The 72,089-nt window shown below is 43.0% G+C and overlaps 3 non-coding genes across 3 annotated transcripts; all 3 read right to left on the reverse strand.

Moving 5' to 3' along the window:
* Positions 1 to 2,356: 2,356 nt before the first annotated feature.
* Positions 2,357 to 2,428, reverse strand: Trnah-gug (transfer RNA histidin (anticodon GUG)). Its single transcript has one exon. It is a non-coding gene; the product is annotated as a tRNA-His (tRNA).
* Positions 2,429 to 13,129: 10,701 nt separating this feature from the next.
* On the reverse strand, positions 13,130 to 13,201 carry Trnah-gug (transfer RNA histidin (anticodon GUG)). Its single transcript has one exon. It is a non-coding gene; the product is annotated as a tRNA-His (tRNA).
* Positions 13,202 to 34,330: 21,129 nt separating this feature from the next.
* On the reverse strand, positions 34,331 to 34,402 carry Trnah-gug (transfer RNA histidin (anticodon GUG)). Its single transcript has one exon. It is a non-coding gene; the product is annotated as a tRNA-His (tRNA).
* Between the last annotated feature and the right edge of the window lie 37,687 nt (positions 34,403 to 72,089).

Genomic DNA, 72,089 nt, shown 5'->3' on the forward strand with positions numbered 1-72,089 from the left:
ACTTATGTCATTTGTTACTAATTGTATATACATTTCATCATTTACTGATATGTTCTCAACTGCAGTGCATGTGCACTCATGTCACTTGTCAACATAATATTTTTTGCCAGTCTGTTTATTTGTTCTGAATATGCTAAAGAATTTTTTCAGTGCCTGTGCACTTTGTTATCTGTCAAATAATTTGTATATACATTTTTCTGATTTGCTACTATGTTTTGTACTCACATTTTGTCTTTGATATATTTGGTACTTAGTGCGTGTGCACAACATTTAATTCATGTACTACATCTAAATATTCTGTAAGTTGTAGAAGTTTGTTAATTAAAGAAAAATTTTGCCGCGCTTGGCAAGTCCAAATGACTCACCATCGCTGCCAAATTTTTGCCCCCCCAGTGGAGGGTTATGAAACACGTATGTAACATAGCAGCGATGGCGAGGCATTGTAGCATCTGTGACCAGAGAGTATGCGCTTGACCGCGCGAGTGTTGCGAGCGGTTCTCAGTCTGTCGGTCAGTCGTTGCGAGTCTGTAGCCCTGTCTAGTTGAGGGCAGTACTCTGTTAGTTGTCGTTGAGAGCAGTTCTGTAGTAGCCGTCATGCAGAGCAGTCGGTCAGTAGTAGGAGCCCAGTGCGGTTGTGTGATGTAGTCTGTCGGCAACACTGGTCAAGATGCTGAATAAGGTATATTGTTAATTAAGGTAATCATCAGATAATTTAAAGTTCATTTATTGTAATTAATTTCCAACAAGTGCCCCAATAATAATTTGATTTCAAGCTAAGCATTTTTAATAAACAATTCTCTTTTTTAATAATATTTCCGTTGCATTTCCTTAAAGAAAAAATTTCCCTTAAAGTAACAAAATATATATATATATAAAAATTATATTTGCGATGCATTTCCTCCAAGCTGTGCGCAACAATAAGAGCAGAAATTTGACTAGCAGTTACAATGAGATAAGAATTTAATTCTGATTTTTGCACAGGGCCAAAGACCGATATTTCGGTTTAATTGAATTATCATTATCACTGAGATTTTCTTATCACTGAATTGACTTTCATTTTGTTTTGTGAGGAATTTATACTTGGGTCAGATTGCTAATTTTTGTCTAATGGTCATTGTCATTGAATTGATTTGCTGGGAGATTACGTTAGGTTGTATTCTTGTTAACATTCAAATTATTGTCCGGTCAACATTTTTGTGGGAAGGTTTCACTTGGCCCCATTTTTATTAAATATTTTCTTTTTAAATTTTTGTGGGGAGGTTACAACCATTAATGTGCTCGGCAATTATTTCCAGTGGAGGTTCAAAGCATCTTATTGTTCCAACACCAAAACCAGAATGCGTTATTTTACCGTCGCCAGTATTGCCATCAGAATATTTACACCTTACATTACATCCACAAAATACAACAATTAGATCACATTTCTTAGCATTCTTTAACTTGAGGAAAACAGCACTGCTACAAATTGATTGGTGCACTCCAATGATTTCATCACCTGTTAACTTTACTCTCTCCTCAATGAATCTATTCACTTCAAATGAATTAGGTCCTGCGAAGGCATTATCAAACGTAAACTTCAAGTTATCTTTCCTTAGAGAGATTCCGCAGTTATCAGTTTCTACAGTTAGTCGATGTTAGTAATTGTGAACGCGCTACGGTGTTGAACTCACCAGCAACCGCGCTCGGACAGCAGCAGTAGTAGTGATGTAAACGCAGTACATCCTCACAGTGCGGCAGTCGAAATCAGACTGGTGATATTTCAGTACCTTGATGATAACACTAACATTTCAGACGGATTACCCTGATTTTAATATAATCTGACTATGAGCAGAAGGTACTTCAGATGATAGCACGCCAAACCAGAGGGATCATTTTTAGAACAGGAACAGATGAAAGTAGGTATCGTACCTGTCTCAATATAGACAGTATGTGGTATTGTATTTGGCCCTCCATAATGTGACATTTCGTTATTATATATATTTTATATCATTTTCTATTCATTGACAAACTCGTTGTCTACCACTGCAGCTAGAACGTGAGTAGGGTATCTTTTCTTTGCTGACAGGGACAAATCGTAAACTGAGAAATTAGGCCTAGTCGATCGGGAACTCAATCCATAGAGTAATTTTAGATGTCTGAATTGCAATGTAGTAGGTCGCTGTAGTTGCCGAGACTGGTGGCGAGCTTCACAGTAATTTTTGGAAGGCCTTCCAACTTTTTACTCGTTATTCAACAGAAAATAACAGGGAAGTCACTGATGCCGATTAAAATACATTGGAACGTAAGCGGGGGTTGTCGATACATAGTGAGAGAAATTGTTAGTTGTCTAGAAATGTAGATAAAAATATCACCCCAATGCCGTGACCAGGATTCGAACCTGGGTTCTTGCGGCCACAACGCAATGTCCTAACCACTAGACTATCACGGCAGGCAACACCGAAGCTCTCAAGTATGGTATAAGCCGTTTTTCTGCAGACGCTGCAGGACGATTGACCGTGGCTGTGACGTCACGAGCAGTTCTCTGGTGAGCCGCGGCGCTTTCTCCAGACCAGCACTCAGAGGCAACGAAAGCCTCACAAAATGCGGCTTACAGCGTTACCTTTCCATTTTCCCTAAGTGACTTGTTTCCCAAACCCGCTTTAAAAACATAAACAGAGAGTAAAATTAGTATGGCAACTGTTACGTAGTGACGATTCAATCCGTTCCCTTACATTGAAAGCCTCCTAATCCCGTCTACATCTAATCACATACGTAGCTGGTATGACGTCAGCGTTAATGCCCTGAAAATGGCATACAAAATTCTCACTCATAACTGAGAAATAACGCCTCCTGACTTCTCCTCATGTGATACTCAGAAGTAAGGAAAACATTAGTAGCGCCAAGACAAGTACGAGGAGACCTGAACAAGTTTTTAAATAACGAAAAATTACAACGAACAGGTTCGAACTTGCTAACACAGCCTAAAATTGAAGTTCGCCCTCTCTTACAGAGAAAATGTGTGCAATGGAGCTGTAGACCCCTTGTTGTAGAGTGCAACACTTACTCCTAAGAAGATTTTATCACAATCGGCACTCTCCACAAAACGAGCATTGGCACTTGTATAGTTCTCAGCTGCTCAGAACTACCCCCATGATCGCTGTAATAGGCACGGAAATGAATAATAAATAAATGTTACGCAGGAAACGGAAGCATTACCCAAATGCTACTTTGTGAAACCCTGTGCCACAAGTAAGTAGTCACACACCGTAATGTATCATCTGCCAATCGCAGCTTGTCTGAATTAAGATCCCACCAAAGGCAGAACGTATTCTCTGAGTTGTGGTCGCATCAGCTACGAAATCAGATAAAGAACATTTAATCACATGCAGTTTGAATACGAAAACCTGATAAATTCGTAAGTGGCTCCGGGATGAAAATAATTACAGAGAATATGAAGTGGCCTTTGATTATTATTCATTAGATGAACACCAAAACTTAGTAATACTGTTACTAATGCTCCCATGTGTAATTCATTTTCACATATTTTCAGAAAAAAGAACCCTAGAACACCTCATATTCCCGTAGTAATAGTAAATAAGTGGAATAGTAATGTGAGGCATGACCTGTATACATGGATAAGTTAACGACAGACTGATATTAATCCTTGAAGATGGAACAATGTCTCTGAATTTTAACAGCAGAATTAACCTTGGTCGCAAGGAAAGCACATGTACGGAGCTGATAACCATGTGTAACAGCTCAGAAATCGCTTTTTCAGTAAATACATAAAAAACATAAGACATTTTACCTTAACAAGCAGAACCACGAAAGTTGCAGTTATCGTCCACATAATGATAACTATACGTCTAGCCCCCGCAATAAGCGGAAGAAGAACGACACATGCTTCATCTCCGTCCGCATGTACAGTCTAAACGTAAGTACCATGCTACAGCCTCCAAAATACAGCAAACAGATATGCCTTCGCTATGTAGACAAAGATGTAACTTACACAGCAGACAAAACAGTGCTTAAGCGGTCTTTGCACGTCGCCAGCGACCTATAACTCACTTAAAGACAAACTATACGAAATCATTCTTCAAACCAACAGCCTGGAACCATTTTGGTAGTTTATTTAACAAGTATGAGTACATGTCTTAATGTGTGCACCAAAGGACTCGTAGGAAACCAGTCTGTAATCAGAGTCAACTTAAAGTCGCACTAAAGAGTTGTGATGCTCTCTCCAACAATATATGCTCTTTTTTAACGTACAATTTTACTCCAGTACAAAATTTTGTGTGATTCATTTCGGCATTAGATTGCCCTTTAAAAAATAAGGCTCTCCATCTTAAAAATGAAAAAGTGGTCCTCACAAAGGCGACTAACCACTAGATAATTCTCCTGCTCTCTTTTTTTATCCTTTTTTTATAGGAGCCACTATAGCCTGAGGGAACTTCAAGCATATCCCGTCACTCCTTAGTACTTCCGTATCCCACTTCTTTGTACACCGATTTTTCCTCACTACTGTCTTAAGAATCTGTCTACTCTTCATCACTATTAAACTGTGATTTGAATCTGTATCTGATCTTTGGTACGCCTTATAACCCAGTATCTGATTTCGAAATATCTGCCTCACCATGATGTAAGCTGACTGGAAATCTTCCCCCATCTCTCGGCCTCTCCCATGTGTACCACCACCTGTTCTGATTCTTGAACTGAGTATTCGCTGTTATTAGCTGAAATTTATTTCAGAACTCAATTAGTCTTTCCCCTCTCTCGTTCCTACTACGAAGTCCATATTCTGACGTAACATTTTCTTGTGCTCCTTCCCTTCTAGTCTCCCATGACTATTAGATTTTCAGCTTCCTTTATGTACTGAATTACCCGTTCAATATACTTTCTCAATCTTTTCCTCTTCTGCATTCGACGTCGGCATGTACAGCTGAACTATTGTTATCGGAGATGGTTCGTAATCCAACCCTATCACTGAATTGTTCACAGTAATTCCCTCTTTGTCCTACTTTCCTATTCTTAAAGAATCTAACCGCATTCCTTCATTTTCTGCTCCTGCTGATATTACCCTACACTCGTCTGACCAGAAATACTCTTCATTTCGCTTCACTGATCCCTACTATATCTAGACTGTGCCTCTGTATTTCCCTTTTCAGATTTTATAGTTTCCCTACCACATTCAAGCTTCCGACATTCCACGTCCCGACTCTTAGAACGTCATCTTTTCGTTGGTTATTGAATCTTTGTCTCATGGTCACCTCCCCCTTGGCAGTCCCCTCCCTGTGATCCCAATGGGGGACTAGTCCGGAATCTTTTGCTAATGCAGAGGTCATCATGACAATTTTTCTGTTACACGCCACATGTCCTGTCGATTCACCATCGCCTCTCTTTAATGCAGTGGTTTCCATTGCCTTATACATCCTCATGCCGTTGGTCAGTGGTGATTCGTTCGCCTTTTAGGGCAGTTTCCCATCCAAAGAACAAGCGGACCCTGAATTTGTCTGCTCTTCCGCCTTCTTTGACAGCGCTGTTGGTAGAATGAGGCTGACTTCGTACCGGGAGACTTCTTCCGCAATTGCTGGTGATTTGCAATCACAATTTAAGTAGTGGCCAGACCCGAATCCGCGATCCAACACCTTTTGATTACTAATCAAAGGTGTTACCCCTAGACCCCTGTACACTGTCTTATTTCGGCCGTCAGGTGGCTCCAGACATCTCAGCTGGGATGCGATTAGAGAATTCTAAGTACACTTTGGTTTGGAGGAATAGCGGCTCGATACATCTCAATCCAATCTTTGCTCTGAATTGTACAACGGCATCCCAGAATGTGACACCGGTAGCACCCGACAGCAGAAATAAGACAGCTTAAGGTCATCACCAAAATCCAGCAGTTAGTCGTCTTGAAGAGGGTCGCTGCAAAGGTGTTCCAATCGTGGGCATTTTATTTGTTTTCAGTGTTTTGGGTCGGGTCGAAACCCGAGGCCTGCCCACGGTGCCTCCGTCCCAACTGTCACTGCGCTGGTCCTTCACCTGGACATGGCACTAGGGTGGGTTTTTTATTTGACAATTTTATATTTTTTATATTTTTATAAATTTTTTCTTCAATTGTGTTGTTATTTGTTTTACGAAAAGAAAAGTTGGTAGACAAAAATTCCACAATTCCAGGACACATAATGAAACAAGTTTTTTCTCTGGGAATAACACAATGAGAGAAAGCTTCAGAAAAAAGCTACCCAATTCCTTGACGATTAAAGACAAGGTGCAACATAATTGCAAATAAAGCATGAAAACGCTGAAGCCATTTCCAATGGGCATCCACCATATATGGGAGGGAAAAACTAGGGGGGGGCAGGATCGTTGTCACACCTGACTACGGAGTGGGCGTAGGGTCCGAGAAGCCATACGATCGAATTAGTCTTGGTCCCAGGGAAAACGGAAAAGTCTGGACACAGAAGAAGTTCAACCGAGAAAGCAGTTTCAGCCGATCGGGCAAGAAAAGCCAGTTATCGGCAAACCCAGTGCCTGTGTTGTCGTCCGTAAGAGACAAACGTGTGTGGTAATGTATATGTTGATGACATGTGCCACAAAGATAAGGCGGACTGAGACCAATGCGATGGAGGCGTTCGCTGGTCGGGATCTGACCGTGAATGACCCTATACCACGATCAGGCGACTTCCAACAGAAGGATAAGAAAGACTAACGTAAAACCACACTGTTTTCCAGGATACCAAACTCGCGGCCATTTCAACTGGGGAGAGGGATGATTGTACTCTCCAGCGAGAAAGCAAGGATCCGGTGATAAGGGGTATCACTGATAAAATGTCAGTGCGCAGAAAATATAAATAATAAATAAATATAAAATATAAATAATATAAAATTCACGTACGTGCTGCAGTGTAGACTTGATCCGGGCGACATCGGCACGTGGAGTCAGACTGGCTGGTCGAAGACACGCAAGAACGCGAGATGTAATAGAATGAGTTGCTCGAGTACATGTTAAAACGGTACGCTGTATAAACAATACTGAAGCCTTCCCTTTCATATTGGGAAGTCCCAACCGTTCTAGTGGACGGAAACTTGCAACCACCCCATACCGAAGTCGAAAAATGTGACTTCGCGAAAGGAAACGAGAGCATATTTGCATCAATTTGCTCGTCATCATCGCAGGGAGCGGTAATATTTATGCAACGTAGGATCCGCGTTTTGTGAAGAAGACTAAGAGGACGTCGCTCGTACTCACCAATTGCCCCTTGAATTCAATTCGTCACCTCTCACCAATTGAGTGGGGCCATTTTCATCAGACAGCGACCCACAGTAATTCCCAACGATTTGGGCTGAGCAGCAACCGTTGCTAATAGAACTGCAACGTATTTAAAACCATGCAACGGCAATAGCGTACATTTCTGTTCATTAATAATTGCAGCAAGACTAAAGAAAAATCAATCTGGAAAAAGCGTTCGACAATGTAAAATGGTTCAAGATGTTCGAAATTCTGAAAAAAGTAGGGGTAAGCTATAGGAAGAGACGGGTCATATACAATATGTACAAGAGCCAAGAGGGAATAATAAGAGTGGAAGACCAAGAACGAAGTTCTTGTATTAAAAAGGGTGTAAGACAAGGATGTAGCCTTTCGCTCCTACTATTCAATCTCTACATGAGGAAGCAATGATGGAAATAAAAAAAAGGTTCAGGAGTGGAAATAAAATTCAAGGCGAAAGGATATCAATGATACGATTCGCTGATGCTATTGCTATCTTGAGTGAAAGTGGAGAAGAATTACATGATCTGCCGAATGGAATGAACAGTCTACTGAGTGTAGCGTATGGATTGAGAGTAAATCTAAGAAACACGAAGATAACGAGAAGTAGCAGAAATGAGAGCAGTGACAAACTTAACATCAGGATTGATGGTCACGAAGTAGATGAAGCTAAGGAATTCTGCTATCTAGGCAATAAAATAACCAATGACGGACGGAGCAAGGAGGACATCAAAAGCAGACTAGCAGTGACAAAAAGGGCGTTCGTGACCAAGAGAAGTCTACTAATGTCAAATATCAGCCTTAATTTGAGGAAGAAATTTCTGAGAATGTACGTCTAGAGTACAGCATTGTGTGGTAGTGAAACATGTACTGTGGGAAAACCGGAACAGAAGAAAATCGGAGCATTTGAGATGTGGTGCTACAGACGAATGTTGAAAATTAGATGGACTGATAAGGTAAGGAATGAGGAGGTTCTGCGCAGAATCGGAGAAGAAAGGAATATGTGGAAAACACTGATAAGGAGAAGGGACAGGATGATAGGACATCTGTTAAGACATGAGGGAATCACTTCCGTGGTTATAGAGGGAGCTGTAGAGGGCAAAAACTATAGAGGAAGACAGTTGTTGGAATACATCCGGCAAATAAGTGAGGACGTAGGTTGCAAGTGCTAATCTGAGATGAAGAGGTTGGCACAGGAAAGGAATTGGTGGCGGGCCCAACCAAACCAGTCAGAAGACTGATGACAAAAAAAAAATTAAAAATAAAAGAATACTGGCCCCAGAGAGAGAACAAAATTAATCTAATATGTCCTTGAGCAACGATATATCAGCGACACGACGTAGCAATCCCATAACATCATCTGCATACGCTCGTGTCGAGAACGTTTCTCCTAATTACTCCAGCCACTTAATTCATCAGCAATACGGCGAAGCAGAGGTTCAAAGGACAGGACAAAAAGCTACATGGAGAGGGGGCTGCCCTGCAGTAACCCCCGTCGGATGGTGATCTGGGGAGTAAGTCGTCCATTCACTACGACAGATGCGTGAATATCAGTGAAAAGACTGAATAATACCTGACACGCAGTGTGATTGAGATGGTCGCCTTGAGCACCTGCATCAAGAAACCGTGACTGACCGGCCTTATTAAAATCAATAAAAGCAAGGCTCCAGAGACGGAAGTCGCTGCAGCCAACGAGAACACGTTGCGGCATTCCACTACAGAAGTCAGAATCGTGTTCCAAGGGCACACAGCTTTGGTGGACGGCAAGACTTTTCTCTAACAGTGTCACATACGGCTATTAACCTCCCCGGCGACATCCATAATCCGCTAGGGAGCTTGTCTGGCACAGTCAATGTCGACGCATGACGAAATAATAAAATTCCTGGGTCCGACGGAGATCCCGCGCGCTCTTATCGCCGTAATGCATTAACGTATTCCGGAGCAAAGGTTTGACATGTCTGACCACCATTCCATAAGAGAAATATAAGGGTACTGCGAACGCAAGCTACGGGACAAAACCTCTCGTACGACGAAATGAAATATCTTACGGCATTATTGGCCGGGAGGCCCCATGCGAGGGAGTTCGGCTGCCGTATTTCAAGTCCTTTTTAGTTGACTACACTTCGGCGACTTGCGGGTATATGATGATGAAAATGATGGACACACAACACCCAGTCCCCTGCCGGGAATCGAACTCGGGCCCCTTGCGTGGTAAGCGGAAACGCTGCCGTTGCGCTTCGGAGGTGGACTCTCGTACGATGATCTAGATGGAAGAATCATTTTAGAGGGATTGGTTCAATATTCAAGGGAGACAAAACAGTCCGATTGGTTGCGGCACTACTGAAATGAAATATCCAAGATTAATATGTTCCTGCTTTACGTTGTTTTTTATTCTTAAAATGACTGTTGTCGTTAATCTAGTTTTCAGTAAGTGGGAAGAGTATCATAACCACTGTTGCAGGTGTTTACTGCCGATCGAATAACCGGAATACCATTACAGCACTGACTCGTACAGATCGCCTCGAAACTTATCACGGTTAAATAAAAAGCAAAATAAACGCATTCCGACCATATGAAGTTTAGGGCGCTGTACAGAACAAACCACCATGAGGCACTCCTTATCTGAATGTTTTGAGCCCTGGAGTACTCAGGCGAACTTGAAAACTCAGAGGCAAACCTACTGTAAAGCGACACAGACTTGACTGAAAGATTGCGACAAAAGCTTAAAACAGGATCGCAAAAACAGCAGTGAGTGAACTGGATTCCTACTACGCTTAATCAAAACTTAGTTCTGATTATTTGACTGTTTTTTTCTAGAGATCCACATTTTAACAGTTTCCTGTTAGGATATCTCAAAAGATTATTTTCAGGCGATCTCTGGCAACAATGACAGCGAACAATCTGTGTCGACAAAATTGTTATTGATCTTCATAAAATGTAAATAAACCTTAATTTTGCCCACTGCTATAACTGTTGCTACCGTGACCGTTATCACTTACGTAAAAAAATCTCATTCGGTCACTAATCGTGATTTTTATTTCAATACATGATGCATTTCGAGCGATAGCGGTCTTATTTTCAGTTAATATCATTTTTTAGATATCAGGGTACCATTGATCCTATTAAAGTACATAGGCTTATTGCAGGGCGACACACTGTGTCGAAACGCAGTTACAACATTTCGAAGTTAGATAAAACAGAGAATTACTTACTGTTTCCAGAAGTTGTTGCATAGTTTTTAGGTCCAAGATGTGTAAACATCTTTTCAGGCGCTCAGACATTTTTACAAGCTGTCTTTTTGTTATGGTAGTTGTAGTTATACTAGTTATAAATCTTGCGGTTTTTCCTATCACTGCATGTCAAACATCTATCAAACTCTGAGCCTCCGTAAATTAAAATGATGGCATAGATACATTTAATTGACGTTATCGATTACACTCAAGTGTTTAAAATGTCTGCAGCCCCGTCTAGGAGATTGGTCCCTGGGTTCAGTTCTGCTATGTTCCAAGTCGAAACATTAAATCACGCTACATGGTTTGCAGGTAAACGTTGTTCTCACTGCTCACATAAATCACAGTTCACAAAATAACAAAGCATCTTCCATCTTGTTTCATGGTTGCCAACTTAATTTTGGCAGACAGTTACAGAAAACTACACAAATGGGAAGTCACATGACCTGACCCAGTGACAGCATATGACGAACTCTTGCTGGTGTACCTAAAAATGTATATATATTCTTGTCTCTTCCCACATTCCTAGCGGAAGTAAGGTTACGAGTGACAAGCAATATTTTTATCTATAATACCGTGACGACAAAAGAGATTGTCACTTGCAAGTTAAATCGGCCTGAATGCATACAAAACTGGTGGAAACAATATTTGAGTCATCTACTCGATCCACAAATCGTTCTGCCATCTTAACAAAATAAAATCGATACCTGATAAATTATATCTCAAGGTTAGTACCGTCCATCGTGAATTTTTGAGTTCGTATCAGTATGGTTGACGACATATGGAAGTTTGTATGTGGCCGTGAGTCGTGCTCGGCCTATGCCGTAATACTCATGACACACTAATGCCTATTACTCTGTTACCTCATCTCACTATTAAGACTGCGCATCGTCTCCCGAGCATCCTGCAAAGCAGCAATGGTCCAAGCAGGGCTCCAGGCACCTCACTTTCTCTGATGACACTGCGCGCTTATAATTTCAAACAGCACAAAGCCGCTTATGCGCTCACGACATTCGAATACTAGAGAAATGCCCAGCCCCCTATCAGTGTGTCAGCGGTAGCTGCGACATAGTGTTTCCAACCGCAGTCTCACCGGTTGGTAATTCTGTGAAGCGACTTTGCGTACGCTCAGCGACAACATATCTAGGAAATCACAGTCGGCGCACGTTCGTGGTACTCCCTCATATATCACAACAGCTGCACAACCGAAAACACTGATGTAAGACAATATTGACCATATCGATTTTGACCCACTGCGGGAATCTGAAATTTGCTCGAGAATTATTTTCAGAGAAAGTTCATAAAATCTAATTGTTTTAAAATCAAAGCCAGCATGGGTTACTTTAATCCCAACAATATTGCCATCAGAATATTTAAGAGTTAAATTGTATCTACAAAACCCAACAATTTAAATTCACATTTCTCAGATTTCTTTAACATGAGGAAAACGGTGCTTCCGGAAACCGATTGGTGCACTCCAGCGATGTCATCACTTGTTAACTTGACTGCCTCCTCTATGAATCTCTCCACTTCAAAAGAATTAGATCTTGAGAAGGCATTATCACACGTACACTTCAAGGTGTATTTTTATAGAGAGATTCTGTCATTACCAGTTTCTACACTTAGTTGATATTGGTTACTGTGAATGGCTGCGCCGGGTAGCCGCGTGGTCTCAGGCGCCTTGGTCCGGTTCGCGAGGGTCACCCCGGCGTAGTATCGAGTCCTCCCTCGGGCATGTGTGTGTGTGTGTGTGTGTGTGTGTGTGTGTGTGTGTGTGTTTGTGTGTTTTCCTTAGCGTAAGTTAGTTTAAGTTACATTACGTAGCGTGTAAGCTTAGGGACCGATGACCTCAGCAGTTTGGTCCCATAAGATCTTACCACAAACTGTGAACGCGACACGGCGTTAAACTCACGAGTGACAGCACTCTTCCAGCATCAGCGGTGATGTAAACACAGCCACCCGCACAGATCAGCCATCGAAGCCAGGCTTGTGGTATTGCACTACCATGATGCAAACAGGAAGATTTCAGACGGGTCCTCCTTATTTTAATAGAACCTGGTAATGTCTACCACGCCAAAGCAGTGGGTTCGTTTTTAAAACAAAACACAAAAAATAAAATATTGTGTTGTATCTGTCTCAGGATAGAAAGTACGGTCGTGAATAGCTAAAATACTGGCAGCAAAAAGTCAGGCGCTTGACTCTCCATAGCAGTCAGACGTTTCGTCATTACATGTACATTCCATTACATGTACATTCCATTACATGTACATTCCACAATTTTTTACACTTTGACAAACTCGTTGCTTGCCACTGCAACTAGAACATGGTAAACGTCTCTTTCTGTGGTGACAGGGATAAGTTGTAAAATGAGCAATTATTCGATCAGGAATTCGATTCAGAGAGCAATTTTCGGTGTCTGAATTTGCAATGTAGTAGATTACTGAAGTTACTGAGACTGGCGGTGAGCTTCACAGTGATTTTTCGAAGGCGTTCCAACTAATTTACCCGTTATTCAACAGAAAATAACGGGGAAGCCACTGAAGCCGATAAAAATTCACTGAAACGTAAGCGGGATGCAACATACTTTTGTTGTCGATAACTAGTGAGAGAAATTGTTAATTGTCTAGAAATTTAGATAAAAATATCACCCCAATGCCGTGACCAGGATTCGAACCTGGGTTCTTGCGGCCACAACGCAATGTCCTAACCACTAGACTATCACGGCAGGCATCACCGAAGCTCTGCAGTAGGGTACAAGGCGTTTTTCTGCAGACGCTGCAGGACCACTGACCGTGGCTGTGACGTCACGAGCAGTTCTCTTGTGAGCCGTGGCGCTTTCTCAGCACCAGCACTGGTGGACAGGCAGAGCGTTACAGAATGCGGCTGGCAGCGTTGCTTTCCATTTTTCCTATGTGACTTGTTTCCAAAACGCGCTTTAAAAACATAAAGAGAGAGGAAAATTAGTACGGCAACTGTAACGTAGTGCCGATTCAATCCGCCCCCTTTACATTGAAAGCCTCCTAATCCCGTCTACATCTAATCACATACGTAACTGGTATGACGTCAGCGTTAATGCCCTGAAAATGTCCCCATTCTCACTCATGAATGAGAAATAACAGCACCTGACTTCACTCAACAGAGGAAAGTCCACTGGACCTGACGGGATACCAATTCGATTCTACACAGAGTACTCGAAAGAACTTGCCCCCCTTCTAACAGCCGTGTACCGCAAGTCTCTAGAGGAACGGAAGGTTCCAAATGATTGGAAAAGAGCACAGGTAGTCCCAGTCTTCAAGAAGGGTCGTCGAGCAGATGCGCAAAACTATAGGCCTATATCTCTGACGTCGATCTGTTGTAGAATTTTAGAACATATTTTTTGCTCGCGTATCATGTCGTTTTTGGAAACCCAGAATCTACTCTGTAGGGATCAACATGGATTCCGGAAACAGCGATCGTGTGAGACCCAACTCGCTTTATTTGTTCGTGAGACCCAGAAAATATTAGATTCAGGCCCCCAGGTAGATGCTATTTTCCTTGACTTCCGGAAGGCGTTCGATACAGTTCCACACTGTCGCCTGATAAACAAAGTAAGAGCCTACGGAATATCAGACCAGCTGTGTGGCTGGATTGAAGAGTTTTTAGCAAACAGAACGCAGCATGTTAGCATGTTATTATCAATGGTGAGACGTCTACAGACGTTAAGGTAACCTCTGACGTGCCACAGGGAAGTGTCATGGGACCATTGCTTTTCACAATATATAAAAATGACCTAGTAGATAGTGTCGGAAGTTCCATGCGGCTTTTCGCGGATGATGCTGTAGTATACAGAGAAGTTGCAGCATTAGAAAATTGCAGCGAAATGCAGGAAGATCTGCAGCGGATAGGCACTTGGTGCAGGGAGTGGCAACTGACCCTTAACATAGATAAATATAATGTATTGCGAATACATAGAAAGAAGGATCCTTTATTGTATGATTATATGATAGCGGAACTAACACTGGTAGCAGTTACTTCTGTAAAAAATCTGGGAGTATGCGTGCGGAACGATTTGAACTGGAATGATCACATAAAATTAATTGTTGGTAAGACGGGTACCATGTTGAGATTCATTGGGAGAGTCCTTAGAAAATGTAGTTCATCAACAAAGGAGGTGGCTTACAAAACACTCGTTCGACCTATACTTAAGTATTGCTCATCAGTGTGGGATCCGTACCAGATCGGGTTGACGGAGGAGATAGAGAAGATCCATAGAAGAGCGGCGCGTTTCGTCACAGGGTTATTTGGTAACCGTGATAGCGTTACGGAGATGTTAAACTCAAATGACAGACTCTGCAAGAGAGGCGCTCTGCATCGCGGTGTAGCTTGCTGTCCAGGTTTCGAGAGGGTGCGTTTCTGTATGAGGTATCGAATACATTGCTTCCCCCTACTTATACCTCCCGAGGAGATCACGAATGTAAAATAAGAGAAATTAGAGCGCGGACAGAGGCTTTCAGACAGTCGTTCTTCCCGCCAACCATACGCGACTGGAACAGAAAAGGGAGGTAATGACAGTGGCACGTAAAGTGCCCTCCGCCACACACCGTTGGGTGGCTTGCGGTGTATAAATGTAGATGTAGATGGAGATGACTTCTGCTGGTGAGATATTCAGAAGTGAGGAAAACATTCGTAACGCCAAGAGAAATACGAGGGGACCTGAACAAGTATTGAAATAATGAAAAATTACGACGAGCAGGTTCGAACTTCCTAACACAGCCTAAAAATGAAATGCGCCCTCTCTTACAGAGGAAATGCGTGCAACGGAGGTGTAGACTCCATGCTGTAGAGTGCAGCACTTATTCGTAAGAAGATTTCATCACAATCGACACTCTCCACATACTGAGCATCGGCACTTTTCTAGTTCTCAGCAGATCAGAACTACCCCCATGGTCGCTGTAATAGGCACGGAAAGAATTAATAAATAAATGTTACGCAGAAAACGTGAGCATTACCCAAATGTCCACTTTGTGAAACCCTGTGCCACTAGTTAGTTAGTCACACACCGCAATGTATCATCTGCCGAGTCAGCTTATCTGAATAAAGATCCTACTGAAGGCAGAACGTATTCTGTGAGTTGTGGTCACATCAGCTACGAAATCAGATAAAGAACATTTAATCACATGCAGTTTGAATACGAAAACCTGATAAATTCGTAAGTGGCTCCGGGACGTAAAATAATTAAAGAGAATATGAAGTGGCCTCTGATTATTATTCATTAGACAAACACCAAAACTTAGTAATACTGGTACTAATGTCCCCATAGGGACCACGTGTAATACAGTTCCACATATTTTCAAAAAACAGAACAAAAGGAACCCCACAAAACCTTATATTCCCGTAGTAATAGTAAATAAGAGGAATAGTAATATGAGGCATGACCTGTATACATGGATAAATTAACGACAGTCTGATAATTCTTGAAGATGGAACATTTCTTAACAGCAGATTTAACCTTGATCGCAAGGAAAGCGCATTTACAGAGCTGATAACCATGTGTAACAGCTCAGAAATCGCCTTTTCAGTAAATACAAAAAAAAAGACAAGACATTTTACCTTAACAAACAGAACGACGAAAGTTGCAGGTATCGTCCACATGATGACTATACGTCTAGTCCCAGCAATAAGCGGAAGAAGAACGACACATGCTTCATCTCCGTCCGCATGTACAGTCTAAACATAAGTACCACGCTACTGATAGATCAGCATGGTACAGCCTCCAAAATATAGCAAACAGATATGCTTTCGCTATGTAGACAAAGATGAAACTTACACAGCAGACAAAACAGTGCTTAAGCGGTCTTTGCACGTCGCTAGCGACCTATAACTCACTTAAAGACAAAATATACGAAATCATTCTTCAAACCGACAGCTTGCAACCATTTTGGTAGTTTATTTAACAAGTACTCGTATGAAACCAGTCTGTTATCAGGGCCAGCTTAAAGTCGCACAGGGCCCGTAACACTGACGATTTGTGATGCTCTCTCCAGCAATATATACTCTTTTTTTAACGTGTAGTATTACTCCCATACAAAATTTTGTGTTATTCACTTCAGCATTAGATTGCCCCTTAAAAAAATAAGGCTCTCCATCTTAAAAATGAAACATTTTTGGACCACATTCTACACAGAGGAAGATTAGTATGGTGAAAGTAATCACGTGACTTAAGTTACATGATGTGGAAGTAGGTTTTTCCATAAACAATGAACTACAACATAAATCTGAATAAAATCGTTTTGGGTATTAGGCCGTGTCGTCATGAAACAGAAATAAAACCTCGAATACTGAGATTCCGACCGTCTTTGAAGCGGTCTTCACGAAGGCGACTAACCACTAGATACTTCTCCTGCTCTCCTTTTTCATCCTTTTTCTATGGGAGTGGGGTGGGGTGAGGCGGGGGAGGGAGCAGGAGGGAACGTGCAGCCTATGTCCTTAATTATTTGCTCCAGGTATTCCAATCTCTGTCCTCAGTTTTTACCCCCTTAAAGCTCCTCCTACTACAATGAGAGCTGTTCCGTGATGCCTTAACGATATGCTATCATCCTGTCCCTTCTTCTTGCCAGTGTTTTCTAAATTTTCCTTTCCTCGCCGATCTTCAGGAAAACCTCATTCCTTACCTTATGAGCCCATCTATTTTTCATCATTATTCTGTAGCACCACATCTCAAATGCTTCGATTGTCTTCTGTTCCGGGTTTTCCCTCGGTCCATGTCACGCTACCAAACAAGGCTGTGCTCTAAAAGTAAATTCTCAAAAATTTCTTCCTAAAATTAAGAGCTATGTTTGATACTACTAGACTTCTCTTGGCCAGGAATGCCCTTTTTAACAGTGCTAGTCTACTTTTTATGTCCTGATTGCTCCCTCCGTCAAGAGTTATTTTGCTGTCTAGGTGCAGGATTACTTAATTTCATCTAGTTCGTGACCATCAATTCTGTCGTAAGGTTCCCTTTGTTTTCATTTCTGCTGCTTCTCGTTATTTTCGTCTTTCTTCGATTTACTCTCAATCTATGTTCGTTACTCATTAGATAGTTTATTCCTTTCCTGTAATTCTTCTTTACTTTCACTGAGGACAGCAATTTCATCAGCAAATATTAACATTGACATTCTTTCACCCTGGTTTTTAATTCCGTCCTAGAACCTTTGTTTTATTTCCGTCATTGCTTCTTCAGCACATAGATTGAACAGTGGGAGTGAAAGACTACATCCCTGTCTTGCATCCTTTTTAATGCGAGTACTTCTTTATCTTCCACTCGTACTGTTGGTTCTTGTAAATATTTTATGACACTCGTCTTTTCCAATAGCTTATCCCTATTCTTCTCAGGATTTCTAACATCTTGCACCATTTTACTTTGTCGAACGCTATTTCAAAGTCGACATGTTCTAGGAATTTGAATCGATTTTTCTTCCGTCTTGCTTCCATTATCAACTGCAATGTCAGAACTGCCTCTCTAGCGCCTTTACCACGTTTTTCCGTAAGTCTGATCGTATATCACCACTCGCATACGTTCTATACACCAACGCGAACAATCGTTTTGTTGTCACTTCCCCTGATTTTAGAAATTCCCATGAAATGTTATCTATCCATTCTTCCTTATTTCGTTTTGTCTTCCAAAGCTCTTTTAAATTCTGGTTGTAATACCGAATGCCCTATCCCTACTGTATTGACTCCTGTTTCTTCTTTCGTCCCATAATCAGGCAAGTCCTTCACCTTATAGAAGCCTTCAATGTACTACTTCACCTACTGCCTATCTCCTCTGCATTTAACACCGGAATTCCCATTGCATTCTTAATGTTAATTCTTTTAGTTTCACGGTAGGCTATTTTCACAATTGTATATACTGAGACAGTCCTTCCGTCAATCATTTCTTTCCAGTTTCTTAACTTTTTCCTGTAGCCATTTCGCCTTAGTTTCCCCGCGCTTTCCATTTATTTCTTTCGTAAATGACTTGCATTTGCGTATTCCTGAATTTCCCTAACATTTTTGTATTCCTTCTTTCATCGATCAATTGACGCATCTCTTCTGATACCCATGGTTTCTTCGCAGTTACCATCTTTGCCCCTGTTTTTCTTTGCAACTTCCGCGATTGCCCTTTTTAGAGTTGTCCATTCCTCTTCAACTGAACTGATACTGTGCCATTCCTTATCGCAGTATCTGTAGCCTGAGGGAATTTCAAGTATATCTCGTCATTCCTTGGTACTTCCGTATCCCACTTCTTTGCACACAGATTTTGCCTCACTACTCTCTTGAAATTCTGTCTAATTTTCATCACTACTAACCTGTGGTTTGAATCTATATCTGCTTCTTGGTACACCTTATAACCGAGTATCTGATTTAGAAATCTCTGCTGACTGGAAATCTTCCCCTATCTCTCGGCCTTTTCCATGTGCACCCCTCCTGTTCCGATTCTTGAACTGAGTATTCGCTGTTATTAGCTGAAATTTTGTTGTGGATTGGCAAGACAGCCAACCCACTATGAGGAAGCCGAAAGGCACGCGTTTAAGCTCACGCAGACTGGCGTGAGGTCTGGAACAGGACAAGGAATTGAGACTAGCAAAAAACGTACGTAGCTTCTGGAATACTTAACTTTAATCCATAATTGGTGAACATCGCTCTTGACGGTACATGTTTTACAGCATCAATCGTAACTGGTAATGGCGCCTTGCTAGGTCGTAGCAAATGACGTAGCTGAAGGCTATGCTAACTATCGTCTCAGCAAATGAGAGCGTAATTTGTCAGTGAACCATCGCTAGCAAAGTCGGCTGTACAACTGGGGCGAGTGCTAGGAAGACTCTCTAGACCTGCCGTGTGGCGGCGCTCGGTCTGCAATCACTGATAGTGGCGACACGCGGGTCCGACGTATACTAAGGGACCGCGGCCGATTTAAAGGCTACCACCTAGCAAGTGTGGTGTCTGGCGGTGACACCACAAATTTATTGCAGTACTGAGTTAGTCTTTCCCCTTTCTTGTTCCTACTACGAAGTCCATGTTCTGACGTAACCTTTTGTGGAGCTCCTTCCCTTACAATCATTCCAGTCTCCGATAACTATTATATTTTCAGCTCCCTTTACGTACTGAATTACCCGTTCAATATACTTTCTCTATCTTTTCCTCTTCTGCTTGCGACGTCGGCATGTATTCCTGAACTATTGTTATCGTAGATTGTTAGCTGTCGATTCCGATGAGCACAACCCTTTCACTGAACTGTTCCCTCTTTGTCCTACTTTTCTATTCGTAAAGAATCTAACTCCATTATTTTATTTTCTGCTCCTGTTGATATTACCCTACACACGTCTGACCAGAAATACTCGTTTTCTTTCCATTTCAATTCTCTGATCCCTACTACATCTAGATTGAGCCTCTGTATTTCCCTTTTCAGATTTTATAGTTTCCTTACCACGTTCAAGCTTCCGACATTCCACGTTCCGATTCGTAGAACGTCATCTTTTCGTTGGTTATTGAATATTACTCTCATGGTAATCTCCCCCTTGGCAGTCCCCACCCGGAGATCCCAATGGGGATCCCAATGGAGAGGTCATCATGACACTTTTTCAATTACAGGCCACATGTCCTGTCGGTACACGCCGATTCTCTTTAATGCAGTGGTTTTCATTGTCTTCCACATCCTCATGCCGTTGGTCAGTGCTGATTGGCCCGTCTTTTAGGGCAGTTTCCCATCCAAAGAACTAGAGTGGGCCCTAAATATCTGTCTTCCGCCTTCTTTGACAGCGCTGTTGTTAGAATGAGGGTGACTTCTTATCGGAAGTCTTCGTCCGCAATTGCTGGTGATTTGCATTCAGAATTTAATCAGTGGCCGGGCCCGAATCCGTGATCGAAGACCTTTTGATTACTAATCAAACGTGTTACCCCCAGACAGAGTGTCCTCTGTACACTGTCTTATTTCGGCTGTCAGTTGGTTCCAAACATCTCAGCCTGGGCTACGATTAGAGGATTCGAAGTATAGTTTGCTTTGGAGGAATAGCAGCTCGAAGCATCTCAGTGCAATCTTTGCTTTGAATTTTACAATGGAACCTCAGAATGTGACATCAGTAGCACCTGACAGACGAAATAAGGCAGTATAAGGTCATCACCAAAATCTAGCAGTTAGTCGTTGAAGAGGATCGCTCCAAAGATGCTCAGATTTTCTGCATTTTATTTGTTTTCAGTGCTTCGGGTCGGGTCCAAACCTTAGGCCTGGCCACGATGCCTCCGCCCTGTGTGTCACTGTGATGGTCCCTGACTTGAACATGGTACTAGGGCGAATCTTTATTTTAGGTTTCTATTTTTTATATTTTCTTAAATTTGTCATTATTTTTGTTGTCTTTTGTTTTACGAAAAGACACCTTGATAGACAAAAATTTCACAACGCCGGAATACTTAAGGAAACAGGTTTTTTCTCTAGGAAGAACACAATGGGAGAAGGCTTCAGAAAAAAACAGGCAATTCCTTGACGATTAAAGACAAGGTGCAACATAATTGCAAGTAAAGCACGAAAACGCCGAAGCCTTTGCCACCTTCATTGAGCATTGAGCAATGGCGAAAAACAAGACGGGCGGGATCGTTATCAAAGCCGACTTCATAGTGGCCGTAGCGTCCGTGGAGACATACCACCGAATTAGACTTGGTCCGAGGGAAAATGGAAAAGTCTGGATACACAAGAAGTTCAACCGAGGAAGGAGCTTCAGCTGATCGGGTAAGGAAAGCCAGTTGTCGGCACAAGAGACAAACCTGTGTGGTAATGTATCACGTTGATGACATGTGACGCAAAGATCAGTCAGACTAACACCAATGGGATGGAGGCGTTCTCGGTCGGGATCAGACTGTGATTGACCCTCTACACGATGAGGCGGCTTCCGTCAGGAGGATAGGAAGATTAACGTGAAACCACACTGTTTTCCAGGGTACAAATGGCGCGGCCATTTCAACTGGGGAGAGGTATGATTGTACTCCCCGACGAGAAGGCAAGGATCTGGTGGTAAGGTGTGTAACTTACAAAACGTCAGCACCCAGAAAATGTATTACATTATGAAATTCACGTACGTACCGCAATTTAGAGTTGGTCCGGCCAACATCGGCAGACGGAATCAGACTAGCCGGTCGAAGACACGAAAATAAGCGAAATCTAATACAGTTGCTTTAGTACATTTTAAAACGGTACGCCGTATGAACAATACTGAAGCTTTCGATTTGATATTGGAAAGTCCCAACCCTCAAAGTCGAAAAATGGACTTTCCCAATGGAAACGACCGGACATTTGCATCGATTTGTGCGCCATCATCACGGGAAGCGGGCGCATTTGTGCAACATACTACACTTTGCTGAAGATGTAGGAATCTAGGATCCGCAATTTGTGAAGAAGACTAAGGGAACGACGTTCGCGCTCACGAATTACTATTTGAATTCAGTTCGTGACCTCCCGCCAATTGAGTGCAGCCACTTTCATCGGACAGCGATCCACGATAATTCCCAACGATCTGTGGCGAGTATCAACCGCTGCCCATGGAATAACAATGTGTTGAAAATCCTGCAATGCGAATAGGATACATTACCGTTAATTAATACGGGCCCCAGAGAGACAGAGAGAGCAAAATTAATCTAATATGTCCTCGAGCAAAGACATATCAGCGACGTGATGTAGCAATCCCATAACATCATCCGCGTACGCTCGTACCGAGAAGGCGTCTCCTAATATCTTCCAGCCACCTAAGTGGTCAGCAATACGGCGAATCGATAATAAAAGGCTCCAGAGACAGAAGTCGCTGCAGCCGGCGAGACAACGTCGCAGCATTCGATTACAGAAGTCAGAACAGTGCGCACAGGCACACAGCTTTGGTGGATAGCAAGAATTTTCTATAGCAGTATCGACAAACAGCTATTAACTGCACAGGCGACAGTTTTGTAACCGAAATTTTGCAGTGTGATCAGGTGGAATTTGTCAGCATCTGGACGACCAGTTGTCTTCGGAATAAGAACGATTTTACCAACCTTGAAGGTGTCAGCAATCAAACCCTCCCGCCCAAAAATCTCTTCATTTACCAGTGACTTAATGGTATATCTTACAACAGGCCAAAAATATACACAACATTCCTGAGGAATACCGTCGAGTCCCGGCGACTTTTGCGATGGTGAATCAACAATAAGGCGATGCATGTCATCGCAAATAAAGTCACTTAGATAGTCATCATTTAATGCAGGAGTAACCACGCAGTCTAGGAGACGAGTAAAACCATCAGAGATAATCTTATCAGTAGCAGGGTCATCATTAAGGTCGGTAAAGTAATTATAAATTGCTGTGGAAATGTCACGTTGGGATGTCAGTATATGGCCATCTGTTTGAGTGAGGGACGTGAAACTTGCACCTCTGCGACGCGTCCGCAACCGGAAGAGGTGATATAAGGAGGTGTGCTCATCCTGTAGGAAGGAGCGGGATTTCGATCGGACCCTGACTTATTCCATTTGTTGCCTCTGTAAGTAAAGAAGTTTCACCTCAACATGGCGGACGTTCACAATCCGTAAGAGAGCTTGTCTGGCACAGTCAAAGTTGACGCAAGACGACATAATAATTGCGTAGCACAAATCCTTAACTTGAAAAACTCAGTTAAATATTTACATAGTACTTCAAACAAAAGTTATGTCATCACGTTTGTCGACTTTAAAAAAAGCATATGACAGTATAGACCGAGAATCCCTTTTTGAAGTATTAGCAGAATTTGGACTAGATCAAAAGACAACAAACATCATAAAAGAAACACTCACGGAGACCAAATCCAAAGTAAAATTTATGGGAGAATTGAGCACAGAATTTGAAAGAGACACAGGAGTACGACAGGGGGATGTACTGTCCCCAGTGCTCTTCAATTGTGCTCTTGAAAAAGTTGTTAGAGAATGGAAAAAAGCAGGTGCACCAGCACACAGACTGGGACCAAGACATAAGGGCATAGAATTACACTGTTTAGCATTTGCTGATGACATGGCACTGATCGCACAAGACATTACCGATGCACAGAAACAGCTAGAATTATTACAAGAACAGGCAGCTAAAATAGGATTACAAATTTCATTTGAATAAACAAAATTTATGACTGACGTCAAAGATGCACCTTCTGATCTCAAAATTGGTAATAACTACATCTCTCGAGTAAAAGAATTTAAATATTTAGGTGAATGGATTGCAGAAAATTGTAATGAAAAGAAATCTGTCAGATCAAGAGTCCAGAAAATGGAGACGGCGTTTCAGTTAACAAAAAACATTTACAACAAAAAGAGTCTCTCGTGGAATTGCAAAATACGACATTACACGATAGCTCTCTACGCATCTGAGACACTAAACCTTCAACACAGAACACTAAAGAGGAATTAGAAGTGAAAGAACGTAAAATAATGAGGAAAATCCTAGGACCAAGAACTAAAGATGGGGTACATTATCCAAAACCCAATGCAGAAATATATAAAAATATCTCCAAAATAACAGACACAATTCGCATGAGAATAATCCAATTCATGGGGCACTTAGAAAGAATGGACTCAAACAGGTTAACGCACAAAATCCATACATTTTTAAAGAACAAAACTACTAGACCGAACTGGTACAAACAGACGGAAAAAGACCTGAGAGAATTAGGGTCTCCAAATCTACATGATAGAAATGAAATCAGAAAAATCACAAACACACGGGGTTTTGAGGAAGAAGAGAGAAAAACTAACCGACATACGTGGTCTACGCAACGAAAGCTAGCCCATTCGTTGTTTATGAAGGAATTCTGGGCGAAAAGGAAGGCCAACAAATGTTGATTACGCGTGGTCCTAAGTGATCCATCCGCGAAGAAGAAGAAGAAAATTGCTGGGTCCGACGGAGATCCCTCGCCCTCTCAGGGCCGTAATGCGTTAACACTTTCCGGAGCAAAGATTTGGCATGCCCTGACCACCATTCCATAAGAGAAGGATAACTGTCCTGCGAACGCAAGTTACGGGCCATCTCGAACGATAATCTCGAGGAAAGAATCCTTTAAGAGGGATGAGTTCAACATCCAGGGAAGGCGGTACAGTTTGACTAGATGTTGCACATGATTTGAAGTTACAGCTATGGAACAGTAATCAGTTAAACAAGCGGGTATCACGTCTATCGCTAACAGCTGTCCTCATAAGGAGACAGAAATATAAAAGCGATCGAGTCGGCTGCTGAAGTATCTGATGAGATTGGGATATTGACAGATCCACACATCTTGTATTTTCGAAGAACTCTGCAAATCGCCTAGTTCATTACTGAAAAGAAAATTAGGGGTCTGATCCACATGACGCAAAACAATTAAAATCTCCGCCTAAGAGAAGTTTCTGCGGAGTTTTACGAAATAAATAAACTATATACTCTTTCTAAAAACGCGCTCGATATGTGGAACAAGATCCTGAAGGGGCACAAGCAAGAATTAAAATCAGGTCACAGAAAATGCAGCCAATTCCTCGGCTGTTATCAGGAACTTCGAAATCAGTCAGTGGTGTTCCCTCTCTTTAAAATAACGCAGTACCAGTAGATAGCTCAGGAGTCGCACTAAAGAAAGTAGAAAATCTGGTAATAGAAAAATTTTCAAATCACTCTTCTTGCAAAAATATCACGTCTGCAGCTGAACCGTAAGTAAATTGTCGCAGCGCCGCGAGTCTAAATTCGGAAGTAATTCTGTTTACATTCAAAGTAAGAAAGCTATAGGCCTGCACATATTGATTACCAAACTATTGTGACTATTTGCGAATGAACGTTAACAGTCCATGGCAGAGTCAACGGTTAAATCTGAAGGGGAGAGAGGGGTCCTGCGGAAATTCGGTATCAGGTACGGAAGATACACTCCACCCTTCCACGAGTGGGCGGTGGGGCTCCTGGGAATCAACGGCAACGGAAATTGACGGTGCTTCATTTACCGTCACCACTTATGGCCCTGGCTCACGTGTGCCGATCTGATTCTGATACGCAACAGCTTATGGCATGCTTTCCCAAGAAGGGCGCAGAAGAAGAGTGGGAATACATTACGGACTCAGGGATGTCTGTCAGGTCCGTAGATATAGTACGGAGATCCGGAACAGGTGCATCCTCTGAAGAGGCGGTCTCTGGAGTCAGGTCGGAGGGAGTGCTCGATGCTTTCAAATCTTTAACAGTAACCGACATGTTATCATCCGGTCTAAACTCAGGGAGGGGACAAGCAGCCTAAATCGTAATCTTTTCGATAGAGTGGAGAAGCAAAGATGAATCGTCTTGCGTCCGTCTGCGCTTGTTTCGAAGTGAAGGTGGCGGCGGTACGGAAGCTACAGTGGCGAAGCCACAACGCGAGGTTGACGGTGGAAGCGCGCTAGGACCACCATGCAACGCCTTGGCCCTCAAAAACGTGGTTGGGCACAATGGCTGTCACTTGGGCAAACAGAACCCCTTAAGTTAGCCTTTTACGTTGTCCAGTGGATTCTGAGACCGTGATACCATGCGGGCGATTTGTACATGAATGTTCACTCTCATCACATACAAAACGGGTCTCTTCTTGTCCTGTGTAAATTCCACTACTGGCCATTAAAATTGCTACACCAAGAAGAAATGCAGGTGATAAACGGATATTCATTGGACAAATATATTATACTAGAACTGACATGTGATTACATTTTGACGCAATTTGGGTGCATAGATCCTGAGAAATCAGTACCACCTCTGGCCGTAATAACGGCGTTGATACGCCTGGGCATTGAGTCAAACAGAGCTTGGATGGCGTGTAAACGTACAGTTGCCCATGCAGCTTCAACACGATGCCACAGTTCATCAAGAGTAGTGACTGGCGTATTGTGACGAGCCAGTTGCTCGGCTACCATTGATCAGACGTTTTCAATTGGTGAGTGATCTGGAGAATGTGCTGGCCTGAGCAGCAGTCGAACATTTTCTGTATCCAGAAAGGCCCGTACCGGACCTGCAACATGCGATCATACATTATCCTGCTGAAATGTAGGGTCTCGCAGGGATCAAATGAAGGGTAGAGCCACGGGGCGTAACACATCTGAAATGTAACGTCCACTGTTACAAGTGCCGTCAATGCAAATAAGAGGTGACCGAGACGTGTAACCATTGGCATCCTATGCCATCACGCCGGGCGATAAGCCAATATGGCGATGACGAATACACGCTTCCAATGTGCGTTCACCGCGATGTCGCCAAACAAGGATGTGACCATCACGATGCTGTAAACAGAATCTGGATTCATCTGAAAAAATGACGTTTTGCCATTCGTGCACCCAGGTTCGTCGTTGAGTACACCATCGCAGGCGCTCCTGTCTGTGATGCAGCGTCAAGGGTAACAGCAGCCATGGTCTCCGAGTTGATAGTCCATGCTGCTGCAAACGTCGTCGAACTGTTCGTACAGATAGTTGTTGTCTTGCAAACGTCCCCATCTGTTGACTCAGAGATCGAGATGTGGCTGCACGATCCGTTACAGCCATGCGGATAAGATATCTGTCATCTCTACTGCTAGTGATACGAGGCCGTTGGGATCCAGCACGGCGTTCCGTATTACCCTCCTGAACCCACCGACTCCATATTCTGCAAACGGACATTGGATCTCGACCAACGCGAGCAGCAATGTCGCAATCCGATAAACCGCAATCGCGATAGGCTACAATCCGACCTTTATCAAAGTCGGAAACATGATGGTACGCATTTCTCCTCCTTACATAAGGCATCACAACAACGTTTCACCAGGCAACGCCGGTCAACTGCTGTTTGTGTATGAGAAATTGGTTGGAAACTTTCCTCATGTCAGCACTTTGTAGGTGTCGCCACCGGCGCCACTCTAGTGTGAATGCTCTGAAAAGCTAATCCGTTGCATATCACAGCATCTTCTTCCTATCGGTTAAATTTCGCGTCTGTAGCACGTCATCTTCACGGTGTAGCAATTTTAATGGCCAGTAGTGTATATCCATTCGGTATTCACACAACTGCAATTTAGAGGGACTTCTTTGTTTGACCACCATATCCACGGATCGAACTCCGCTATAACAGATGCTGAGCGTACCAATCCCGCCGTATATTCCGTATACCCCCAAACGAAAGCAGGATGGTCTTCAGGAAACTGTCATCAACTTCGGACGGAAGGTTAAACACCCTAACATTCGTATATTCTACCTCCGCGTTCGCCAGAATAGTTATGCTATTTAGAGCCATCGCTATGAATGAAACGGACTTGTCCGTGCGCCAAAAGGAGCCCGTCAACCTGAAGCGGGTCTCTAAACTTCACATGAAACACTTACGAGTCAGAATCGAATTAAGCCGTGTGAACCCGTTCTGAAGTGCTTTTGATCGTATCTACAAGTCAATCGTGAATTTCTAATGAACTCGGGTGAACATGACGCATGGACTTGTCAAAACTAAAACTGACGTTACCTGTGCATGGAATGTTCCATGAAGCCATGGACGACATCACGGCTTAAGGTGGAATCACAAACACGAGACGCCGAAAGACAAACAACGATGTGGCTCTCACAGCAACTCACACGACACTGAGGACAAACAACGAAGGTCTTGTGGTGCAATGATAGAGGCGGGCGAAGCCGGAATACGCCATTCGGACACAGTGGCCACTAGAGTGGCACAGAGTATCCTAACACGCCTCCCGTCAAACCCAAATTTTTATCTTGTACCACACACTACTGATGTAGTACCCCTGTTCACTAGCCTCTTTAATCGCGGCATTTCGTCAGTTCCCGGAAGAGTTCGAGCTCGGTGTACATCTGCACTGAAAGGACGGTGGGTTGTCATCACCTTAATTATATATGTCGTGTCTGCTATTCACACCGATTCAGGCTGTGGAAGTCTACACGCTCCTCAATAGAAATTAGTTCGCATCTTAAACAATAACACGGATAAGGAATTATATTCAGGACTATAAAAATCAAATGTAAAACTTGCTCAAGTTACTACATCGAACTGCCAGGAATTTTGATTCTATACGCACATTAAAAACTCAGAAAATCAGCAATAGCAACAACACTGGAAACCCATTCATCACAAACGGCCGGCCGAAGTGGCCGTGCGGTTAAAGGCGCTGCAGTCTGGAACCGCAAGACCGCTACGGTCGCAGGTTCGAATCCTGCCTCGGGCATGGATGTTTGTGATGTCCTTAGGTTAGTTAGGTTTAACTAGTTCTAAGTTCTAGGGGACTAATGACCTCAGAAGTGAACCATTTTGAAACATCACAAACACAGATCTTAAGATGTCACCTGCCGGAATTACGCACGCTGGATTTAATGTTTGTACAATACAAAAAGACAGGAGAAATAATTCTTAATGACAAGAGAGATAGTGAATCGATCAATTTCTAGAAATGTTTATTGTATATACAATAACTACAGTATATTACATCCATAAACTTCTTCATTCCTTCACACATTCCTCTCATTATTTGCAACAAAATAGAATAAAACAGAATGTAAAGCATTTCCTTCTGTTGATATTATAAATTAAAATGCCCCACTACGGTTTTTGTCTGTATGTTGGGGCTAATCTGAGGAACTACTGTAGGGCTTTAGATACCGTTTTCACTAATAAATAGATTGATTCTTATAGAACGTTTGTGTGTATAATTTATAATCAATAACAATGATGAGTGTTTAATATACATATTTGTATCTGTTCCATACTTACCTGACGTTTCGAGTGACATCTCATGGTAATGGTGGGAGCTACGCTCTAATCAAGTACAAAGACGGCGGCAATGGCGGGTTCAAAAATGTTTCAAATGGCTCTGAGCACTATGGGACTTAACTTCTGAGGTCATCAGTCCCCTAGCACTTAGAACTACTTAAACCTAACTAACCTAAAGACATCACACTCATCCATGCCCGAGGCAGGATTCGAACCTGCGACCGTAGCAGTCGCGCGGTTCCAGGCTGTAGCGCCTAGAAGCTCTCGGCCACACCGGCCGGCGCAATGGCGGGAAATGCAGTAAACAGCCGCCGCACCTCTAGAGGTCAGCTAAGTTTGTCAGAACCTATAGATATTACAAACTCCCACGTCACGTTTTACTGTCTGTAAGTGAAGTCAGATCTCGGGAACTACTGTAAGCAGCTTGGTGTGGTTTTAACTTATAGACACACTGATTGACGATGTATGTCTGTGTATGTCACCACGCACTGAAAACAAGTCGTCTGTCCGTGGATACTACCTGTACGAAGCGGGGGAGGGTCATTAGTAATTGTTAATTTAAATAATCATTGGTGTTTCTCATAGAACAGACAACTATATTTAATTAATTTAATCCACTAAACTAGAGCACCACTGACTGTTTTCGAACTTTCTGCATAGCAATACTGTACCGAAAGTTTCAAATGTTCTCTGTAAGTTGCTTGAACGCATGGTGCGCCCGCAGCTGTATTGATTTCTTGTGTCTTGGTGTTCTCTTGCTCCGTCCCAGGTTTGTTTTTGCCAAGGCTGTTCCACTACTGATTATCAGGTTTACCTGGAGTCTGCCATATGAATAGCTTTTGCCCGACGTCAACACCTTACAGCCCTCTTCTTCGACCTTCAAAACGCTTATGACACCACATGGTGTCACCACATCCTTGCTACCTTACACGAGTAGCGTCTCTGGGATCCGCTCCCAATTTTCATCCACAATTTTCTGTCGCACCGTACGTTCTGGGTTCGAGTTGGTATTTCCCACAATATCCTCCATATCGAAGAGAATGGAGTCCCACAGGGCGCCGTATTGAGTTTCCCTCTCTTTCTAGTAGCCATCAACAGTCTAGCAGCATCTGTGTGGTCCTCAGCATCACCCTCGCTGTACGCTGACCACTTTTGGCTATACTATTGCTCCTCTAGGGCGAGTGTCGCTGAACGTTGACTGTTAGCCCCCAGACGAAAGGTGCAGGCCTAGGCCTGCTGCCAAGACTCGCGTCATTCACTTCTATCAACATCGTACCGTTCACCCACAACTAGAACTTTACCTCAACAACCAGCTACTCAATGTAGTGGACACTTAGTGGAGACTTATCGTTTCTTAGGTCTGGTCTAGGAGTCTCGTTGACATGGACTCCTCACCTTCGCCAGTTTGGGCGAAAATGCTGGCTGCACCTCAATACACTTCGCTGCCTGAGTAACACAATTGCGTGCAGATTGCACTATCCTTCTTCAGCTGCAGAAAGCCCTGATACAATCCCACCTGAAGTATGGGAGTCTGGCATAGGTTCGGCATCACCCCCAACATTGCGGATACTGAATCCGATACACCATTGTGGGGTTCGACTTGTGACAGGAGCCTTTCGGCATAGACCAGTGAGTAGCTTACCTGTGGAGACCGGTTTCCCTCCGTTGCAGATCGGGCGCCAACAACGTCTTGCAATTAAGCTATCAATGTTCGCAGTTTCCCTAAGCATCTTCTTTCCAAACATGGTAAGCCATCTCCTGCAACGGTGGCCCCGATCAGGGATTACGATTGCAATCCGCATGTGATCTATCCCCTCTGAACGTCAGTTGTTTCCCCTTCCTACTCTCCTCTGCACCCAATCCTATACACCTCCACGGTGCATCCCATCGCTACAGCTTCGTCCTGACTTGTCACAAGGTCCTAAAGACTCCTCTCATCCGAAGGCCCAATGACGCTAATTTTTCTCCATCCTCGGCGCATCCCAGGCTTCGAAAGTAGTCTACACTGATGACTCGCTCATTGCTGGTCATATAGGCTTCGCTTATACTCATGCAGGACAGCATTAATTTGCTCGGGAATTATTTTCAGTGAAAGTTCAGAAACTAGATATTCTAATACCAAAGCCAGCATGGGATATGTTAATCACACCAATATTGCCATCAGAATGTTTACGCCTAAAAATTGCATCCACGAACTTCAACAATTTGGTCACATTTCTCAGCATTCTTTAGGTTGAGGAAAACAATACTGCTGCAAATCGATTGTTGCATTCCAGTGATGTCATCGCTTATTAACTTGACTGCCTCCTCCATAAATCTCTCCAAAAGAATTACATCCTCCGAAGGCATTATCTAACGTAAACTATAAGTTATTGTTCCTTAGAGAGATTCTGCTATTACCAGTTTCTACAGTCTACATCTACATCTACATCATTATTCTGCAATTCACATTTAAGTGCTTGGCAGAGGGTTCCACTCCCGAACAGCGTGAGGGATAAACGAACACCTAAACATTTCTGTTCGAGCTCTGATTTCTCTTATTTTATTTTGATGATCATTGCTACCTATGTAGGCTGGGCTCAACAAAATATTTTCGCTTTCGAAGAGAAAGTTGGTGACCGAAATTTCGTAAATAGATCTCACCGCGACGAAAAACGTCTTTGCTTTAATGACTTCCATCCCAACTCGCGTATCATATCTGCCACACTCTCTCCCCTATTACGTGATAATACAAAACGAGTTGCCCTTTTTTGCACCCTTACGATGTCCTCCGTCAGTCCCACCTGGTAAGGATCCCACACCGCGCAGCAATACTCTAACAGAGGACGAACGAGTGTAGTGTAAGCTGTCTCTTTAGTAGACTTGTTGCATCTTCTAAGTGTCCTGCCAATGAAACGCAACCTTTGGCTCGTCTTCCCCACAATATTATTATCTATGTGGTCTTTCCAACTGAAGTTGTTCGTAATTTTAACACCCAGGTACTTAGTTGAATTGACAGCCTTGAGAATTGCACTATTTATCGATTAATCGAATTCCAACGGATTTCTTTTGGAACTCATGTGGATCACCTCACACTTTTCGTTATTTAGCGTCAACTGCCACCTCCCACACCATACAGCAATCTTTTCTAAATCGCTTTGCAACTGATACTGGTCTTCGGATGACCTTACTAGACGGTAAATTACAGCATCATCTGCGAACAACCTAAGAGAGCTGTTCAGATTGTCACCCAGGTCATTTATATAGATCAGCAACAGCAGAGGTCCCAGGACGCTTCCCTGTGGAACACCTGATATCACTTCAGTTTTACTCGATGATTTGCCGTCTATTACTACGAACTGCGACCTTCCTGACAGGAAATCACGAATCCAGTCGCACAACTGAGACGATACCCCATAGGCCCGCAGCTTGATTAGAAGTCGCTTGTGAGGAACGGTGTCAAAAGCTTTCCGGAAATCTAGAAATACGGAATCAGCTTGAGATCCCCTGTCGATAGCGGCCATTACTTCGTGCGAATAAAGAGCTAGCTGCGTTGCACAAGAACGATGTTTCCTGAAACCATGCTGATTACGTATCAATAGATCGTTCCCTTCGAGGTTGGTTCAAATGGCTCGGAGCACTATGGGACTTAACATCTGAGGTCATTAGTCCCCTAGAACTTAGAACTACTTAAACCTAACTAACCTAAGGACATCACACACATCCATGCCCGAGGCAGGATTCGAACCTGCGACCGTAGCAGTTGCGCGGTTCCGAACTGAGCGCCTAGAACCGCTCGGCCACCGCGGCCGGCTCCCTTCGAGGTGATTCATAATGTTTGAATACAGTATATGCTCCAAAACCCTACTGCAAACCGACGTCAATGATATAGGTCTGTAGTTCGATGGATTACTCCTACTACCCTTCTTAAACACTGGTGCGACCTGCGCAATTTTCCAATCTGTAGGTACAGATCTATCGGTGAGCCAGCGGTTGTATATGATTGCTAAGTATGGAGCTATTGTATCAGCGTAATCTGAAAGGAACCTAATCGGTATACAATCTGGACCTGAAGACTTGCCCGTATCAAGCGATTTGAGTTGCTATGCAACCCCTAAGGTATCTACTTCTAAGAAACTCATGCTAGCAGCTGTTCGTGTTTCAAATTCTGGAATATTCCATTCGTCTTACGTGGTGAAGGAATTTCGGAAAACTGCGTTCAATAACTCCGCTTTAGCGGCACAGTCGTCGGTAACAGTACCATCGGCACTGCGCAACGAAGCTATTGACTGCGTCTTGCCGCTTGTGTACATTACATACGACGAGAATTTCTTCGGATTTTCTACCAAATTTCGAGACAATGTTTCGTTGTGGAGCCTATTAAAGGCATCTCGCATTGAAGTTCATGCCAAATTTCGCGCGTAAATTCGATTTTGGTAACTGTGAACGCGACACCCCGTTAAACTCACCAGAAACACCACTCGGCCAGCAGCAGCGGTGATGTAAACACAGCACACCCGCACAGGTCGGCCATCGTAGTCAGACTGGTGATATTTCACTACCATGATACTAACAGGAAGATTTCAGACGGGTTCTCCTTATTGTAATACAACCTGGCTAAGGGTGAGGGCACTTTAGACACTACCACGACACGGTAGAGGGTTCCTTTTTAAACCAAAACAAAAAATGATATATTCTATCGTATCTGTCTCAAGATATAACGTACGGACATGAATAGCTAAAACAATGACAACAAAGTTTTGCGCTTGACTGTCCACAGAAGTAAGACATTTCGTCATGACAGATACATTACAAAATTTCTTATACTTCAACACACTCGTTGTTTGCCACTGCAACTAGAACATGGGTGAGATATCTTTCCTGTGGTGTTCGGGATAAGTTGTAAAATGAGCAACTAGCCGATCAGGAATTCAGTCCAGAGAGTAATTTTCGGTGTCTGAATTGCAGTGCAGTAGATTACTGTAGTTGCCGAGACTGACGGCGAACTTCACAGTAATTGTTGAAAGGAGTTCTAAATTTTTACGCGTTATTCGACAGAATGTAAAGGGAAGCCACTGATGACGGCAATAATTCACTGAAGCATAATTGGGTGCAGTATATTTTTGTTGTCGATAAATAGGAATTGTTAGCTGCTTAGAAAATGAGATAAAAATATCACCCCAATGCCGTGACCAGGATTCGAACCTGGGTTCTTGCGGCCACAACGCAATGTCCTAACCACTAGACTATCACGGCAGGCAACAGCGTGTTTCTCGAGTTGGGTATAAGCCGTTTTTCTGCAGACGCTGCAGGACCACTGACCGTTGCTGTGATGCCACGAGCAATTCTTTGGTGGGCTGTGGCGCTTTCTCCGGACCTGCACTGGGAGACAGAGCGTCACAGAATTCGCCTGACAGCACTGCCTTTCCATTTTCCCTGAGTGAGACGTTTCCAAAATTCACTTTAAAAAAATAAAATAAAGAGAGGAAGAATGGTACGTAGTGCCGTTTCAACCCGCCCTCTTACATTGAGAGCCTCCTAATCCTGTCTAAATTTAATCACGTACGTAACTGGTATGACCTCTGTGTAAATGCTCTGAAAACATCTTCCGTCGCAAACAAAAGTTTCACTCTTGAATGAGAAATCAAGCCACCTGACTTCTGCTGGTGAGACATTCAGAAGGAGGGAAAACGTTCATAGTGCCACGAGAAATATGAGGGGACCTGAACAAGCTTTCACTTAATGCAAAATTTCGACCAATTGGTTCAAACTTACTAACATAACCTACAAATGTGATGCGCCCTCTCTTTCAGAGAAAATGCGTGCAATGTAGGTGTAGACCCCATGCTGTATAGTGCAACACCTATTCGTAAGAACATTTTATCACAATGTGCCCTCTCCACAAACTGAGGATCAGCACGTGTCTAGTTCTCGGCAGCTTAGAACTGCTCCCATACTTGCTGTACTAGGCACGTGGGGAAATAATAAATAAATCTTACGCAGAAAACGGGAATATTACCCAAATTTCCACTTTGTGAAACCCTGTGCTACAAAAAACGAAATAGTAACGAGAGCCATGAGCTACATGCATGGCTGAGTTAATGACAGACAGATACTGATCCCTGAACATGGAACAGAGTATCTCGATTGGAACAGCAGCTTTTGTATAGAACTGAAAATGTGTGTAGCAGCTCAGAAAAGGTCTTCGCAGAAAAAAACAAGACAAAGATATCTTACCTTATCAAACAGAACCATGAAAGTTGCAGACAAAGACAACATGATAAACGTGACTAGCCCCAGAATTCAGCGGAAAAGAACGACACATGCCTTATCTCCGTCCGCATGGACAACTTAATTCTAAACTTAAGCACCATCCTACATATTGATTACCATGGTCCAGCTTCCAAAATACATTATAAACATATGATTTCGCTATGTAGGCGAAGATGTGACTTGCATGGCGGATAAAAACACTGCATGGAGTGTCTTTGCATCTCCCGAACAAACTATAACTCACTTAAAGATAAAAAAGCCTTTTTGAAACCGAAGACTTGCAACCATTTTGGTAGTTTATTTACGAAGTATACACCATAATGTGTGCACCAACATACTCGTCGAAGACCAGTCATTAATCAGGACCAGCTTAAAATCGCATAGGGCCCATAACTCTGATGAATTGTAAGGCTCTCTTCAGCAATAAATACTCTTATTTCAACGTATAATTTTAACTTCCTTACAAAATGTTATGTTATTCATTTCGGCATTAGCTTCACCTTTAGAAAAAATACGGCACTGCATCTTCAAAATGAAACAACATTTTTGGATCACTTTCTACAGAGGCAACCTACACATTTAAAGTGGTTTCGCCACAAACAATAAACCACAACAGAAGTTTGAATAAAATCATTTTGGGTATTAGGCCGTGTCATTATGAAACACAAACACACAAAGAAAACCGAAGTACCGAGATTCCGACCGTCTGAAGCGGTCCTCATGATGGCGACCAACCGCTAGATTTTTCTCCAGCTCTCTCCCCTTGTTTTGAGTGGTGGGGGGGGGGGGGGGGGCGGGAGAGGCAGTCATCAGTCATCAGTCTTCTGACTGGTTTGATGTGGCTCTCTGGAGAACGTTCTCCTTCCTTACCGTATCAGTCCACCTTTTCTTAGCACCACATCTCAAATGCTTCGATTATTTTCAGTTCGGGTTTTCCCATAGTCCATGCCTCACTGCCAAACAATGCTGTGCTCCAAACGTACATTCTCAGAAATTTCTTCTTCAAATTGACCTACGTTTGATGCTAGTAGAGTTCTCTTAGCCAGGAATGCCCCTTTATCCAATGCTAGTCTGTTTTTGTAATTCTCCTTCCTCCATCCGCCACGCGTTATTTTGCTGCCAACATAGCAGGATTCCTCAACTTCATCTACTACGTGAACGTCAATTCTGATGTTAAGTTTCTCTTTGCTCTCATTTCTACTACTTTTCATTACTTTAGTCTTTCTTCGATTTACTCTCAATCCTTAATCTGTACTTATTAGACTGTTCATTCAATTCCTATAATTCTTCTTCACTTTCACTGAGGATAGCAATATCGTCAGCTAATAATCTTCATATCCTTTGAGCTTTAATTTTAATCCCATTCTTGAATCTTTCTTTTATTTCCATCATTGCTTCTTCGTTTTATAGATTGGACAGTGGGGGAGAAAGAGTACATCCCTGCGTAACACCCTTTTTAAACCGTGCGCTTCTTTGTCCTCTACTTTTACTGGTTCTCGTATATATTGTATATTACCCGTCTTTCTTCAGGATTTTGTTGCACAGGAATACATCTATTAAATTGACGTAATCACAGTTGCAGATATCGTACCAAGCTATGTGAGTGACAGAGCAGCCTACGAATGAGATACCAAAGCAGCTTGCAAAACAGTTTTCGATGCAACCAAATAAAAAGCTTGCGAGCTAACATCCTAAAAAGGTTCGGGCTCACATGCGGTTCCTCTTCGTCGAAATGTGTTGGCTCAAACTCGTCTAGGGGTTGAACCGCACGTCTCGCATTACACGCCCTAAATTCGACACTTGTGACCCTTTGGTTAAATTGCCTGGGTGATGGCAAGTTTGCGAAATTGTATGAAACATACTAAATTAATATAACATATAATAACAGTAATAATAATATCGGGAGCTAAATTAACGAACCATAAATGATGTAGGCCACACAGTTGCGACTTGATTAGAATAATGTATATTCAGAAAGTGGTCGTATTTAGAGTTACTGTTCCACTCGAGCGCATATCCATTTGACGCAGTTCGATCATTCACAATCTCATCGCGAAATACAAGTCCAATACTCCACCTCGTTATCTAGGCGAAAAATTAGAGTTCACACCAGGTGCGCGGTTGCTCACCGCTCAGATATTAAGTCCCCCGATATCACACAATGCGAATTTTTCTGAGTCGTTTCACTCACTAGCTACCTAAAGACTGACTGTCCGCTTTCGTGTCTCAACCCGAAATTTACCTTTGGTGTCTAGACCAGAACTGTCCACTTTGGTGTCTCCTGCCGGACTGTCAGCTTTCGCGTCTTCACCAGCACTGCCTCTCTGCCCGTCTCTGGCCGCGTCTCCCACGTGCCGAACATCTTCGCTCAACTGACTTGGGCACTTCCCTTCCCTGAAGCGGTCCATCTGATTGGCTACAGCTTATTCTACTTTATTTTACATTTTAACACATTTAAATAATAAAATCTTGACCACATTCACGTTCTAAATAAAGTAACTATAATATCCATTACATAATAAACTTTAAATTCTTTTACATAAAACTAATACAAGTTCCTTCTTAACCTTGAAAGTCACGGCCAATAGCCTTGCCCCAATGTGCTTTCTGGTAAATAAATAAAGAACAAAAGTAAACTATTATGTACTAAACTTTACAATAAATATTCTATTTCCTAATGATTCAATAAGGTGTCATGCTGTCATCGTTCAATGTCTTTTGTCAGGAGGAAATCATGATCTGAGGCTTAACTGAAAATACTGATAATTTAGATTTACTATATCTTTAAGCAAATAAAGTTACAGAGTTGACGTTTACAACATTTGTCATTTTAATGATGTGCTTTTATATTAAATGTCGATCGTTAAGATCGACGAAAGCATTCAGATTTTAGCTTTCAGGTCTTTGTTACAAGACTTGTTAATTTCACTTTAACAGTAAATCCTAAAAAATCGCTCTGAGCACTATGGGACTTAACTGCCGAGGTCATCAGCCCCCTGTAAATCCTAAGCTATTATAGACATGATGAATATTCTTTATTGGGGTCACCATGAAAATTTAAGAAAGATGGAAGATTAAAATTACTGTGGCTTCATTCCTTGAATCACTACAGAATTAAATATTCTTTCATAAATGTTTCCCTTTTGGGCGATCTTAGGTACGCCATATTTAACACTGATACACCTCACTGCGCGCAAACAGCTCCTACGGGGTTTCCCTATGACGTAGGTTCTCGTCTGTCTCACTCGCATACTACAGCACTTAGGCCTGACAAGCCTGGCCTCATTCAGCACAATAGACGCCTTTGAATTTCCCATCTCGTGGCGAATCTACGCTCTTTGTGCGCACAGTCCTGGACAACAGGGTTTTTTCACAATTCCTGGAAGGTTATCTCTTTCAGCCATATACTTAAATGAGAGTGAAATGCTCGTTAACTCACAAGCTTCCAAATATTTTTCAATATTACTCGTATTAACTTTAATCTGAGTCCAACAATGTGTGAAAGCCAACGTTTGAAGTAATACCTTTACCAAAGCCTGGCAGGATGAAAAATACAGATATAAATAATTCCCAGAAAGAGATACAGCAATTTTAACACATTCGCCAGTTAAACGAAAGCTTCAAGAACTAACTGAAAATTTAAGTAAAAAATCAGTTAAATGTTATTTGCTTGCCGGGGTGGCCTAGCGGTTGTAGGCACTTCGGTCCGGAACCGTGCTGCTGCTACGGTCGCAGGTTCGAATCCTGCCTCGGGCATTGATGTGTGGGATGTTCTTAGGTCAGTTAGATTTAAGTAGTTCTAGGTTCTAGGGGACTCATGACCTCAGATGTTAAATCCCATAGTGCTCAGAGCCATTTAAATTTCTATTTAGAAAAGCAACTGAAAACAAGGTAACGAGAAAGCAAAAATAGAAAAGAAGTAAAAAAAGGAACAAAAAATCATAATTGGTAGAAGAGAGGATGATAACTGTTTCTGTTTAGTTTGTCTTGAACTGTTTTCTAACAGCAAAGCTAAAGGAAACTGGATCCAGCGTACAGAATGTAAGGAACGAGCTCATGAATTATGTTCGCCTAGTCCAAATATCTTCAATATGCCTTCGAAATCGACTAGGCTTACATATAGAATATTCCTAAATCTTTGCTTAAACTACTGTGTTAGTCTATAAATTAGAACTAAATACGTGTTAGTCCTCTGCCAACATAACTGATCCATGTTTGTCTTTTTAATATAACTTCTGTAAGAAATTCTTTTCTCCGATCTAAACAACCCGTGACAGTCAACATGGTATCGAGGTAGTTTGGCATGATAGCTTATTACTATAAACATTTTTTCTGAATGTTGTAGAATATAATGAAGCGCCAAAGAAACTGGTACAAGCATGCATATTCAAATGCAGACGTATGTAAACAGCCAGAATACGGCGCTGCGGTCGGCAACGCCTATATGAGACAACAAGTACCTGGCGTATTTGTTAGATCGGTTAGTGCTGCTACAATGGCAGGTTATCAAGATTTAAGTAAGTCTGAACGTGGTGTTGAAGACGGCGCACGAGCTATGGGACACATCATCTCCGAGGTAGCGATAAAGTGGGGATTTTCCCGTACGACCATTTCAAGAGTGTACAGTGAATATCAGGAATCCGGTGAAACATCAAATCTCCAATATCGCTGCGGCCGGAAAAAGATCCTGCAAGAACGGGACCAACGACGACTAAAGAGAATCGTGCAATTTGACAGGAGCGCAACCCTGCGAAGCATTCAACGAAACATCATCGATATGGGCTTTCGGGGCCGAAGCCTCTCTCGGGTACCCTTGATGACCGCACGACGCAAAGCTTCATGCCTCGCCTGGGCCCTTCAACACCAACATTAGACTGTTGATGCCTAGATATATGTTGCCTGGTCGGACGAGTCTCGTTTCAAATTGTATCGCGAGGGTAGACGTGGACGGGTATGGAGACAACCTCATGATTCCATATACCCTGCATGTTAGCAGGGGACTGTCCAAGATGGTGCAGCCTCTAAAATGGTGTGGGGTGTGTGCAGTTGGAGTGACATGGGGCCGCTGATACGTCTAGAAACTACTCTGACAGGTGACACCTGTGTAAGCATTCTGTCTGATCACCTGCATCCATTCATGTCCGTTGTGCATTCCGACGGACTTGGTCATTTCCAGCAGAACAATATGACACCCCACTCGCCCAGAATTGCTACAGAGTGTCTCCAGGAACACTCTTCTGAGTTTAAACACTTCCACTGTCCATCAAACTCTCCAGACATGAACATTATTGAGGATATCTGGGATGCTTTGCAACGTGCTGTTCAGAAGAGATCTCTACCCCGTCTTACTCTTTCGTATTTGTAGACAGACCTGCAGGATTCATGGTGTCTATTCCCTCCAACACTACTTCAGACATTACTCGAGTCCATGCCACGTCGTGTTGCGCCACTTCTGCGTGCCCGCGGGGGTCCTACACGCTATTAGGCAGGTGTACCAGTTTCTTTGGCCCTTCAGGGTATAATACCGTAGATAAAATGGGCGTGTAACGATAACAAAAAACCGTAAATTTTGATAAATTCAAAGAACTGGCTTCCGTTAACATTAAAAGAAATTAGATTTTCACGTGTTAGATATATTAAACTGCGGGTTTTGGCAACGACAAGTTATAGGTAGTTGTTCATTTTAATGGAATCCTAAAATAGCTGCATTGGACGCGAGCACCTGAACGCAGCTAAAAAATTGCGGAATATCTTTAAAGTAAGTGGTCAATAACGGAGCAGCATATATCCAGAAAGCTAATGTTTCTTAGTGCACTGCCCGTTCGATATCTTTTACTTGAATTTTTGCAGGTGAGAATATCAGCAGAAAGAAAACTGGCGTTCTACGGATCGGAGCGTGGAATGTCAGATCCCTTAATCCGGCAGGTAGGTTAGAAAATTTAAAAAGGGAAAGGGATAGGTTAAAGTTAGATATAGTCGGAATTAGCGAAGTTCGGTGGAAGGAGGAACAAGACTTCTGGTCAGATGAATACAGGGTTATAAATACAAAATCAAATAGCGGTAATGCAGGAGTAGGTTTAATAATGAATAAAAAATAGAAATGCGGGTAAGCTACTACAAACAGCATAGTGAACGCATTATTGTGGCCAAGATAGACACGAAGCCCATGCCTACTACAGTAGTACAAGTTTATATGCCAACTAACTCTGCAGATGACGAAGAAATTGGAGAAATGTATGATGAAATAAAAGAAATTATTCAGATAGTGAAGAGAGACGAAAATTTAATAGTCATGGGTGACTGGAATTCGGTAGTAGGAAAAGGGAGAGAAAGAAACGTAGCAGGTGCATATGGATTGGGGGTAAGAAATGAAAGAGGAAGCCGCCTGGTAGAATTTTGCACAGAGCATAACTTAATCATAGCTAACACTTGGTTCAAGAATCATGGAAGAAGGTTGTATACATTGAAGAATCCTGGAGATACTAGAAGGTATCAGATAGATTATATAATGGTAAGACAGAGATTTAGGAACCAGGTTTTAAATTGTAAGACATTTCCAGGGGCAGATATGGAGTCTGACCATAATCTATTGGTTATGAACTGTAGATTAAAACTGAAGAAACTGCAAAAAGGTGGAAATTTAAGGAGATGGGACCTGGATAAACTGACTAAACCAGAGGTTGTACAGAGTTTCAGGGAGAGCGTAAGGGAACAAATGGCTGGAATGGGGGAAAGAAATATAGTAGAAGAAGAATGGGTAGCTTTCAGGGATGAAGTAGTGAAGGCAGGAGAGGATAAAGTAGATAAAAAGACGAGGGCTAGTAGAAATCCTTGGGTAACAGAAGAAATATTGAATTTAATTGATGAAAGGAGAAAATATAAAAATGCAGTAAATGAAGCAGGCAAAAAGGAATACAAACGTCTCAAAAATGAGATCGACAGGAAGTGCAAAATAGCTAAGCAGAGATGCCTAGAGGATAAATATAAGGATGTAGAGCCTTATCTCACTAGGGGTAAGATAGATACTGTCTACAGGAAAATTAAAGAGACCTTTGGAGAAAAGAGAACCACTTGTATGAATATCAAGAGCTGAGATGGAAACCCAGTTCTAAGCAAAGAAGGGAAAACAGAAAGGTGGAAGGAGTATATAGAGGTTCTATACCTGAGGACAATTTTATGGAAATGGAAGAGGATGTAGATGAATATGAAATGGGAGATATGATACTGCGTGAAGAGCTTGAGAGAGCACTGAAAGACCTGAGTCGAAAAAAGGCCCCGGAAGTAGACAACATTCCATTAGAACTACTGACGGCCTTGGGAGAGCCAGTCCTGACTAAACTCTACCATCTGGTGAGCAAGATGTACGAGACAGGCGAAATACCCTCACACTTCGAGACGAATATAATAATGCCAATCCCAAAGAAAGCAGGTGTTGACAGATGTGAAAATTACCGAACTATCAGTTTAATAAGTCACAGCTGCAAAATACTAACGCGAATTCTTTACAGACGAATGGAAAAACTAGTAGAAGCCGACCTTGGGGAAGATCAGTTTTGATTCCGTAGAAATACTGGAACACGTGAGTCAATACTGACCCTACGGCGTATCTAAGAAGCTAGATTAAGGAAAAGCAAAACTACGATTCTAGCATTTGTAGACTTAGAGAAAGCTTTAGACAATGTTGACTGGAATACTCTCTTTCAAATTCTGAAGGTGGCAGGGGTAAAATATAGGGAGCGAAAGGGTATTTACAAATTGTATAGAAACCAAATGGCAGTTATAAGAGTTGAGGGGCATGAAAGGGAAGCAGTGGTTGGGAAGGGAGTGAGACAGGGTTGTAGCCTCTCCCAGATGTTATTCAATCTGTATATTGAGCAAGCAGTAAAGAAAACAAAAGAAAAATTCGGAGTAGGTATTAAAATTCACGGAGAAGAAATAAAAACTTTGAGGTTCGCCGATGACATTGTAATTCTGTCAAAGACAGCAAACGACTTGGAAGCGCAGTTGAACGGAATGGACAGTGTCTTGAGAGGAGGATATAAGATGAACATCAACAAAAGCAAAACGAGGATAATGGAATGTAGTCGGATTAAGTCGGGTGATGCTGAGGGAATTAGATTAGGAAATGAGACACTTAAAGTAGTAAAGGAGTTTTGCTATTTGGGGAGCAAAATAACTGATGATGGTCGAAGTAGAGAGGATATAAAATGTAGACTGGCAATGGCAAGGAAAGCGTTTCTTCAGAAGAGAAATTTGTTAACATCGAGTATAGATTTAAGTGTCAGGAAGTCGTTTCTGAAAGTATTTGTATGGAGTGTAGCCATGTATGGAAGTGAAACATGGACGATAACTAGTTTAGACGAGAAGAGAATAGAAGCTTTCCAAATGTGGTGCTACAGAAGAATGCTGAAGATTAGATGTGTGGATCACATAACTAATGATGAGGTACTGAGTAGGATTGGGGAGAAGAGAAGTTTGTGGCACAACTTGACTAGAAGAAGGGGTCGGTTGGTAGGACATGTTCTGAGGCATCAAGGGATCACAAATTTAGCATTTGAGGGCAGTGTGGAGGGTAAAAATCGTAGAGGGAGACCAAGAGATGAATACACCAAGCAGATTCAGAAGGATGTAGGTTGCAGTAAGTACTGGGAGATGAAGCAGCGTGCACAGGGTAGAGTAGCATGGAGAGCTGCATCAAACCAGCCTCAGGACTGAAGACCACAACAACAACAATTGCGAATGGTTTCGTTTTGAATTATCTTTCTTCCATGTATGGTGTTTTAAAATGCCTTCCCGTTTGTCTGAGGTACCTAGCAGTACAACGAAAACCGTAGTCTTTTTTATACACCACCGTTTTGGGATATTCTGTAATGGTTCAGTTGCCTACATTCCTTTACGCCCTCCTAAGACATTAGTTCCAAATGTAAAGTTAAGAAAATGAGTTTCAACAGTTTTATGAGCGATGAGAGAAGGGCGGCTAGTGGTAAGAAAATCTTTTTATGGGCCATTTTCTGAAAATGTGTTGCAAGCAAAGAACATACGAGCCAACACGCAGCATCATTCCGGCGGATGGATCATAAGATCAAAGCAGATTCTATAGGAGGCGCAAAGCACAATGGTCATGGAACAAAAGACAGAGCGACAAGAACAAGTAGGTTTCTTTTCGACAACAAAGACAAAAAATTTGATTTATAGAATCAGTCGCTTTGTATCCATTGCAGATTGACCCTTGCAAATACAGTGAACAATTTAAAATCAGTTGAGGTTTATTAATATGAGTGACATGGCCTGTAACACTTTTGTTTCCGTCAGACCGTCGTTGCTTTACGTAGTGATTATACGTAAAAGTGTATTTCCTTTAGTCAATCAACGAGTACACAGTTTTAAAACCCATTGAGTGAAACGACAAGAGCTAAGTACTCTGTTTTCTTACTGAGTACTCTTTGGTAATTCGGAGCAACCGGACCATTCTTATTCACTCAGATGCGAATATTTGGTTCCCAGTAATGCCTTTTGGGATGGAAAATTAACATCTGTAGGGGACTTTCATTTTAGAGCCCTATTATTCGTGGCTGACCCGATAGGATCTCTAATTTTTACTACGCTCTCGGGCACATGAGGTTGAAGTACTTTCAAACAGACCAAATTATCGATGTGATCAAGGAACCTACACTATATCTTGCGTTGTGTTGAACTTGTATGTGGAAAGGCTTAACGCTGAAGGTTACGATTAATACGCTGGATCTACACTATGTTTTTAAAAATATTACTGCGTTTACGTGCAACTTGTACGTAGGAAGGAATTAATACAAAATGTGTTTTAGTAGTTCGTCGTGATACTCTACATGTGTAAACTAGAAGCTTTTTCCTGTTGCAATCCCTCCGTCCCTGATACGTAAAGTACTTAAACTTTCATTATACCTTTATGAACAACGTTTGGTTTCATTTACAATGTCAGTGTCAGATTCCACTAGAAAATATCTACAGTATAGACGTCGACACCGGTCGTGGAGTTAAATAAAGACACATTTTAGCAACTGGTCCGATTAATCATCAGTTCAATAAAAATGGCTACCAATGACAAGCAGCGCGTATAATAACATAGGGGAGAGTTGTCTTTATTATAGCAGCTCCTAATTTGTGCCACTTCGATAAAATTCGTATGCCTGTATGAATAGTCAGGCACTGACCGAGTTAGCGCGAACCATATGATTCTTGAAGCCATACTGCCACCTATGAATTCAGTGTGTTTGGGAATAGACCTTCTGAAGACTTCGTTTATTTTATTGTATTTTTCATCTAACTCTTTGTGTGCATAGCGTGGAGAATTACTGTTTTCAGGTAAGTGGCAACATAGTGTTTTGTTTATGGATGAATATACATGAAATCACCTTTGTTTTCAGACAGTACGAGCCTGTATTCGTTGTGGTTCATTCGTAGGAAAATGACATAAAATGGCGACGTTGCTTGTAATATACCACTGCAAATTTCAGATACTGTGTACGTACAATTTGAGCTTTAAAAAAGGCGTTTAACATTGTTAGTGCAACATAATGTTTAGAATTTACGTAGTGAATTGACTAATGCGATTTTCATCTTAAGTTATTATTAATAATTAAATAATTATTTTGTATTATAGTACGGCAACACAAAGGCTCCACAGAAAGTGGAGCACAGATGAACTGCATTCAGTTGTAACATTATATGTAAATGGGTATCCTAGATTAAATAAATATGCATGCATATAAAATGTGACTAAGGCAACGCTTAAGAGTTATGCTGCAAATAAAAAAAGAAAACATCCAAGCGGGCATACAAAAGGTTTTGGTCACAATGAAGTGTTTTCCAATGAATCTGAAAACAATTCGAAGCGCATATATCACACTCTAAGAGATGATGTTCGATTTAAGCAGGTCGGTTGTAATCGAACTTGGGTTCGCCTTTGCAAAGCAAAACGGATTACCCCATAATTTCAATGCAGAGGAAGCCAAGGCAAAAAATGAGCTGAAGTTGTCCATTCGAGAAATATCGCTGAATACGACGGCGACGACGATGGTCCAAGCAGAAGTCGAAAGCCTAGCCAAGGAGCCTGTTAGCTGATGAACGGATCATAAGAAAAAAGCTAGCCGAAGTAAAAGAGAAAATAACTGGAACCACAGCAATCTTCTCTGAAAAAAAATGGTTTTGGAGACTGTGTGTGGAAGCTATCACAGAAACTCGTCCGTAAAACAGAGTTGTGCAAGGAAGGTCGAATGCAATAAATTGTGAGAGACACGAGGATTAATGCAATTGTGCACGCATTGGGAAAGGAGGGAAAAATTTATACGGCACAGATTGCAAATATTGATGTAAAAGGTAACGTATGTAACATTTCTTTACACTTAGACTAATACATATCTTTAAGCTCAGGGGCAAAGCTCATATAAGGCTGGTACGATTTATGCAGCCACTACTACCAATAAGGAAACCAGATTCCTAATTTGTACCACTTGCGGATGTTTAGAAAATTAATTGTTCATTTTTCGAAAAATTTCGGTTCTTTGCATCAGGCACCTGGAATAGTCTACATCAACATCACTGCTCCGCAATTCACTCTTTAGTGTCTGACATAGAATTCATGAAAGCACATTCAGAGATTCTGCAGCGTTCCACTTACTAGCAGCGCGTGGGGAAAAGAACCACGTAAATCTTTCTGTAGAATTTCTAATGTCTCTTATTTTATTTCGATCATAATTTCTCCCTTTGTAGGTTGGCGACAATAAAATATTCTCACACTCATAGAAGTAAGCTGACGGTTGAAAATTATTAAAAAGATATCACAGCAACGAAAAACGCCTTTGTTTTAATTACTGCCACCCCAACTTGTTTATCGTATCGGTGACACTCTCTCTTCTATTTTACGATAACACAAAAAGAGCTGCCCTTCATTGGACTTTTTCGATGTCCTCCGTCAATCCCATGTGGTAAGGATCCGATGAAGCACAGCAATATTCCATAACCGGACGGATAAGTGTATTTGTAAGCAGTCTTTGGTTTGCCTTCCCCACAACATTATCTAGGTGATCGGTCCAGTTTAAGTTGTTCGCAATTGTAAGTCCTAGGATTTTATTTGGATTTACAAGCTTTACATTTGTGTAACTTATCATATAACAGCAATTTTACAGATTTCCTTTCTTACTCTTGTGGACGACCTCAATAATTACTTTTCGCACCATACGCATATCGTGTCCAAGTCGTTTTGCAATTGGTTTTGATCTTCTGATGACTTTACTAGACGGTAAATGATAGCATCATCTGCAAATAACCTAGAAAAGAGGGCTGCTCAGGTTGTCTCCTAAATCATTTACGTAGATTAGTAACTACAGAATGCCTATCACACTTCCTTAATGAACGCCGGATATCACTTCTGTTTTACTCGATGTTTTCCGTCGATAGTGCGTAAAACCTTCCTGAAAGGATTCATGAATCTCACAACTCAAGCGGCGAGATTGATTAGAAGCCTCACGTGAGAAACAGTGTCAAAAGCCTTCCAGCAATCGAGAAATATGGAAGCATTACTTCGAGCGAATAAAGAGCGAATTGTGTTTCACAAGAGCGATATTTTCTGTGCTATGTCAATAGACCGTTACCTTCGAGGTAATTAACAATGTTTGAACACAGTATACGTTCCAAAATCCTATTGCAAATCGACTTCAGTGATGTGAGTCTGTAATTCATCGGATTTCTCCTGTTTTTTTTCTTAAGCATTGGTGCAACCTGCGCAACTTTCCATTCTCTTGGTACGGATCTTCCGCCGAGCAAGTGATTGTCTATGACTGATAATTGTGAGGCTATTGTATAGGCATACACTGAACGGCAATAAACTGGCATACAATCTGGACCGGAAGATTTCCCTTTATTAAATGCTTAAACCTTCCTACTACGAGGGTACTATTGCCTCACTGAGAACTACTGGGTTGTATAAACGCTAAGTAATTTACATAGTATATATTGGAAGTATTTTAATGAAGCAACGTAAAACATACATTACAGTTCTTTAGTGTAACGGTAATGATTTTATTTTCAAAATATTACGTTCAATAAACACAAAGCAATTTAAACTGAGGTCATATTGACTCCAGTGTCACTTATTGGAAAAACTATGAATACATTTTCGCGTGTTGTAAATACTAAACTGAACAAAATATCATTTGATACTATTAAAGAGCTTTGAACACAAGGGCAGATGGTTCAAATGGCTCTGAGCACTATGGGACTTAACTGCTGAGGTCATCAGTCCCCTAGAACTTAGAACTGCTCAAACCTAACTAACCTAAGGACATCACACACATCCATGCCCGAGGCAGGATTCGAACATGCGACCGTAGCGGTCGCGTGGTTCCAGACTGAAGCGCCTAGAACCGCTCGGCCACACCGGCAGGCTGAACTGAAGAGAATTGTGCTTTTGGGCCCAATGGCACTAGGAAGGGTACAACAAATGCTGATGCAAGGAATCCTAGCTATGGGTAACAAAAATAAGATAAAAATAATATTTTCTATTTCCTGGTGTTTCGTATAACAGCTGTTCAACAAAACATCCATAATTTTACTTTCATAAATGTTACATCCAAGAAACAAACAATTTAAGTTGAGGTCATAGTGATCACAATGGTACAAAACGCAAGAACCATGAAAAAATTTTAGTGTATTGTAAATATAAAAATTAACGAAGCATCATTGTACACATCTAACTCAGAGGGAAACAGTCTTATATTTTGAAAATAATAATTTCTAAAAATTTTGAAACCAAGGGTGGATATACACCGAGGATCCTACATGTAAAGATGGCATTGTTGAAATAAGTTTGTAACTTATTGTTTAATCATAATAAGTAAAATCTCAAAACTGATTCAGTTTTTATGCATCTCTCCCCTAAAGACGCAACATAGGTGACTTAGCGAATCAATTTTTATATAGAAACCCATATCCGGAAACGTCATCCAGCGAGGTTACAGAGCGTCGAAGTTGTGGGCGCCGACACCTGTAAATGTGTGTATATACAAGGTGATTCCGTGATGACGTCACAAACTTTCTGAGCTGATGGAGAAGGATAAATGCACCAATATGAGGTCAGAGTCCCTGTACTGGAAACGAACGAGTCGAAAGTTTGAAGCGGAAATCATTCCAGTACCTCTGACATTGGAATACATGTACTGGTACTGTTGTTGCCAAGACTGTAGGTTCAAATGGCTCTGAGCACTATGGGACTTAACTGCTGTTGTCATCAGTCCCCTTGAACTTAGAACTACTTAAACCTAACTAACCTAAGGACATCACACACATTCATGCCCGAGGCAGGATTCGAACCCGCAACCGTAGCGGTCGCGCGGTTCCGGACTGTAGCGCGTAGAACCGCTCGGCCACTCCGGCCGGCAAGACTGTAGGGTAAGCAAATGTTAGAGATGGTACTATGGGCCAAAACAAGGAAAAATTGTCCAGTAAACATGGCTCTAAAATGCATACCTGGGGAGCTATGAGGACTCCTTCATCTTCGCTAGCGGGAAACATATCTCCTCTGCTGAACAAGTGCTCATAGCTCCTCAGTTGCCGGCTGGTGTAGCCGAGCGGTTCTAGGCGCTTCAGTCTGGAACCGCGCGATCGCTACGGTCGCAGGTTCGAACCCTGCCTAGGGCATGGATGTGTGTGATGTCCATGAGTTAGTTAGGTTTAAGTAGTTCTAAGTTCTAGGGGACTGGTGACCTCAGCAGTTAAGTCCCATAGTGTTCAGAGCCGTTTGAACTATTTTTTGAGCCACTCAGTTATGCATTTTAGAGCCCATATTTACTAGACATTTTTTCTTGTTTTTGTACATACAGTCACCTCCGAAAGTTTCCTACCCTACAATCTTAGCAACAACAGTACCGGTACGTTGATTCCATTGTCAGAGATATCAGAATGGTTTTCGCTTGTGCAACATTTGACTCATTCTTTTCTGATAGAGAGCCCTTACCTCAAACTGATACATTTATTCTTCTCCATCATCCCAGAAAGTTCGTAACATCACCACGGAGTTAACTTGTATATGCATACATTTACAGGTATCGACGCCCACAACTTCGACGCTTTGTAATGTCGTTGGATGACGGTGCCTCTATACTTGGTGATCTGAGTACACAGGAACGTTCGTTCTGATGCAGTGAAATGGTTGGCAGCGCACGCGGATTATGGTGAGAATGGGAGCTGCCCGGCTGACAGTGGCAGGCAGACCGAGGTACTAGAGTGACGGCGTCGGCGCCGGCAGCGTCAGCGGGTGACGGCCGATTGAAAGGCCAGCCTTCTGTATAAGCGCCGCCGCCTCTGCGGACACTGCGCGGCCTGTTTGCGCAGCTGTCACCGCCTCGAGTGCGCCCGATTGTGGCAATTCCTTTGCTCCCTCATAAACGTCGCCTAAACGCGCGACTTGAGGGTGTCTCACGTCACTCAACAGCCCCCATACAAACCGCGCATCGGGCGGTGGCGGTTGCCTCTTCAGACTGTCTCCAGCCGGTCCTCTTGAGCAGATATGCTGGCTGACGTTTCTCTTTGAATGATGAGGCCCGACCGTTTAATGCGTATTGTGTAACGGACTCTGGTTCCTTAAAATATACTCTGTACTTAGAGGGGTCCTGCAAGGCATCCAAACCAAAACGTGAGTCGTAATCTTTTCGCTTTGCATTGTGCAAAAGTAATCGTACCATGTGTTCTTCCAGATTCAGGGAACACTAGTACAAATGATTCATTTTGAAGTAATATCAGACGTAAACACTCTGAACAAAAAGCTAGTCATCCATAGGTGACACCATGCTAATTACGCACAGCACCGCCTCTAGCATTGATAACAGCCTGATTTGGTGAGCGAAAGAGTGCAAAAGTTCTTGTGGTGTACGTACGTCACTAACTGATTATTAGATCCCACAGAGTTACGTTACGAATAGGAAGATAAGGGCAGAGAGTGGGCTACTGTGAGCAGTTCAGTGACAGGTTTGTACCCGTCAGATTCGACAGCAATATTTCGGAAATACATGCCAACGCCGCATGCACCAGATGAAGAGAGAGAGAGAGACAGAGAGTATATGAGGATACTAAACGGGTAATTAAATACGTAAATATAGCTACAAATCTGATACTCATGGGGAACTGGAACGAGTTTTTACGGAAAGGAAGAGAATACAGAGTTATGGGAGCTTGTCAGTGGTAATAAGAGAGAAGAAAGACAAATTGACCTCTGCAACAAATTTCAGAAGGTAATGGCGACGAATACCCCCCATGAACCATGGACCTTGCCGTTGGTGGGGAGGCTTGCGTGCCTCAACGATACAGATAGCCGTAACGTAGGTGCAACCACAACGGAGGGGTATCTGTTGAGGGGCCAGACAAACGTGTGGTTCCTGAAGAGGGGCAGCAGCCTTTTCAGTAGTTGCAGGGGCAACAGTCTGGATGATTGACTGATCTGGCCTTGTAACATTAACCAAAACGACCTTGCTGTTGTGGTACTGCGAACGGCTGAAAGCAAGGGGAAACTACAGCCGTAATTTTTCCCGAGGGCATGCAGTTTTACTGTATGGTTAAATGATGATGGAATCCTCTTGGGTAAAATATTCCGGAGGTAAAATAGTCCCCCATTCGGATCTCCGGGCGGGGACTACTCAAGAGGACGTCGTTATCAGGAGAAAGAAAACTGGCATTCTACGGATCGGAGCGTGGAATGTCAGATCCCTTAATCGGGCAGGCAGGTTAGAAAATTTAAAAAGGGAAATGGATAGGTTAAAGTTAGATATAGTGGGAATTAGTGAAGTTCGGTGGAAGGAGGAACAAGACTTCTGGTCAGGTGAACACAGGGTTATAAATACAAAGTCAAATAGGGGTAATGCAGGAGTAGGTTTAATAATGAATAAAAAATAGAAGTGCGGGCAAGCTACTACAAACAACATAGTGAACGTATTATAGTGACCAAGATAGACACGAAACCCATGCCTACTACAGTAGTACAAGTTTATATGCCAACTAGCTCTGCAGATGACGAAGAAATTGAAGAAATGTAGGATGAGATAAAAGAAATTAATCAGGTAGCGAAGGGAGACGAAAATTTAATAGTCATGGGTGACAGTAGGAAAAGGGAGAGAAGGAAACATAGTAGGTGAATATGGATTGGGGTTAAGAAATGAAAGAGGAAGCCGTCTGATAGAATTTTGCACAGAGCATAACTTAATCATAGCTAACACTTGGTTCAAGAATCATGGAAGAAGGTTGTATACATTGAAGAATCCTGGAGATACTAAAAGGTATCAGGTAGATTATAAAGGTGGTAAGACAGAGATTTAGGAACCAGGTTTTAAATTGTAAGACATTTCCAGGGGCAGATGTGGACTCTGACCACGATCTAATGGTTATCAACTGTAGATTAAAACTGAAGAAATTGCAAAAAGGTGGGAATTTAAGGAGATGGGACCTGGATAAACTGACTAAAGCAGAACTTGTACAGAGTTTCAGGAACAGCATAAGGGAACAGTTGACAGGAATGGGGGAAAGAAATACAGTAGAAGACGAATGGGTAGCTTTGAGGGATGAAGTAGTGAAGGCAGGAGAGGATAAAGTAGGTAAAAAGGCGAGGGCTAGTAGAAATCTTGGGTAACAGAAGAAATATTGAATTTAATTGATGAAAGGAGAAAATATAAAAATGCAGTAAATGAAGCAGGCAAAAAGGAATACAAACGTCTCAAAAATGAGATCGACAGGAAGTGCAAAATGCCTAAGCAGGCATGGCTAGAGGATAAATGTAAGGATGTAGAGGCTTATCTCACTAGGGGTAAGATAGATACTGCCTACAGGAAAATTAAAACAGACCTTTGGAGAAAAGAGAGCCACTTGTATGAATATCAAGAGCTCAGATGGAAACCCAGTTCTAAGCAACGAAGGGAAAGCAGAAAGGTGGAAGGAGTATATAGAGGGTCTATACAAGGGCGATGTACTTGAGGTCAATGTTATAGAAATGGAAGAGGATGTAGATGAAGACGAAATGGGAGATATGATACTGAGTGAAGAGTTTGACAGAGCACTGAAAGACCTGAGTCGAAACAAGGCCCCGGGAGTAGACAACATTCCATTAGAACTACTTACGGCCTTGGGAGAGCCAGTCCTGACAAAACTCTACCATCTGGTGAGCAAGATGTACGAGACAGGCTAAATACCCCCAGACTTCAAGAAGAATATAATAATTCCAATCCCAAAGAAAGCAGGCGTTGACAGATGTGAAAATTACCGAACTATCAGTTTAATAAGTCACAGCTGCAAAATACTAACGCGAATTATTTACAGACGAATGGAAAAACTGGTAGAAGCCGACCTCGGGAAAGATCAGTTTGGATTCCGTAGAAATGTTGGAACACGTGAGGCAGTAGTGACCTTACGCCTCATCTTAGAAGAAAGATTAAGGAAAGGCAAACCTACGTTTCTAGCATTTGTAGACTTAGAGAAAGCTTTTGACAATGTTGTTTGGAATACTCTCTTTCAAATTCTAAAGGTAGCAGGGACAAAATACAGGGAGCGAAAAGCTATTTACAATTTGTACAGAAACCAAATGGCAGTTATAAGAGTTGAGGGACATGAAAGGGAAGCAGCGGTTGGGAAGGGAGTGAGACAGGGTTGTAGCCTCTCCCCGATGTTATTCAATCTGTATATTGAGCAAGCAGTAAAGGAAACAAAAGAAAAATTCGGAGTAGGTATTAAAATCCATGGAGAAAAAATAAAAACTTTGAGGTTCGCCGATGACATTGTAATTCTGTCAGACACAGCAAACGGCAAACGACTTGGAAGAGCAGTTGAACGGAATGGACAGTGTCTTGAGAGGAGGATATAAGATGAACATCAACAAAAGCAAAACGAGGATAATGGAATGTAGTCGAATTAAGTCGGGTGATGCTGAGGGAATTAGATTAGGAAATGAAACACTTAAAGTAGTAAAGGAGTTTTGCTATTTGGGGAGCAAAATAACTGACGATGGTCGAAGTAGAGAGGATATAAAATATAGACTGGCAACGGCAACGAAAGCGTTTCTGAAGAAGAGAAATTTGTTAACATCGAGTTTAGATTTAAGTGTCAGGAAGTCGTTTCTGAAAGTATTTGTATGGAGTGTAACCATGTATGGAAGTGAAACATGGACAATAAATAGTTTGGACAAGAAGAGAATAGAAGCTTTCGAAATGTGGTGCTACAAAAGAATGTTGAAGATTAGGTGGGTAGATCACGTAACTAATGAGGAGGTATTGAATAGGTTTGGGGAGAAGAGAAGTTTGTGGCACTACTTGACTAGAAGAAGGAATCGGTTGGTAGGACATGTACTGAGGCATCAAGGGATCACAAATTTAGCATTTGAGGGCAGCGTGGAGGGTCTCAGACTGAAGACCACAACAACAACTCAGTATAGTTCGAAAAGGCCGGGATATACGGCAATATTTCACTCAGACTACATCATGCTCAGACAGAGGTTCGGAAATCAGATATTATATTTAAGCGTTCTGAGGTGCAGATATAGACTCGGATCACAATTTAGTAATGATGAAGGCCAGACTGACGCTTACGAGAATCGTCCAAACGAAACATTGTGGAAGGCAGTGGTATATGAAGTACTGGGGAATGACGAGACGCCTTTGAAGTTCGCTAAAGACATGGATACTGCATAGTAACCAGTTCACTTGAACATGAGTGAACATCTGTAAAAAGGGCAATCGCAGGTGTTGGACAGACAAACAATTTGTACAAGGTAAAACTAACTGCGAAGAACCCTTGGGTGACAGATGATATAGTTCAAGTGATCCAGAAAAGAACGAAGTACAATAATGTTCTGGAAAAGACTGGAAAGCAGCAATACAAATCCCTTATGATTGAAATAAACAGCAAAACGCAGGGCACCGTAGACGAAAGAGCTGCAGGAAAGATGTGAAGAAATCTAAAAAGACATTATTTTCAGAAGGACTGGCTCAGCGTACAGAAAAGTCGAAACAACCTTAGATGAAGTTGAAAGTGAAGGTGGTAACATTAAGAGTACGATAGTAACTCCACTGCTAAACGAAGAAGAGAGAGCAAGGACTCTATCAGAGGTATGACTTATCTGATGACGTGCTCGAAGAAAAAACTAGTCGACAGGGATGATACAGGAGATCCATATTAGAGTCAGAATTTAAAAGAGCTCTGGAGCACTTCACGTCAAATAACGCAGAAGGGATAGATAACATTCCATCGGAATTTTTAAAACAGAGGGTGAAGTGGCAACCAAACAGCTATTCAGGTTGGTCTGTTGAATCTATTAGACTAGCGATGTGCCATCAGACTTCCGGAAAAACATCAGCCATTAAATTTGCAAAATAGTAATGGCAGACAGGTGCGAAAACTATGGCATAACCAGCTTAACAGTTCATGCATCCAAGTTGGTTGGTTGATTCGGGAGAGGGGACCAAACAGCGAGGTCGTCGGTCCCATCGAATTAGGGAAGGATGGGGAACGAAGTCGGCTGTGCCCCTTCAAAGAAACCCTCCGCCATTTACCTGAAGCGATTTTACGGAAATCACGGAAAACCTAAATCAGGATGGCCGGACGCGGGTTTGAACCGTCATCCACAATACGAATCCAATGTACGAGCCACTGAACCAACTCGCTGGATGCATCCAAGTTGCTGACAAGAATAACATACAGTAAAATGCAAAAGAAAGTTGAGAATTAGTTACAGGACGATCAGTTTGGTTTTAGGGGTGGTGAAGGCACCAGAGAGGCATTTCTGACTTTGCCATTGATTAAGAACGGAAGGTTCAAGAAAACACAAAGACACGCTCATAGCATTCGTCGACATAGAAAAAGTGTTCAACAATGTGAAATTGGGCAAGATGATTGAAATTCTGGAAAAATAGGTGTAAACTATAGCGAAAGACAGGTAATACACAATATGTACAAGAACCAAGGGCAAACAGTAAGACAAAGAACGAAGCGCTCGGATAAAAAAATGGTGTAAAACAGCGATGCAGTCTTTTGCCTCAACTGTTCGATCTGTATATCGAAGAAGCAATGACAGAAATAAACAAAAGGTTCAAAAGTTGCATTAAAACTCAGGGTGAAATGATATCATTGATAGGATTCGCGTATGATATTGCTAATCCTCCCTGAAAGTGAAGAATAATTACGGGATCTGCTGAATGGAATGAACCGTCCAAGGAGTGTAGAATATGGATTGAGAGTAAATCGAGTAAAGACAAAAATCATGAGAAGTAGCAGAAATAAAAGCAGCGAGAAACTTAATCAGAACTGGTGATCACGAAGCAGATGAAGTTAAGGAATTGTGCTACCTAGCCAGCAAAATAACGAACGACGGACGGAACAAGAAGGACATAAAAAACACACTAGCATTAGCAGAAGAGCTAAGAGAAAGCCAAGAGAAGTCTGCTCCTATTAAACACTGTTCTCAATTTTAGGAAAACCGGAACAGAAGAGACTCGAAGCATTTGTTATGTTGTGGTACAGAAGAATGTTGGAAATTAGGTGAACTGATGAGGAATGAGTAGTTCCTCTGCATTGTCGGCGAAGGAAGGAGCATATGATAAGGAGGGACAGGATGATGGAACATGTGTTGTGGCATCAGAGAGGGCAAAAACTGTAGTGGAAAACAGAGATTTGAATACATCCCACATTGAGGACGTGCGTTGCAAGTGCTACTCTGAGATGAAAAGGTTGATACACGAGAGGAATTCGTGTCGGGCCGCACCAAACCAGACTGATGACTCAAAAACAGTTTGTTATTTAGCGCTAGCTGATGTACGGTAGTGTGCCTGAATATTTGTCAAAACAGGAACATATGCGTGTAGCCCAATGAACACTGCTGTTGTCATCTTGAAAAACTGGAATAACCACGGCATGAAGATGTAAAAGAAAGGGCAAGTACTGATCACCGGGATTGTAGAGATAAACATCTTGGTTCATGCTGGCAGTAACCTGAATGAGTGGGCCCAAGTTATGATACGAGAAACTCGCCCAAGACCACACTGAACTACCTCTGAACTGAGCTGTACCCTCCACATTTGTGTTTTAAACCTCTCACTGGGCTGCCGGAGCACTCGGCGCCTGCCATTATATAAAACTAGGCGAAAGCACGACTCGTCAGCGCTCACTACATGCCTCCAGCGTCGAGTCTCCGTGTTGTTCGACCCATTGAACCAATCCAAGGCTTGGTGCAGTGAACAGCGGCGTTTTTCAAGGTATCCGACTCCAGATGTCCACTGCATGCAGTTCCCTTGGCAGGGATCGCTCGACAAGTGCACTTGACCATTGACAACAGTAACTCTTGCTACGCCCGTAACTAATTTTCATTCACAAGACGCTACAGTCGTCTGCAGTTCACATCTGTTAAAATCTTTTCACAGAAACTGATCTTACGCAGTGTCACGTGCCTACGATTGCTACACCATTCCTGGTTGACTCGTTAGAGAATCCGGGTTAATATGCCAAAAAATCGGGCAACTTCATCCACAGGGTGGCTAAGGCACATTGGTAATTTTCTTTCTGCCATTTTGTCCCACATCCACGTCGACCCAACTCACGGTACTGATGCCGTACAACTGACTGGTACCTACACACCACTCCATTGTCATCTTACGCATATGAGAAGGATCACACTATCATTTGGTAGCAGTTCTACAGCATTCCAAGCTCTCCAAGGTGACAAGTATGCACGTTTAAGCACGTGAAAATATTTTGTTCAAATGGTTCAAATGGCTCTGAGCACTATGGGACTCAACTGCTGTGGTCATAAGTCCCCTAGAACTTAGAACTACTTAAACCTAACTAACCTAAGGACATCACACACATCCATGCCCGAGGCAGGATTCGAACCTGCGACCGTAGCGGTCGTGCGGTTCCAGACTGTAGCGCCTTTAACCGCTCGGCCTGAAAATATTTTGTCCTGAGTTCATTGTTTCCCTTATAGCGTCGTCTCAAGTATCAGAGTAATGATGGATGCCCAAATAGTGAAATATCTAAAACACTACCCAGTTGTATTAAAGTGACCACCAGTCAGCATAGGTGCATGAACCAGGCGCCGGCAGTGGAGGCCGATACGCAGCATAGTTTGCTGAACGGCCGTTGAAAAGATACTCTTGGTAGCCCCTCGTTCATCTGAGTTCTTTAAGAGTTGCGTGTCTGATCTCCCGTACACATCTGCGCAGCCGTCGTTCACCCCTGTCGTCTATGGTCCATGGTGGACCACAGCTGCATCAGTCCGGTTTTACATCACGTCATTTTGCCCTGAGCGGTATAAAACTTTCCTTATGAGACGAAAATGTCACAAGTTCACAGTTTCATCCGCAAGTGGTCCATGAAGATTTCCACGCTACTGTTGTTCAGAAGTGGTGTTCAAGAGATGTTTCCAGCAGTCAGACGACGATTATGATTATCGCATGATTGGGCTTCAGTATACTTTGTCACTGACTTCAGAGAGCCTTTAGACGATGTTTTTCCCAAGTAACTGGACTGAGAAGTGTGGGCCAGTACTGTGGCCACCGTGTTCTCCTGACCTCACTCCTATGGATTTCCGTTTTTTGAGCAAGATGAACCGTTGCTTGTACGAGACACTGACAGACACTCCAGAAGAGCTGATTGCCCGTTTGGCTGAAAGTGCAACCATTATTCGTGATGGACCCGGTTCCTCTGATCGTATTAAACAATCATCAGAATGCATTTGCCAATTGTTTATTGGTGTAAAGAGACGACTTTGTCAGCAACATCACTAAAACAGTATTCATCATACGGCAGTTTGGACACCATCTCTGAACGTCATTAAAGCCAAAACTTTCATGGACCTATAGCGGGGAAACAGGGCACGTGTGACATTTTTGAAACATAAAAAAGTTTCATTATTATCTCTTCTAAACATTGTAAAAAATACGCAGTTTTCGACACAATGTATTTGACAGGGACTATGTTTGTCACCGCGTACATAAGTTACTTAAGTCGCTCTCCAATTTCCGATCTGTCAGTCAGAAAGACACAACGGAAAGAGGAGCGCTTCTAAAGATGTACAACGCAGCTCTGTGCGAAACGTTAGAAATGAAAATGTTTCTGAACCACGCTATATAAACCGTAAGATCGGCCAGCAACAAAGGCAATGGATAGTGATGGCCTTCACTGCAAGGTCACCGGATAAAAAATAGTCACCCCAGAGAACTCATTACAAGCTTCATTTAACACAGTGTAATTCCCTCCCTGTACTTTGTAACCGGCTGGATTCGGTTAGGGAGTGAGTCCAAAAGGTTGTACAGGCACGACGCACCCAGGTTACACCACTCGCTAAGGATTTGGTCTTCCGCAGCTCCACCAAAGTGCTGATGTAGGCGTTTTACCCTCTGTTCCAACGTGTCCCATTGATTTTCTATCGGTCCATGCCAGGTGCTTTAGCAAGCCAGTCACAAATTCTTCCAGCTCGATGAACTTTGCTATTGCCTTCTTTGTGTGTTCGTGTGAGCAATGGCCTTCCTCGAGGTGCCCGACTCCAAAAGTTGGTTGCTTGCTGTACGCGTGGGAATGTTCTCTCGCTAACAAGTGGGGCTGGACCTTCATTCACTACCTGCAGCACTATATGTAGCGTCTGGAAGTTATTTTGACACACAAGATGTGAAATGCGTGTTCTGACTTTCTCAATCAGTATCTGTTTCCGCTCCGACTTCTGACGTGTTTCGTAGCCACGTGTGTTTCTTAACTGCTTGTGGACACGTTCAACAACCCCCCGTAACAGAAAAACAAACCTAGCAACCTGAGACGCCATGCTGCCCTTTTTCGTCACTCTGCCACGTCCTTACATTTACCAGTGTTTCCGTACAGTTGTAACATCATAGATTAAGGGTCGACCTGCGACAGCAATCGCACAACTTGCGTACGGGCCGCTAGACGCCGCCGCGAGCGCTGAGAGTGCACTGCGGTCGCAGGCGCGCGTGTTGCGTACGGGCCGCGAGGTGCCGCCACGAGCGCAACCGTATAGAAGTGCCGACGGAGTTCGGCCAGCTCTCATTTTGTTGGCATCTCATTTTTGCCTATTCTCTTATTTGCTTAGATGCTTAGCTCTTATTCGTTTATGGCTCATGTTATTGTGCTCTCTTTCAGTCGTTCTGATTGTTTTGATTTACTCTCAATTGAGAAGTGCTCATTTTGGCATTTCACTTTTGCATATTTCTCATTTTGCTAATAATATGCTCATTAGCTTTTTACAGTGGAATTGATTAACATAGTGTCATGCACTGTTTGTTCATTTCAGCCTGTTCATATTTTGATGTTCTTTTAATACTGTAACAATTATCGGAAGCATTTCTTCCCTTAAACTTGTGTAAAGTATTCTCGATGTAGGATTTGTTCTGTGACAGAGGTCTAAGGTTTAGAATATAAATTATATACGAAACTGTGCTTTAAAAGGATTTATTTTTTCAGTTTGTACTACATCAGACGACAATTTTGTGATATGAGGGAGATATTTGAGGGGCGAACTCATTGAAATAGTCTTAAGTGATCCCCTTTAAAAATAAAAATTTGTGTGACAATGAAAGACGTGACACTGAAGGCACCGAAAATTGATATATATAAAATTATACGTCACACAGTGTATGTTTGAAATATAAATGTCTCACCGATCGCTTCGGCCTTTTGCTGCCGAGCGACAGTGCGTGCGGCCGGCCGGTGTGGCCGTGCGGTTCTAAGCACGTCAGTTTGGAACCGCGTGACCGCTACGGTCGCAGGTTCGAATCCTGCCTCGGGCATGGATGTGTGTGATGTCCTTAAGTTAGTTAGGTTTAAGTAGTTCTAAGTTCTAGGGGACTGATGACCTCAGTAGTTAAGTCCCATAGTGCTCAGAGCCATTTGACAGTGCGTGCGCAGTTGACGACGTGAGTCGATCGCTGTGCCAACTGTAAAGGCTTAACGATTCATCTGTGCGTGCGCACTGGGGCGACTAATTTTTTGTCCGGCGAACTGACGAATAAAAGGGAACCTAAGTGTGAATAGCCAGATGGTGGCCCGAACGCTGCTCTATCCGAAGGCGAGTCCGTAGCCTCGAGTGCGTCCCTTGTCAGTGGGGACTCGGAAGCTGGTGACGTCTGGATCAGACAAGGGCGCTCGCAGAGGGGCCCACCTGCACTCCCGTGGCGTCGCGGAGGCAGGGCGGGGCCGGGCAGGTCGTGTTTCGGGCGCAGCTGGCGGCGGCTGCGGACCTGCGACTGGCAGCGGGCACCTTGTGCGGGCGCTTTGTCGCGTCTTCCTTGGGAACGCGCCGCCCACCAAGAGCCACACACATCCGGGGCGGGGCGCCGCTTTCAGCGCCGGGCCCCTCCGCCTCTGTTCCGGCGAAGACGCGCCACGGTCAGCGGCCGGAGCGTCTCTTTCAGCTGCCGGTGCCGCCCACCGCCGCCCCGGCAACGGCCGCCACTGGCTCAGCCGGACGCCGGCTCCTTCCGAGGACACGGCGTTCGTTGCGTCGCGCCCTTTCCTCCTTCTGCGAACCGTTCACACGCTCCGATAGCTTCCGTCTCGCTTTAACGACCGTCCGACATCGTGACAGGACAAACAACTTGCTCGTCTTACGCAGTCGAAACTGCGACACACAATTTCTTATCCTGTCTACACTGAGGTGACGAAGGTCTTGGGATAGCGATAAACACATATACAGATGGCGGTAGTACTGCGTACGCAGTGAATAAGACGGCATTGCAGGTGCAACAGGTCTACCAAAAAGACTGCTTACACCACGCTTGTCCGCCCTATTCTGGAGTATTTAAAAAAAAAATCTTTGTTCTTCAATATATATGATAAACACTTGTTCTCTGATCTTTATATCGAGCGGACAGAGCCCCATTAGTACTGTCAGCGCTCCCCCTGGGGTTGTTCTGTATGCCCCTACTGATCTCAGGAGCATATTTCGCTGCACTCTTCTTACAACCATGGCAGACATGACCCTCGTGAGTCAGTGGGCCCAGACTCCTGACCTATATCCTTCGATTGATGTCAAAATGCTGTTATGGTATAATTTGATTAGTTCTGGTGGCAGGTGGAATCGTTTATGTCCAATCGCTATTAGACTGTTGTTTCTAATGATCTTTGTGTAACAGTGTCAATGTATGGTGTATAAGTCCACCTCTCATCGACGACTACTCCCAGGTATCGCGCCTCATGGCGTCGAAGAACTGGTGAGCCGTCTATTCTTACGGTCGGATTCCTGACTAATTGTCGTTTCAGTAGTAAGTACGTAGACTTGGTTGGTGAGATCTTCATTTTGGCCGTGTGGCACCATGTACTCAAGATTGATATGGCCCTCTCAATTTTTGGCTCTAAGTCTTTGCGGCTACGACCGCCAATCAGCAGGAGGAGGTCGTCTGCGTAGGCTATGCCCTCTAGCACATCATCGCTGTTCTGGAGGTTGTCCAAGAGGGGTTCCATGTTAATATCCCAGAAGAGCGGCCCCAGGGCAGATCCCTGTGGAAACCCCTTGGTAACCTTTTTGCTTATTCTCCCGCTAGGGGACGATAGCCAGACCTCCCTATTCTCACAATAGCTCCTAAGACAGCCATATACCGACCCTAGGCACTCCTTCTCTCGCAAGCGGGAGAAGAGCGAGGGCCACCACAGGTTGTCAAAGACGCCTTGAAAGGTGGCTACACTGAGCCACAGCGCCAGAAATCGCGCCAGAGAGTATTGTTCCGCCGCCTCCACTGGCAGTGCTTATTGAGACGTAGCGGCAAGCAGTGCTTGCCGAGAAGTTGTGGTGGACACTGCTTGTCGTGAAGTCAGAGTGAGATGTGGTAGTGCAGAGTGTTGTCCCATGTTTTATGCAGTTATTTGATGGGAGAGATAGCAGATGTTATTCCAATGGAGATATTGTAATGACCTGAGTGCTTTTCGTCAATATATATGAAGGTAATAAGTATTATGTTGTTTTATTATTTGAGTGTCCTGAAAAGTGTGTCATTACAGGTTCAGTCAACAAAGCATCTGGCGTGTGTTCTTGTATTAGAGTGTAATTCTGGTTTTCTTGCACAATTATACTATTTCTAATTTTCTTTTATCACGTCAGTATAATTGGTATTTAAAAATTCTTGTCTTGTTGAAGTAGAACCGTGCCAGATGTGCGTTGAGTCATACTACCACATACAGAACAGCTACACTTGTGCTTTATTGGTTTCGTAGGTTTTATAGTTGCTGGGGACTTAATTAATTGTATTAACTGAAATTTTCATTTCATTCTTTGTGGTTGTTACATGCAGTCAGATTGCGTACAAGAACTAGTCAGGGCCAGCCTTTTACGAGACTTGCGTAATCGGACTTACAGCTACTAAAAATATTTGCATTTTTTATTTAATTAAGCCCCCATGCAGCCTCTCATATCCACCATGATGTCGACCACGTATTTGTGCGGGGTTGAGGCACAGATCTCCGCAGCCAGGACGATGGCGTCAGACGCCGATCTCCCGGACCTGAAACCGAACTGTCTGTCGCTCATCCCGCTCAATACCCGCTGTGCTACAAGTTTGTCTGCCAGCAACCTCTCAAAAAGTTTCCCCAGTATGTCCAGTAAACAGATGGGCCTGTAAGACTTGGCTTCTTTGGGGTCTTTGTCTGAGCCCTTCTTGATTATTACTACAGTTGCCTTTTTCCATATTTGGGGGAATTTCCCGCGCCGCAAGCACTCGTTATATAGCTTTGTGAGAGGTGCCACCAGCTGGTGGGGTGGAGGGGGGGGGGGCAGGAATTGTACCACCTCTGCAGTGATGCCGTCTGGGCCAAAAGCCTTGCCCCTTTGAAGGGCATTTATCTGAGCGGCTACTTCTTCTTCGGAGAAGGGATATACCATATTGCCGTTCCGGTGTTCCTCTTGATCTTGTCTTCGGATCTGTTGTGCCTCAGAGTCATCATTCTCGCTATCTTCAGGCAGCAGGACACGGAGGAGGACCTCAGCAATTTCCTGCCAGGTTTCCGTCATCTTGTCCTGATCCCTGACGGTAGACACCACCATGGGTGACCTGATCTTCTCCCGTACTAACATGTACGGTATGCCCCATGGGTCCGTAGCTAGTTGTGTTTGCACGTACTTCTCCCAGCTCTGTAGCCTTACTGCCCTAAGCTCCTGTTGGAAGTGCTCCTTCGCCTCTCTGTATCTTTGCAAGCAGCGTTGCTTTTCCTCCCAGACGACACTCCGCTGACGGTACCTCCTCGCCCTCCTTACAGACTGGCGCATCTGTCCTAGTTCGGTTGACCATGGTGACGGAGAGGCCGCTACGGCTCTCCTCCTGGTTGGTACGACAGTTTTCACCGCCCTAACAACTGCTTTCACCAGTTCCTCGGCGTATCCTTCTACATTCTCGTCATCTTCTGGCAATGTCGGTATTTCACACTCCCTTGACAGGCGGTCCCAGTCAGCCCTGTTGTAGTTTAACTGTGTCTCCCACCCCATGTCCCAGTGGCACTCCTCGTCTCCCAATGAGAATGTAATAAGGTTATGATCGCTGGTTGTCACTTGATCCAAGATCATCCAATTTGTTACTCTAGTGGTGATGTTGGGCGTGGCCAGTGTGACATCGATATTCTGGAGTATTGCTGTGCGGTGTGAGATCCGCATCAGGTGGGACTGACAGATGACATCGAAAAAGTACAAAGAAGGGCAGCTCGTTTTGTATTACCGCGAAATAGGGGAGATAGTGTCACAGACATGATACGTGAATTGGACTGGCAATCATTAAAACAAAGCCGTTTTTCGTTGCGACGGGATCTTCTCATGAAATTTCAATTACCAGTTTTTTCCTCCTACATAGCGAGAAATGATCATCACGATAATATAAGAGAAATCAGGGCTCGCGCAGAAAAATTTAAGTGCTCGTTTTTCCCGTGTGCCGTTCGAGAGTGGAACCGTAGAGAGACAGCTTGAAGGTGGTCCATTGAACCCTCTGCCAGGCACTTTACTGTGAATAGCAGAGTAATCGCTTAGATGTTGATGCAGATGTGGGAGCTGACATTTGCACTCAGCTGATCCATATCAAAAAGTGATTATGGCCGCACGACAGAAACTGAAAAAACCCTTTAAAAAACATCATACTCTTCAAGCCATCTAATGGTGCGTGGCGGAGGATACTTCCCGTGCCACTATCTGATCCCTCCAACCCTGTTCCACTCACGAATGATAGTCAGTAAGCCTCTGTACTGTCTCTAATTTCTCGAATTTCCGCCTCGTGGTCAATACGCGAGATGTATCTGGGGCGGAAGTAATATGTTGTCCGACTCCTCCTGAAAAGTGCTGTCCCGAAATTTCAATAGTAACTCTCTCCGTGATGCACAACGCCTCTCTTGTAACGTCTGCCAGTGGAGTTTGTTTAATATCTCCGTAACTCTCTCTCGCCAGCTAAACGATCCTTTGACGAAACGCGCCGCTCTTCGTTGGATCTTCTCTATCTCCTCTGTCAGTCCTACCTGATAGGGGATATTTTACGGCAGACGCTGTCTCCAGCTCATCAATAGTGTAGCTGTACAATAGTGAATTTCTTTTCCTATGTTTGCACAATATGTTACATTTATTTACGTTCAGGGTCAATGCTTGAGCCTGCATCACTCATCAATTCTCTGCAGGTCGTTCTGCAAAATCTCCTGGCGTTGCTACTTTGGTATAGACAACTGAATCATCTGCGAAAGCCTTAAAGAGCATCCGACGCTTTCTACCACATCATTTATATATACTGTAAACAGTAACGGTCCTATCACAGTCCTGTGGTACTCCAGATATTACGCATGGAACATTCAGTTTCGGAAATCGTTAGGGAATTCAATAGTCCGAGATCCACAGCGTCAAGAGTGTACCGAGAATACCAAACATCAGGCAATGACTCTCACCACAGGCGATCTAGTGGTCTACGTCCTTCACTTAACGACCGAGAGTAGCGACGTTCGCAGAGAATTGTCAGTGCTAACAGACAAGCAACACTGCTTGAAATAATAGCTGATATCAATGTGAGACGTACGACGATCGTATCCATTAGGAGAATGCGTCGAAATCTGACGTTAATGGGCTATGGCAGCAGACGACTGACGCGAGTATCTTTGACAGCAGCTCGACATTGGCTACAGCGCCTCTCCTGGGCTCGTGACTGTACCGGTTGGACCCTAGATGACTGGTAAACCTTGGTCTGGTGAGATGAGTCCTGATTTGAGTGAGTGAGAAGTAATGGTAGGGTTCGAGTGTGGCACAGACCTAAGTTGTCAACAAGGTACTCTGCAAACTGGTGGTAACTCCATAATGGTGTGGGAGTGTTTATATGAAATGGCCTGAGTCATCTGATCCAACTGAACCGGTCATTGACTAGAAATGGTTATGTTCAGCCATCTGGAGATCATCTGCAGCCATTCGTGGACTTCATATTCCCAAACAACAATGGCATTTTTATGAATGACAATGCGCCATGTCACCGAGCCACAAATACTCACGGTTGGTTTGAAGAAAGTTCTGGACGATTCATGCGAATGATTTGGCCACCCGGATCGTCCGCCATTAATCCCATCGAACAGTTACGAGACGTAATCTAGAGCTCAGTTCGCGCTCAAAACCTACACCGGCAACACTTTCGCAATTACGGACTGCTATAGAGGCAGCATGGCTCAATACTTCTTCAACGGACTTCAAACGACTTGTTGAGTCAATACCAAGCCGATTTGCTCCACGATGCCAGGAGAAAGGAAGTCCAACATTATATTAGGAGGTATCCCGTGGCTTCTGTCATCCCAGTGTGTGTTCATTTGAAATAGCATTGATACGAGTCCCCCCTTAATACTGCAGAGTCCCAAATCCACAACTCCTGTGGATACAAACTGTGTATGATCAAAAGTATGCTAATAATTATCTTCTACTACTTCTCCTTCTTCTTCTTCTTCTTAGCTCCATCCCGTTGGACATGGGTCTGCTTTTTAGGTCAATACACGTCGTGTCTTATGGTCTAACGCATCTTGTGGATTTAGGCTTCTTGATTCTAGAACTGTGTTAATGTCTAGCGCCGGCTGTCGTCAGTCTGCGGCCTGCGGTCTCATGCGGCCCGAATCACATATTCGTGCTGCCTGCGGTTCTCAGTCGTATTCTGTAATAACAGGCGTCTCTGCGTAGTCACGAACGATGTCGGTCTAATTTAGGCTTGTTCTGCGCACCTACGTTTCGCATTCCCTGACCGCCAATGAAGGTTCAGCTGTGTTCTGAGCGCTCTGCTGTGAATTTCTTAGCCAATGAGAGCTTTTAACGTGATTGCAGCGAGTTATTTAGTGAATTTTTAATTCCATTTGCTGACAGTTGTCATCACTGATGTTGGTGGTAAGCGATAAATTCCACACAAGCAAGTGAGACACATAATTTGTAGGATACTCGTCTCCATCAAGCGCAGATCATACGTATGCGCTTGGAACCGGCAGCAATGCAATCCCCATCCGTCTCTCGACATGCGCGAAATGCCATCTTCCGTGGATCGGACTTAACAGCCACCAACAGCCAAACCCAAACGACAACCAACGTTAAGAGCTTAATAGTATAATTTTCCTGCTGAGTAACGAAGAAAAATACTTTCAGAGATATTAATGTTTTAAGATGTGCTTAATTTTAACTAACGTTGGTAAAATCGGCCGTGAGGCTGCTTAGCAGCTTGCTTATCTCAGTGCCACTACAGGTTTAAGCTACGACAGGGAAGGAATGCTTTACTGTTTGTCTTCAAGAACTGACAACTAATGTGTACCGATCAGATGCTATAGTACAAATTTTGAAACGGGAGAAACAAGGGTTCGTGAAGACACATTACAGAATAGTCATCTTCGAATATGGTACTCGAGTACATTTGTAACAAGAAACTATCAATTAATGAAAACTGTTGTAATATAACGCACTGAGTTAAAGAAAACTGGCATTTAAATCAAATATAAAACTTCTGTGAGGGTTTCTCACATTCATTAGTGCATTAAACTACTTAAGCACAATTTCTATTACTAATCGAAGAGCGCTGGCCGGGGTGGCCGAGCGGTTCTGGGCGCTACAGTCTGGAACCGCACGACCGCTACGGTCGCAGGTTCGAATCCTGCCTTAGGTTAGTTAGGTTTAAGTAGTTCTAAGTTCTAGGGGACTGATGACCTCAACAGTTAAGTCCCATAGTGCTCAGAGCCATTTGAACTAATCGAAGTGAGTCGCATACACAGTAAGACAAATTGCGGTTCACCATGGAACTATAGTGTCACAACTTTTAGATCGCCGGCCGGAGTGGCCAAGCGGTTAAAGGCGCTACAGTCTGGAACCGCGCGACTGCTGCCGTTGCAGGTTCGAATCCTGCCTCGGGCATGGATGTGTGTGATGTCCTTAGGTTAGTTAGGTTTAAGTAGTTCTAAGTTCTAGGGGACTGAGGACCCTAGAAGTTAAGTCCCATAGTGCTCAGAGCCATTTGAAGTTTTAGATCGCTGAGGTTGGCAGCAATCTGAAAGGGAGAACGGTCGACACGAATTATTCCGTATGGTGCCGATTTGTAACGATCAGCACAGATAGGTGGACAACTTACCACGCCCTTCCTGTAGCTACTCTATTTCCTGCTCTTAACATACTATTTTATGCAGGTTACCAATTAGTAACAATGTCCGTACACATGCAGCCCGAGTTCCCGACCCATAGTATCAGTATTGGCCCACGAGCAAAGAGATTTAACGACCGCTGCTCTGCCCATCGTAATGTAGGTCTTCCACTTTATGTTTGGCCTTCGACAGCGAGATGAGAGACTGAGCTGATGACTGTAGTAGGAGATACCGTTATACCACCGATTTCTCCATTCTTGTAACTTTTCATAGCCTGGTTCCACTCCAGTAGTTGTCGAACCGTAATGTTGTTGATGTGACCGAGAAGTCAAATACCTACTGATCTTCTCAGTATCAGCTTTTCCATGACATCTATTGCAGGCTCATCAATTCTAGGTGTGGGCCGTCAATGCTCGATAAAATATAAAGCAACTGGCCTCAGCATTGTGCGGAAAATCTTTAATTTTAGGTGCATAGGCATCTTCTTATCTAAAAGAATATCAGTGACGTTTCTGAAGAGTGTCAAGGTCGCTTTGATCCTTGCTCGCGCATCCGCATTCCCACAGCCGTCACTCTGTATTGGAGAATCTAGGTATCGGATTGTGTCCACCTTGGTAAGAGAGGCTCCATTAATTTATAATTCTAGCATTAATTTACAGTTCTATCAGATGGAATCGTTTCGAAGTACTCGGTCTTGCGGATGTTTAAACGGAGGTCAAATCTTTGTAAACGACCTTACCATGTTTGGACTTGAGTTCGAAGAGGTTTCCTGGCTTTCGCCGCAAGCACAACATCATCTGTGTATAGCATTATGCGTGGTACACACTTCTTTAAGCCGCGCCTTATTGTATCCATTAAGGTATCAAACAGCAGCGGAGACAGAGTTGAGTCTTGATGAGGGCCATCTGTCACAGGGAAGTTATTCGTGAGCGCTGCAACCATCGCACCCAGCTACTGGTGTTATTGTACATTTTTATCCAATTGATATAGGTTTCAGGGACACGAAGATAGCGTGGAGAATACCAAATCATTTTATGTGGTACTCGATCAAATGTCTTTTCGACATCAAGAAAGACAAGACGTAATGACTTACATGAGAAAAAGTACCACCACTGCTGTATTTTGAGAATGTCTTTATTCATCAGACAATGAGTTTCGGGGGCACATTACCGCCGTCTTCAGGCCTCAGCACTGCCGAAAGAGTATTTGATTTCCGTGGCGCATTTACTGTGGGATCCTTGTTACTAACACATCTGAGCTACATTCATCAGAAGTCTATGCTCGCCGCGGTGTTGTCTCCAATTGGACAACACACAAGCGCGCGTGTGTGCATCTCAGACTACATTTACGAGAAACAACACAGCTACACAAGTGGTGTTAGGAAAGAACTGAAATCTTTAAAAATAAATTAAGCTCCAGAGCCTGACGGATCCTTGTCACAATCTGTCTGAATTTACGGCTGAGTTAGCCCCTCTGTTAACTAGAATCTATAATGGTTACCACGAACAAAAAACCGTGCCCAGTAGTTGGAAGAAAAGCGCAGAAGAAGCCCGTTTACAAGAAACGTTGATCCATAAAACTTCTGTCCAGTATCCTAGAGGTCGAGTTGTTGTAGAATCTTAGAATATATTCTGAGTTCAGAAGTAATGAGATATCTAGAGCAGAATGACCTCCTCCTTGGCAACCAGCATGGATTCTAAAAACATTGGTCATGCGAAACCCAACTCACACTTTTCTCACATGACGTATGGAGAGCTTTGGTTGAAGGCAATCAGGTAAATGACTTCCGAAAAGCAATTGACGCAGTACCACATCTCTGCTTATTGTCTAAAGGACGATCAATGGGGTATCAACGAATTTTGTGACTGGATTGGAGACCTTTTGGTAGGGAGGATGCATTATGTCATCTTGGATGGAAGTTATTGTCACATGTGAAGGTAACTTGAGGTGAGCTCCAGGGAAGTAAGCTGGGACTCTTGCTGTTCATGTTACATATTAATGTCCTTGCGGACAATATTAATAGTAACCTCGGACTTTTTGTAGATGATGCAGTTATCTATAATGAAGTACTGTCTGAACGAGGCTCCGTAAATATTCCGTCAGATCTTGATAAGATTTCAAAGTGGTGAAACGATTGGCAACTTGCTTTCATGTTCAGAAATGAAAAACAGTGCTCTTCACAGATCGAAAAAACGTAATATTTTATGACAATAATACCAATGAGAGACACTTGGAATCGGTCAATTCATACAAATACCAGGGTGTAACACTTTATAGGGATAAGAAACGGAAAGATCACATAGGCTCGGCAGTGGATAATGAAGGTGGCAGACTCTGGTTTATTGGTAGAATGCTGGGGAAATTCAATCAGTGTACAAAAGGAGATTGTTTACAAATCACTCTTGCGACCCATTCTAGAATATTGCTCAAGAGTGTGGGACCCGTACCAAGTAGAACTAACAGGGGATATTGAACTATACAGAGCAGGGCAGCACTAGTGGTCTCAAGTTTGTCTGACCCGTGTGGGAGTGTCACAGATATGCTGCAGATACTGAACTGGCAGACTCTTGAAGAATTACGAAAACTATCCCGAACAAGCCTACTTACAAAGTTTCAAGCACTGGTTTTAAACGTTGGCTCTAGAAACACGCTACAACACCGTACACATTGCTCCCACGCGGATCGTGAGGACAAGTTTAGATTAATTACAGCAACGACAGAGGAATTTAAACAATCATTCTGCCCGCGCTCCGTAAGTGAATGGAACGGGAAGAAACCCTAATAACCGGAAGCGTGGGACGTATCCTCTGCCATGCACTTCACAGTGGTTAGCAGTAGATACAGAAGTATGGAGGGACCCTGGTTAACTGTACTGTATATTTACGACCTGACAGTCAATGTTAATCAGTAACCTCAGATTTTGTGAGTGATACAGTTGTGTCTGAAAATATATTGAAAATTATTTTTGGTTTTTTGTCATTAAATACTTTTATGGCTTTCTTTGAATAAATCCAAGTATTGTTTGTAAATTAGCTCGTAAAATAGTGCATGTGTTCTGAGCCTAGCA

This window comes from Schistocerca cancellata, chromosome 2 (assembly GCF_023864275.1).
Source record: "Schistocerca cancellata isolate TAMUIC-IGC-003103 chromosome 2, iqSchCanc2.1, whole genome shotgun sequence".
Lineage (NCBI taxonomy): Eukaryota > Metazoa > Arthropoda > Insecta > Orthoptera > Acrididae > Schistocerca > Schistocerca cancellata.